Source organism: Myodes glareolus, chromosome 9 (genome assembly GCF_982192425.1).
Source record: "Myodes glareolus chromosome 9, mMyoGla1.1, whole genome shotgun sequence".
Taxonomy (NCBI): domain Eukaryota; kingdom Metazoa; phylum Chordata; class Mammalia; order Rodentia; family Cricetidae; genus Myodes; species Myodes glareolus.
In genome coordinates, this window is record NC_142034.1 from 31,500,805 (window position 1) to 31,572,893 (window position 72,089).

Genomic DNA, 72,089 nt, shown 5'->3' on the forward strand with positions numbered 1-72,089 from the left:
TTCAGCTGGTTTTTGGTCTTGCTTTGGTCCAGTATTTCATCATTGTCCTTCCTTTCCTCTATTTTGGAATGGTAATGTATATCCTGTGCCATTATATGTTTGAAGTGTGTGATTTTTTTGTAAAATATAGGGCATTACAGTCAAGAGATTGTATGACTCCCAGAAGGGACTTTGATCTTTAAACTTTTAAATATTGTTGTGACTTTTAAATATTGTGTTTGAAGTTGGACTAAATGTGTTTTGCACTGTGTTATGGCTACAAGCCTCTGGGGACCAGGGAGTAACATGTTGTAGTTTGAATAATAATGGCCTCCATAGATTCATGTGCTTAAATGCTTGGCCCATAGGGAATGACACTATTGGAAGGTGTACCTTGTTGGAAGAAGGGCGTTGCTATGGAGGCAGGCATTGCATGCTCTAGCTATAACCAGTACACAGTCTTGAACCTGCAGATCAAGGTGTAGACCTCTCAGGACTTCTCCAGCCCCATGTCTGCCTGCACACCATCATGTCTCACCATGATGACAATGGACTAAGCCTCTGAAACTCTAAACCAGTCTTCAGGTTGCTAAGTAGCACCTGTCTCCCCTCCTCTTTTATGCAGTCTGGTTGCCATAGTATCATTTGGGCATGGTAACAAGAAGCAAAAAGCAATCATTTTTCACAAAATTAAATGTTTTCCTTTATCAGAGTTACCGTGGTCATGGTGTCTCTTCACAGCAATAAACAGTAGGCATATCTATATCTTCATAGATTTCCTTTCCTGCCACAGGATATCACGGTAATCTCTCAAAAGTATTAGTTACCTCTGATAGGAACTTCTGATTAGACAGGAAACTGGACTGTCATGGGCTTTGGTAGCACTCTTCCCCCACTGTATGTTAAGAAATTCCGTTGGTTTATCCATATTGATGGGCAGATGGGGAGGTGGTCATATTTCTGTTTCTTACTTTAAAGCATAGCAAATGCTTTTGTGAAATCCAGGGCTGTTCATTGGCAATTGCTTGAATATTCGTTACCATTTAAAACCAAGTCAGCATCATCAGGAGGACTGATAACATCAATGTAGGCCTATTATGCTCTATTTCAAGATGATCAGCTGCTGTTAATTAACAGATATGTCTTACATTAAGAATGCACAGATCCCAGTTCAATTTCCTGCACGAGAGACAAGTAGCCAATACATTTTGATGCGAACTTCCAACCCCTTGCTCTGAATTCACCCACTAGAGATAAACAAACTGCACATCATCTCAGTATGCAGGCTCTCATCTACAACATCACTAGGTCATACACATACATATGTACAAACATACATACATACATACATACATGCACTTTGGTTTATTGACATTTACACATTGCTCTTCTTATCTTTCAGTCATTAAGTTATCCTTTCTCCATATTGTCTGTTGTCCCTCTGACAGTGACTCCAAAGTACTTCTCAGTCTTGACTCTTCATCCATGATGCCATATATATTAATATATGACACCCAAACCTCTTTGTCCAGGTATTTCAAAAGTAACCCTGTGATAAAGATAAAAGTACTCCCTTCCAGCACACCTAATTTTTTTCTCAGTTTTTTTCTTCAGACAACTTTCAGAGTCATTTTTTTAATTTTTTTTATCTTTTCTTAAACCCCTCTGAAACTGCAAACTGTAGAGTCTTATCTTTCAAGTCAATTGCCAGTTAACTTTGTTTCCCTCTTTCTATGTCCATTACTAATGGTTTCCGTCAAGCCCCCAAGTCAGGTAAAACCATTCCTTGTCTTAATCACTTCAGCGGATGGGCAGGTGGGGGTGTCCCTTTAACCCCTGAGCTATCTTGCCCATGGCTAAGTTTTGTGTTTTATTTTGAAGATTTATTTTCTTTTTAGAAGTATGTGTATGGGAGCTGGAGAGACGACACAGTAGTTAAGAGCACTTTCTGCTTCTGCAGAGGGCCTATATCTGGAGGACGCTCATGTCTGTTCATAATCACCCATAACTCCATCCTATCCTCTTCTGACCTCCATAGGTGTTATATCCCCTCTCATAGAACATACAGATGTAGTCCTTACAAAGTTAGGAACCAAGTCAAAACCAGCAGCTCTTAGGCTGAAAACTGTGTGTGTGTGTGTGTGTGTGTGTGTGTGTGTAAAATTTGAAAACTTGTTATATAGTCTAATGAAAAATTTTTAATTACTATCATTTACAGTTGTTAAATTTAACTGATTATACTACCTAATTTGTTTATTTTGGAGTACCTACTTCTGAGAACTTAGAACTAGATTTCCTCACCCATTTCACGTTCTTGTTTATTGTCCCATTTTTCTTTCACTCATCACTAACTTACCAGGATAGGTCACAAGTATAAACAGAAGAACATTCATGTTCTCTAGAATTCTATTGAGAAACTTTTACATGTATAAGTCAGTGTTTCCAATATGTGAAGAACAGATACTAACATATAATCATTGAGGGAAGCTCATCTTGGATCAATAGTGAAAGTAAATAGGTCATATGTGTGAATTCTGGAAGATTCTTGACTTCTGGAGGCCAGACTTCAATAAAACTTGGATTTTGAACCGGAGGCAATGGCAGAGTAGATGAATGGTTAGATGAAGCCTTATATTCCAGAATAGGCTAGACTAGCCTAGAAAGTATTCTAGAATATTTCTGTATGTAGGAGCTTTTCTGTGTTGTAGAGCCTCTCCAATATCCTTGACTCTTAGCAAAATGTTATTAATGGCTACTGCCAGGCTCAGTGATGTGCACAAAATTGGAGAAGAATGGGGCTCTCTGTGGGGAAAGAAGTGCAGACCAGTTTTTATCTCCTGAGTTCTCTTTCCTCCTATAGCAGAGCAGGTGCAGCATCAGGAGATTTTACATTCAGAGAACAGCTGTAGCCAAAGAAAAATAAAGGGCAAAATAGAAATATGCTATATTGTGATCTTACTTGTAGACATGGGCAGTAGGGCTATAAGGCTCGCATTCCCATATACCCCTTTCTGCTCTTGAACTTCACTGCGCGCAGAGAAAAGAACCTATCTTTTTAAAAATCTTGTACTAGTGTCATAATCTTACACTCTTGTCATGATATCTAAGTGTTTATAGATTTGTGCTGTGCATATTTGACAGGTTTACCTATCTTTCTTGGGGCAAAGATTCAGAGACATGTGGACTTGGGTTTGATTTTAATCTCCATTATGCATTATGGCCAGTTATTAGAATGGATTTTGAAACTCACTTGACAAAAGGTAATGAAGGTTCATTCCCTCTCTCTGTTTTTCACTTGTGCATTCTTTTTAACCTATGCTTTCTGTGTGTAAATTCACATTCTTGTAACCCCAACACTCAAAAGGCAGAGGCAGAAAAAGTTAGAGTTCGAGGCCACTTTGGGCTACCTAGTAAGATTGTTTCAAAAATCAATTAAGCAATCAACCAAATAACCAATTGATGAATCAGTCACTATGCTCTACCCTTCAGACATCATTCGCTACTCTCCAGAATACAGAGCAAAGGAAATATAGAACTTCTTCAAATTACCCCTTCTCTACATTTATTAATCCTTCATTTGATTTAAGTAAAATCCCATTAGGTAAGCTATAAAGTAATCCTCTGAGCTCCAAGGTTTCTTTCTTGCTACCTATGTCCCATGTATTTTAGTGTTCAGGGTAAGTAGAAACCCATCTTTTCATTGGTCATCCATAATGGGTAATGAGATCTTAGTCATAAATAGATTTAGCATCTTCGAAGTAATTTATTTCACATTCCTTAAACCCCACAGTCATTAAATTAAAAATTGCTTAATGAATTCCTTTCATTTTATACATGGTGGCAAACATTGTTTAATTTTGACTGTGGTTTGTAAAGATTCAACTGTCATTCACTGTTTCTACAAATGATCACTGTCTATAGGATTCTCAAAACCTGATTGCAGATAAAACTCTCAGCTAGTATCTGAATAGTAGTTGAAAACTAGTAATCTGGAGGATCCATGAAGAATGGAACAGTTAATGGATATTTTAATTGTCTTTTAGATTTATATCTTCTGATGTTTTGCTCTTATTCTCTGAATTCCTTTTGATCCATTTATTTTTGAACATAAAAACTTCTTTCCAAATGTCTACATCAACCTTTTATAGGACCTAAATTAATTGAGGTTCAACAATGGCAAATTGCAACATACCTTTCTACAGGTACGTAAGTATGGTATTCATTCAGGTCTCCACCTGTGAATTCACTATTCATTTACTTTAGACACACTACAGGAGAAAAAAATATACATCATTACTAATGTAAACATTTGGCTGCCATGTCTTCACTTGTAAAGCACACAGACATGCTGTCCCCGATTCTCCACAGTGACATTTCATATTCTGATTGACAGCCACTTTAAATTTGTCTTTAAAACTCTCTTTTAAAATATGGAAATGATTCAACATTGTAAGAAAGTCTTTCTTATCACCTTGTAGGCAGCAATTTGGGAATGACATCCAGAAAATAATTCCTGAATTCATATTATATTGATAAAAAATGAGCACTTGCTTTGAAATTATTTTAAAAGTCCTATCTTCATAGACTTCTTTAGTATAAGAAAACTAATAAACATCTCAAAATAATTTATTAAATCCTTAACTGGGTCCTGTTTCTGTGTTTTAGGGGTAAATCATAAAAAGAAATGAGAATATTTCAAACTTGATGAATTTAAAGCTTCAACATGTCGGTTTCCCAAGTGTTATACCTTTAAGAGAGTTTGAAACACTCAATACATTTGATTTTATACAAATCAAGAAAATCCTGTTTTCCACCTTTAACTTATTTGGATTGCCAGCTTTTGCCAGCCGAGACCTGAATGAGACAGAGCTGTTCTTCATGGTAGTATTTAGTTCTCTTCCCTCGGGATTAGATTCTTCCTGAACTTATCAGTATCCTGCACATAAGTTGAAGTCTGTTCTCGAGTGTTTCTTGCTATGTATAACTAAAATAGGCGATTTTATACTGTAATTGACAATTTAATATAGAATCAATGTTAAAGATATAAATTCCAGTGTTGTGATCCTCATATATACACTGCCAACGAAAACAGAGTCAGCAGGTTTGGTTTTGTGTGTGTGTGTGTGTGTGTGTGTGTGTGTGTGCGTGTGTACACATACATACATGCATACATACATACATACATAAGCAAAGAAAGTGAGGCTATCAGTTGAGAGTGGGGTATATGGGAAAGATCCTAGGGAGAGTAGCAGGGAGGAAATGGAAGGAGAAAAGAGAAAGTATAGGTGATATCAGTCTATTTCAATGTAAAACATATTTAAGAAATTGTGAGAGAAGGTCTGTGGAGCTCTGGCTGACCTGGAGCTCACTATGTAAATTAGATTCATCTTGAACTCATAGAGATCCACCTGCCTCTACCTCCTGGGTGTTGTGGTTAAAGGCACGCACTACTACCCAAAGTTTTTAAAAATATCAACAGACTACATTGCTTTCGTTACCATTACTTAAAAGAATTAACAAGATCTACTTATCATCATTTTTAGAAAAAAATTTCTGAAAGAAAATCTAGTTGAGTAAATACATAGCAAACAGGTTCTGTGAAAATTTTTGCAGCCTTTTGCTTTATAAAATGTATACCCAAGCTACCCTGTACCATTTACATCTCATTCAACCATCAGTCATATTTTATTTTTAATGTTCTTTCAAATCATAATTAAGTGGAACAATTTGGCCCAAAACAATAAATACAACTAAAATTTTATTGTCAATTTTAAATAAATGTATGCTTCCTTGGCTAATTTTTTTTGTTTTATTTCTCTTATGTCTCTTTTTTTGAGTGTGTCCCATCCTTTCTAGAGTAAATTGGTTGACAGAGACATGATAGGAAAATATCTGATGAGACTGTATGATGGAAATCTTGATAGATCAAGGCAACTATCTGGCAGGCAGCAAATAGCTTCTTTCGCCCTGCTGATGACTGAGAATATGGTGATGTCTTCTTACAGAACACTGAGCTGTTTGGAAAGCCGATGCTTAGAGGTAAGTGATGGAATACAATTTCCTGTCTAAAAATCTTTACCTCTTGCTTAAAATGTTGCTCATGAGCATGGCATCTAAACACTGTAAAGATGGACATGGTAATAATATTTTTTTTCAGTTCAGCTTAGTTTTTAAGAAACTTAAGGATACTTCAGACTGCACAACGAGCTATTTTAGTTGTAGATAATTCTGTTGAGGCAGAATGCACAGGTAATATACTCTATAGCTACTAAGGCATACTTTAGTCAATAAACACATGGGGTTGTGCAACTACCACAAAAAGCAAATAGAAAGCAGCTAGACTGGGGCTAAAGAGATGATGCAGTGGTTAGGAGTATTTGCTGTTCTTGCAGAGGATCTGGTTTTGCTTACCAGTACACAAATGGCTGCTCACAGCCATCTGTAACTGTAGACTCAGGGGATCTATGCCCTCTTCTGGTCTCTGCAGGCACCAGGTATGTACATGGTGCACATATAAATATGCAGTCAAACATCCTTACACATGAATTATAAAATAAACCAGAGCAATTGCATCCCCATGCCCCACCCTAAACAATATCGTCTCTAGCTTCTTCATAGTCAACCCATGATGACCCTGTAAAACACTAAAGTGTACTCCAAACAATTTGGTGTTTTGAGAGCACCATATAGATTATATTCTACTTAGTGAGCAATCAGATCATGCTTCTTTTGTCTAGCACAGTACATTAGAAACATATGTCTGGTGTAGGAGTTCCTTCTGTTTATGTGCTGCTTTCATTGGTTAATAAATAGAGAAAACTGCCTTGGCCTTTTGAAAGGGCAAAACTTAGGTAGGAATGGAAAGCAGAACTAAATTCTGGGAGGAAGAAAGCAGAGTCAGAGAGAAGTCATGGATCCTTTGCTTGAGACAGACTCCGGTTAGAATCTTTCCAGGTAAGCCACTGCCATGTGATGATATACAGATTAATAGAAATGGGTTAAATCAAGATGTGAGAGTTAGCCAGTAAGAGGCTAGAACTAATGGGCTAAGCAGTGATTTAATTAATACAATTTCTGTGTGGTTATTTCGCGGATAAGATAGCTGTGCGACCAGGAAGAACAAACAGGCCCTCTCCTTGTTACACATCTCTGTCTTCATGTGCATTAATATTTTCCTTATTTTTATTACTGAGTAATATGCTGTAGCCAGATGATATTGACATTCTCTGCTGAACTCTTGAGTGACATTCATGCAATTTTTAGTTTGTAGTAATTTTGAACAAATACACTATAAGTACGTAAATTTCAGTTTTGTATGAATATATGGCCTTATTTCTCTTAGGCAAATACCTAAGAGTGGGTCATAGTATACTTTTTAAGAAAATGCGAAGCTGTTTCTGAAGGACGACTTTAATGTACAACCATTGTAGTTATCCCATAACATGGCCAGGACTTGCTATTTTACATTCTTGCTGTAATTGCTTAAATGTGTTCCTAGAAAGATTCAGACAACATCAAGTTCCTGTGTAAGTGTTGTCACATGCTGTGTTTGTTGACGTACCTCTTCACATGTTTTGCCTATTGATAAATCAGGCTGATTTTTTTTTTTTAGTCCTTTACATACTCTATTACAAATCTTTTGTTTTATATATGTATGTTGTTTTATATATATTGTTGACCAGTATTTATATGTTGACCCGTATTTTTTCCCCAGGTTGTAACTTGTCTCTTTATTATCAAAGCAGTATCTATCAAAGAGCCAACAGTTTTCAATCTTACTGAGGATAAATTTATTGACTTTTCTTCTATGAATCATGCTGTAAGTATCATGTTTTAAAAATACATACTTAATGCAAGTATCATGTTTTTCCTTACATATTTTTGAAGTTTACCATTGTTAGTTTTATATTCTCTTCAATGATCCATTATGATTTTTTTCTATCTTTGTTCATAATATGAATATTGTTTTAGCTTTTTATTTTGTTCTCTCTGGATGCCCAGTAAGCTTAGGATCATTTGTTATATTATTCTTCCTCTATTGAAATAGCTTTGTGCCTTTGTCACCAATTAACTCTATCAGTGTGGGCCAATTTATCAATTTTTTGCTCCTTTTCTTGATATTTCCATCTGGTTCTTTTGCCAGTAGTTCACTGTCTGGATCAATGTACCTTTGTAATAATTCTCTGTCTGAGGCAAAATCAGTCCTCCAGCAGCTTTGTAGATTTATTTTCTAAATTACATTGGCTATAGCAGCTTTAGAATAAATTCATTTCTACAGAAGAAACAAGGGAACATACTGTTGTAATTTTGAGGAAAAATGCATTGACTTTTTATTTGTTTCTCCCTAAGCAATGGATTTTGCATTCAGAGGGATGGTGTGATTCTCTTTGGTTTGGCTTATTTGAGAGACATTCCAGTCTAGTCTCCAAATTGAAATCCTCCTGTTTCAGCCTGTCAGTGCTAAGATTACAGGCTTTTCACCACATTGGCATGAACACTTTTCTTGACCATAGACAACAACTTACTTTGTCCATTTGTATTACGAATGATACTAATTGGATTTTAAAGTATGTTGGATTTGTATTATAAATCCCATTTGTTTACAATGAGTATTTTCATAATTTCTAGCTTGAGTTATTAAATATTGTACTGAGGATTTTGAATCTGTGTTGCTGAGGATCACTACACTCTCATCATAATGCATATGTGAGGATTTCAAGGTCACCACTGGGATGCTGTGTGCACATATTTAATCTAAGCATTATAATATTCTCCTCAGGTTTGCGGAGATTTGCCTTTTCCCTTCCTGTTCACTCCTTGTCATATTTTTGTGTTATTTTAATATGTTCTGAACTCTAATACTGATCAGTTATATATTATGTTTCAAAATCTTGTAAATTGGTATTGTTTTACAATACCTGTTTCAAGGATTATGGAATGGACATATTTTTGATAGGTATCTTCTTATATTCTTTATCTCAGATCCTTCTGGTCTCTGCATTTTTTATGTGAAAACTGATGTTTTCATCATTGATCCATGTAAGTAATACTTAATTGCTTTTCTTCATTTCATTTCTTTTCCTAAACTTTTTGAAGTTTAATTGAATACACATAGATTTCTTCTTTCCCCTTTATTCCTTCCTTCTCTCCTCTTTTTTTAAAAAACTGTTTTTATTTATTCTTTGAGAAATTTATATGTATAAATGTATACATCTTTATAAAAATTTATTTATCATATCCATCGCCACCCCTCCCCACATGCCTGTCTTAAATTCATGTCCTCAATTTAAAATATAACCCAGAATCTAATTAGTCCTGCAAAGATGCCCATGGATGTGGCACCACCAAATCAAAGTAGAGGTGTGAAATCTCGGGGAAAGGATTCAAACAGAGATGGATGAAGGATGGGGGAAATGATGAAGATGGGAACAAGCTATCCAAAATGAGGAGTGCATAAAAATGCTTTGAAAATCTATTATCTTGCAACCTAAATAAAAATATAACTGGAGAGGATAGCACCACATATAAGATATGAATAAAGAACTGTTGGGAATTGTTGGGATTAAAGGGTTGAGTGGTGATGGGGGTAAGAAAATGGGGAAAGCAAGGGGCTGGGGAGCTAGTTAGCAAAGACTAAGGATATATGAAAAAGACTTTTGGAAACTCCTGAATTATCAAGTACATTTTAAAATATAATTTGAAAACGGGGTTTTTATTGAGGTACAATACAGTGAAAGATAATGATCTTCCCAGAAAATGAGGGTTATTCAATAAAAATCTCAGTGCCTAGCAAGGGATACCTCCTCATGACTTATCAGTAGGGGCTAGGGTGGGAAGGTCACCGAAACAATCAGGCTGTTGCTACACTTACCCCCCTCCCACCCCCGACAGGGTTTCTCTGTAGCTTTGGTGCCTGTCCTGGAACTAGCTCTTGTAGACCAGGCTGGTTTCGAGCTCAGAAGAGATTTGCCTGCCTCCGCCTACCAAGTGCTGGGATTAAAGGCATGCGCTATCACCTCCTGGCAACTATTAATCGCTTCTCGGTCTTTTGGCTAAGATCAAGTGTAGCTACTATTTTCTCTCTTGCTCATCATTGAATTTCACCAGGGATCTTGAATTTTCTGGTCTTCTCAAATTTAGAAAATTTTTAGCCATATTATTTAAAGGATTTTCCAATAGTGCACACTTTCTTATCTAACAATCTGTCCATATTTCTAAATTATTTACCATTCTGCCATCCTGATAGATCAATTTATATTGATCTGTTTTCAAACTCATTTCTTCATCTTCTCATCACCAAGCCGACAAATGATCTACTCAGTACATTTGTTTTATATTTTTTCTCATTTTTGAAATGTACATTTGGTTGTTATTTTTTTCTTCCATGTTTTGTGGTTATTCATATGCTTTTCAAGATTTTTTTACTTATTTTTCTAAAGCATTATTACAAATTTTTGATGTTTCTATTGAATAACTTCTATACCTTTATCATTTCACCTTTGTATATATTCATTGGCTGAGTGTTCCATGCAATTTGAGTTTTGTTGCTGTTGCTGGTTTTTGGTTTTCTTTCCTTTTTAAATTTTTTTTATTGTTTTCATTGAGTTCTACATTTTCCTCTGCTTCCCTCCCTTCCTCTCCCCTCCCTTTCAACCCTCTCCCATGGTCCCCATGCTCCTAATTTACTCAGGAGATCTTGTCTGTTTCTGCTTCCCATGTATATTAGATCCCTGTATGTCTCTTTTAGGGTCCTTATTGTTGTCTAGATTTTCTTTTCCTATGAAATGCAATTTATAGGGTATCTTGAACATTTTGACTATTATCTTATGAAATTATGACTGTTGTTTAAAGTATATGATAAATATTGGTATTTTTGTTTCAATGGCAATTTGCTTGCATAATTTTAAGCACACTCTGAAAAGTTATTCATTTGTGAGTTGTGTCCCTAATGTCAGCTCAATTTCAAGTCATTTTAATTCCTTTCAATGTTGTTGGATCTGACCTATACATATCACTCGAAGAGATGTTCTGTCTGGGACCTTGGGTGTATGTGGTAAAAACTCTCTTAAATTGCAGTATCACTGAGGTACTTAATAGAATTAGATTCAAGTATGTGAGACTTTAGGAAAATCCAGTATTTAATAAACAATATTATGGGCTCATGTTGCCATGTTTTTTCTTCCTTGTTTGCAAGGCTGTTCACCTGATGCCTATCCTCTAACCAGGCTTCGGTTTCTCTGTTCTAGTCCATAGCTACAGCAAACCCAGGTCTGTGAATAAGCAGCAAGAGATGTGAATGAAAAAGTGTGTGCTTCTTTACAGGTGGGTATTATCAACCAAGCCATCTGGTATCACTGACATGTCAGAATTATCAAAATTGCATTTTTTTCATCCTGGTTTCTTTCAAATCTATATTTACCAATAGAATAGACTGTGCTTACTTGATCTTATAGACACTTACAATGGTTTTTCTGGAAAAGTATTTACATATGCAAATACACACCATCAAAACGATCTCTTAAATTACAGCAAAGGCACTGGGAAGCCTTTGAGGTGACTAGTATGTATCTGAGCCTCTCCACTTTGAATCCTTCCTCAGTCCATTTTCTAAGTGTGCCTACCAGCTATGCTCACTCAGAAAGCAATTCACATTTTATAATTTACATTATAAAGGCAAGAGCCTTCGTTTCCATTATGTTACAGTATTGGTTACTCTTTCAAGAATCACATAGGCCTTCTTATTTCCATGTATTTACTTTCAACCTCATTCTCCAACCCATATCAGAATTTCAGTCCTAATATATACCATGTACAAGTTGCAGATAGAAAGGTTCTGGGCAGGAGATGTCCAATTGAAACTTCAAATGTTCTTCAAAGAATCTGCTGTGTGGGTAATCTAAATGGGAATATTTGAAACTTCTCTGTAAAAAAAAATCCATATTAAAATTTTGGGTATACAAATCTGCCTTTCTATAGTTTTTTAGTCACACCAAATTATTATTTTTAATAATAATGTTATACGAGTATTGCATGAGTTAGTTCCCACATATATGTAAATTGCATCGCATGTGTGCCTGCTGCCCATAGAGGTCAGAAGAGAAAATTGGATTCCTGGAACTGGCATTACAGGCAGTTGTGAGGTACTGTGTGGGATCCTGTGAACCAAATGGGTCTTCAGAAAGAGCAGCAAGGATTCAGAATTGGGTTTGTGGCCGGGGAAAGCAAGAACTGTTGAGAACTGCTTGGGTGAATGACTACACTGACCTAATATCTCTTGTTCAAGGTCAAATATTTTTCTATTGGGAGTCAATTCTGGATTCCTAATCATTGTCTTCAAGGCAGCCTCCTGTCATCTACCCATACCCCATTGGATTCATACTGTCCCTTTTGAGACCCATCAGGTGCAGACACGAGGTAGGTGAATTTCCCAAAAGTGAGAGAGAAAATCTAATAAACCAATCAGCATGGTGAAGTAAATACAGAATCTGGGTGAAATTCAGAGACGTGTTGCCTGATGTGAGAGTGACTAAGTTAAGTCTCTGCTCTTCTCATAACAAGTTGATGGAAGGAGCACACTGCCAGCATCCCTCCCCTGGCAGCAGAGCCCTCACTGCTAGCCCACCTGAGAGTCCAGCTCCCTCTGCCACTTTTATAATTGCTGTGACATTTCAGAGTTCATCAAGGCAGTAGGTGGTTAAGGGAATTACCCACAAACCTCAAAGTAAAAGAACATTTCTTTTTATTTTAATTTTTTGAGGCAAGACCCTTTCCCCACTTTTTGGACTTTACTTTCAAAACCTGAAAATTATTATTGCCAGTCGCAGGCATGATGGGCAAAATGAGCAGGTAAAGAGCTAGTGGAGAAACATTCCACACCAACTGTGAGTTAACAGGCTTCGGAATGTGTCTCTGTGGTCCACAGACCTGCAAGTGCAGAAGTAGCAAGAACTATCAGCTACTGCAGCCTTAAAACAAAGCCAGTGACTCTTTGTTTTGTTCCAATGCAGCTCATTTTATTTTTGTTTAATCAACTAGAGGGTCTTCCTGTTGGGTCAGGGGGAAGAGCAGCAAGTATTCTTAACCACTGAGCAAATCAGCCCTGTTTCTTAAATTGCCAGTTAAAAAAGAGGTTGCATACAAAAGTTTATTCTACGGATCTATTCTCCTACACTACATAAATAATGGAATATTTATCATACATTAAGTTCAGGCTCACACAGATAGAGAAAGCTCCACTAAGAAATGAGTCAAAATTTCTTATTGCAACTGCTGTGTTCATGTTAATAAAATTATGAATCCTGTTTCTATGATAAGTATTAATATTTGACATATTTCTAGGATGCTGAATACTTTATTTAATATAGTTTGTTAGCACTTTCTTGGCAGAGACTGAGAACTGTCTATGTGTTTTATAGCTAATACTTACTTTAGTTGTTGGTAAGATTAAATGTTTATCTTTTACTTATAAGACCCAAAAGGGTATTCCAATCTATCACAGAGTTCATGTAAGATAAATTTGTAAGTAAGCATGATCCTTTTGGGGAAACTGAAAATATTGCCAGATCTGAATTGAACACAAGAATGTTAAAGGTATGACAAGGTGCCGTTATTATTTTTTGTTTCTATAGTTTATTACAAATCCACCGAACTAATGGCAAATCAATCCCACACCAGTTATGTTTAAAAGGGGTATTTATTTTGGGGGGTAAAACTTACATACACCATAAACCGTCAGGAAGGGAGTGTAGTCGCTGAAGCAGGAGCCGGGAGCAGGAGCCGGAGCCAAGTGCAGGAACCAAGAGGCCCAGCCCAGGCTTGCCGCTCTTCTTTAAAAGAGAAATATACCACGCCCCAGTGGGCTGGTATTTCAGTGGCTATTGGCTGACGGAGCGGAAGGCGCTCCCGCAGCACTGTGGACTCGTGCTTCAAGACTATTGGCTGAAGCAGCAGAAGGTACAGTCTAGAATGTATGGAGTGAGAGAGAAAAATCAAGAAAAGTAGTTGTATAGCAAGAATTAAGGGTAAGTGAAATCTTCATCCATTATTTACTCGGAAGCACTCATTTCCTTTGCCTTTTGGATTTTTGAGGGGTTTTCATTTTCCTTTTGAAATTTTTCTTTTTCTTGATGATGCTTTTCACTTCTTTGTGTGGCCGGATATCACACTCAGCTTCCCTCCTGAGCTGTTTGAAACCTGCGTTATCTTTGTTAGCCATGGCATTCGTACCACTATCACCAAACATGGATCCCATGTTTTCACCCAACAGATGGCCAAACTCCTCAGCAGAGACAAGCAGGCCGGAGTCATCCAAACTTTTCTTTGATTCTTGAAACAACCCAGCGAAGTCAATATCATCTTTATTCTTTCTCTTGCTTTTCTTAGTACTGGCTTTAGAGCTGACTTTATCAAATTCTTCAATTTCATTGTCTGACTCATCCATGAATGCTCCTCCATCTTCATCAATTTTAAAGTCTTCATCATTTATACTTTCTAGGAAAACTTCATCATCATCCAGGTCCCCAAGCTCATTGTCACTACAATCTGAATCTTCCAAGTTCTCCTTAGCTTTTTTCATATTACTGGCAAAACTCAACATCATCCTTTCCAGGAATGAAGCAGTTATCATCTTCAAGTGTGTCAATCACCTTTTCAAATTCTTCATCATCAACACCTTCTATACTGTGTTCATCTGCATTGCGCTTCTGTTTCTCTTTAACAACTGCAACTTTCTTATGCCTGTAGAAAAACACTTCATCCACTGGGATCTGTCTTCTTTCTTTTACAAAGAACTCTTTATTATTCACAGCAAGATTACGAACATCCTTTATAAAATGTTTTGGTTTTGGCTGCATCACAACACTGTCAGTATTTTCTTTGCCTTTGTGTAGCTTTGGATTTCAGTATACAAATCGATCCAAGAATCTTATGAGTATGAAATTCTGCAATGGGTCCCCTGAATACGGAATAAATTTTCCCTCAAGGATAGTCTTAGCAAAAAGAGCCACAGAAGGGTGGAAATGCTCAGATAACTTTCTGAGCGCCCAGAGACTTGTGTTTTCAGCTCCACAGAACAGAGGATTTCTACCGAATGAATTATATGTCTTTAACTGCTTACTACCCTTCGGGTTGTCAAAGGGCACCCAGGAAGCAGTCTTGGGTTTCTCTGCTTCTGTGCTGCTCGCAGTCATGGTGTCTTCTGCTCCAGTTTCCTTCACTGCATTGACTGCTGTTTCTTTGTCTGATCAGTGAACTTTTCTATGTCACTGTCATCTCCCACATCAACAAAGTTTTCTTCATCAGCTTCTGGATGATCATCTAGTTGGCTTCTTAAATCTGACTTTGTTTTAAGGATCTCAGACACAAGTTATAAAGCTCCACAGATGAATGGTGGCTTCTGTGTGCAGGTAACCTGAAGTAATCATTTCACAAAAGCCTTCACCCAGCACAATATGATATTCCCTTTCAGAGATTTGCAGACATGGTTAATAAACATTGCTTACTTCACACATGTCATCAACCCTAGATCCAACATCTTTCTGTATAATGTTGTATAATACCAATCGGATATCATCTGCTGAGAATTCATTACTTGGCAAAGCAGCATTAAAGTATACACACTAGTATTAAAATTTACAACATGCAACACTGAATAAAGTGTCCACCTACTCCCTCACTTTGTCATTACCTATCTGTTCACTCCTGGTAAAATGGTGCTGAGCATTTTTGACTCAGTGTCTTTTTTCTTGATACAAGTCCGAAAGAAACAAAAATAGTTATTCATTTGTTAGCCAACTCACTTTCTTCACAGGAGAGGACCATTTGGTTTAAAAAGCATAGCGCATAATACTGAGCTTTGATGCTGATATTGGAGCTAAGAGTAGTCTTTCTATTTCTCCACACACAACTCCTTTCATATAGGGATGCTTCTGCAATTACACTTCTAACAGATGGGATGCTTGTGTGGCAGATTCTGTCCTGAGGGTCCCCCAGCTTATTTACCACCTGTCCCAGAAGAGCCCTTTTCCCCTCAGGCTTACAGCAGGTCATGAGTAGCTACTAGAACTCAGGTTCTAGGTGTTACCAGGGAATCGTGACTTAGAGTTTCTAGGACCTGCACAAATTCTGCTACTAACTGTTTCAGCTGGTATTCATAATACCACAGTATGAGTCTTCTATCTCTTGAGTCCTTGTTGCCGCTAGACAGTTCTTCCAGTTTGTGCAAAGGATGCTGGCTGAAGACCCACAGCTTCCGATTGTCTGGCAGAAGGTCTGTAATGAGTCTCCATGAATGTTTCCAAAGTCAGGAGGCACTGTTGCTTGTTGTCCTTCTTAACAAGGTTCAAGGGTTCTACAAACTGGAGTGTATGAATAGCATCATCCTGGATCAGAAGGGTCATGTCTGCCATCCTGTTACCTAGTGTCCTCAGCGACACAATTACCTTCATCCAGGTAGAAGAGCCTCCTTTTCGATTATTAGTCTTATTTTAAATAAACTGACTTTGTGCTCAGTGTGTGGGAGAATTGTCTGTATTCTGTCAATCATGTTTTAAATAAATGCTGATTGGCCAGGCAGGAAGTATGGGCGGGTCAACCAGACAGGAAGTAGAGGTGGGGCGATAAAAACAGGAGTATTCTGGGAAGCAGGAAGCTCCCTCTGCATTTCTTCCTAGATCACAGAAGAAGCAACATGTAATCTGCCCAGCTGAGAAAGGTACCGAGCCATGTGGCTAACGTAGATAAGAACAATGGGTTAATATAAGCTACAAGAGTTAACAAGAAGCCGGAACTAATGGGCTAATCAGTTTGTAACCTAATGTAGTCTCTCCGTGTGATTTTCTTTGGGGGCTTGCCGATTGTGGGGTACCGGGCAGGACAGAAACCCCAACAAGCAGGCTCTTCATGTTATAGTGCTCATACAGCTTTTGAGCCAGGGCTTTGTATTTAGCCACTACATCCCTAGCCTGGGGTTCTGAAGGATAGTCGTTGCTGTACTTCATGTCATACCACTTGCCTCCAGGTTTCAGTAAGAATGTTTGTCTCTCAAGAAATTCAAACACATAAGGTGGTTTATCTTTCTTTGGTTTGGGGAATAGTACTGCTATCAGAATGCTATTCTGGTACATTCTTATTTTTTACCTTCTTTTCTAATGTATTTTTACTTTCTATTGCTTTTTGTTTTTAATTTTCCTACCTTCAGTATTTTTGTTTCTGTTTTGCTATCCTTTTCTTTTTCATATGGTTCATCCTCTTCAATCAAAGACTTTGTGTATTTGGCCAAATTAAGATTTTGAATAAATGCCTCCAATTTGCCTCACTGAAGATTGTCAGTTTGTTCCTATTTTGCCTCCATCGTCCACTTCCTTATTTTCATCCAAAGTAGCCAGCATAAGGTAATCTTGCTTGGTGCCTCTGAGGCATAACACCTCCTCCAGAGGGAAGCCATTCTTGGCCTCATCACTATCGTCCTTGTTTTCCTCCTCCGGATCTTCTGTCACTGCTTTGGGACATCAGGGATGCTTGGCATGGAACAGATGCCATTATTATTAACTAGCACTTTCCCCTCATTAGTTTGTGACATTACCTAGCAGATAAGTTTCCCACTACCTTGGTAGAGCAGTTGGTAGCTGCTATCTCCCAAGATACTCTGGATTACATGTAGAGAGCCTATGCCAGCCAGATAGAAATATGAAGAGAATTCATTAGCCAGCTTTAGGGAAGCAACTAATGTAAGATCACAGACAAGGTTTTAAAAAATACATTAGTTTGAACTTGTAAGGTTTTTAAAAACATGTTTTCATGTCATCATATTTTCAGGCTTCCATGAGTCCTACCTGTTTAATTTTGGAAACGAGCATCCCATGTCAGAGAGAAGCATGTCCCAAGTGATAAAATGCATATGCTGGACAACCAACTTCAAAAGTAGGTACTTCTTTTTTGAAGTGACCAAACTGAAAGATTAGACATTCATTAGTTTTCAAACAAAGAACCACTACTGATCACTAAGTAGGATAGAAGGAAATGCAATAGCTTCTTAATCTGCTAAGTGCCCATCCATATGACCCTGAAATGATCTCATACAACAAACTCTTCTCATTTGAGGGTCAGAAGTATTTTCAGGTATCCTCTTTTGAATTTAATTGCATATGAAATTTCACAGAACCCCAAAGCTCCAGAGTTTTAAATGTTTTCTATGGCTATATCTTACACAGTCCCTGTGAAAATCAGTCATTAAATGTTTGGGCCTTTATCTTTTTTTTTTAAGTAAATTTCATTAAATTATAAAAGTTTCCATTTCCGCCCCTCTTCCCAACACCCTCCCACTCCCCCCACTCCCTCTCCTCATCCCTCTTCGTCCCTTAGGGCAGTCAGGGTTTCCTGCCCTGTGGGAAGTTCCAGTTCCCTCCCCCTCCCTCCAGGTCCAGGAAGGTGAGTGTCCAAACAGACTGGATCCCCAAAATCCAGTATATGCAGAGGAAACAGGTCCCAGTATCATAGTCAATGGCTTTTCAGAAAGACTTCGGGCCAGCCACAGTCAGAGTATCCAGCCAAATTCTGAGAATCAGGTTAGATCACCTCCTCGTTCAGTCCCAGTCCAACTGGCCTTGGTAAACTCTCATTAGATCCGTTCCCTTGTATCAGTGGGTGATAGCATCCCTCGCAGTACTGATTTCGTTTTTCATGTTCTTCCTCCTTCTGATCCTCATTTGGACCTCGGGGGGCTCACTCCGGTGCTCCAATGTGGGTCTCCGACTGTATCGCCGTCCTTCGCCAGATGAAGGATCTATGGTGATAAGCAAAATATACATCAGTATGGTTATGGGCCACGGCCGATTCAGGCACCCTCTCCTCTGTCCAGAGAACAATCTGGGGGATCTCTCCTTGGACCTGGGATCCCATATATAATCAAGTCTCCTGTAAACCCTAAAATGACTCCCTTAGTTGAAATATATTCTTCCCTGATCCCATATTCATCCTTCCTCCCTCCCCCCCATCCCAGGCCACCGAGCTTTCCCCGTTCCTCCCCTATTCCCTTCTCTCTAACCCTCTCCCCTTCCATCAACCCTCCCACTCCCCCATGCACCCGAGGTTACCTGGGACTCTTGTCTATTTCCTACCTCCTGGTGGATAGCTAAATAATCTTCATCAGATTCATCTTCTTATTTAGCTTCTCTAGGATCACGAATAATAGGCTCAAAGACCTTTAATTATGGTTAGAATCCACTTATGAGTGAATACATACCGTGTTCCTCTTTTTGGGTCTGGCTTACCTCACTCAGTAAAGCGTTTTCTATTTCCATCCATTTGCATGCAAAATTCAAGATGTCATTGTTTTTTACCGCTGAGTAAAACTCTAATGTGTATATGTTCCACACCTTTTTTAACCATTCTTCTATTGAGGGGCACCTAGGCTGTTTCCAGGTTCTGGCTATTACAAATAGTGCTGCTATGAACATAGTAGAACAAATGCTTTTGTAGTATGTTAGGGAATCTTTAGGGTATATTCCCAAGAGTGGAATTGCTGGGTCCTGAGGGAGGTTGACTCCCAGTTTCCTGAGAAACCGCCACACTGATTTCCACAGTGGCTGCACAAGTTTGCATTCCCACCAACAATGGATGAGTGTTCCCCTCACCCCACATCCTCTCCATCATAGGCTATCATTGGTGTTTTTGACTTTAGCTATTCTGACAGGTGTAAGATGGTATCTCAAAGTGGTTTTGATTTGCATTTCCCTGATCGCTAAGGAGGTTGAGCATGACCTTAAGTGTCTTCTGGCCATACGAAGTTCATCTGTTGTGAATTCTCTGTTAAGTTCAGTACCCCATTTTTTAATTGGGTTAATTAGAGTTTTAGTGTCTAGTTTCTTCAGTTCTTTGTATATTTTGGAGATCAGACCTTTGTCTGATGAGGGGTTGGTGAAGATCTTCTCCCAGTCAGAAGGCAGCCTTTTTGTCCTACTGACAGTGTCCTTTGCTTTACAGAAGCTTCTCAGTTTCAGTAGATCCCATTTATTCATTGTTTCTCTTATTGTCTGTGCTGCTGGGGTCCTACCTAGGAAGAGGCCTCCTGTGCCTATATCTTGTAGACTACTTCCCACTTTCTCTTCTATCAGGTTCAAAGTGGACGGATTAATGTTGATGTCTTTAATCCATTTGGACTTGATTTTTGTGCATGGTGATAGATATGGATCTACTTTCATTTTCTTACAGGTTGACATCCAGTTATGCCAGCACCATTTGTTAAAGATGCTTTCCTTCTTCCATTGTATACCTTTAGCTCCCTTGTCGAAAATTAGGTGTTCATAAGTTTGTGGGTTAATATCTGGGTCTTCTATTCGATTCCATAGGTCGACTTCTCTGTTCTTATGCCAATACCAAGCTGTTTTCAATACTGTAGCTCTATAATAGAGTTTGAAGTCAGGGATGGTAATGCCTCCAGAAGTTCTTTTATTGTGTAAGATTGTTTTGGCTATCCTGGGTTTTTTGTTTTGCCATATAAACTTGATTATTGTTCTCTCAAGGTCTGTGAAGTAGTTTGATGGGATTTTGATGGGGATTGCATTGAATCTATAGATTGCTTTTGGTAGAATTGCCATTTTTACTATGTTGATTCTCCCAATCCAAGAGCAGGGGAGGTCTTTCCATTTTCTGGTATCCTCCTCAATTTCTTTCTTCAAAGACTTAAAGTTCTTGTCAAATAGGTCTTTCACTTCCTTGGTTAGAGTAACCCGAAGATATTTTATGCTATTTGTGGCTATCATGAAGGTGATGTTTCTCTGATTTCCCTCTCTGCTTCTTTATCCTTTGTGTATAGGAGGGCCACTGATTTTTTGGAGTTGATCTTGTATCCTGCCACGTTACTAAAGGTGTTTATCAGCTGTAGGAGTTCTTTGGTAGAGTTTTTGGGGTCACTTATGTAAACTATCATATCGTCAGCAAATAACGAAAGTTTAACTTCATCCTTTCCAATACGAATCCCCTTGATCTCCTTATGTTGTCTTATTGCTATTGCTAGAACTTCAAGCACTATATTGAAGAGGTATGGAGAGAGTGGACAGCCTTGTCGCGTTCCTGATTTTAGAGGAAAGGCTTTGAGTTTCTCTCCATTCAGTTTGATGTTAGCTGTCGGCTTGCTGTATATTGCTTTTATTATATTTAGGTATGATCCTTGTATCCCCAGTCTCTCCAACACCTTTAGCATAAATGGGTGTTGAATTTTGTCAAATGCTTTTTCAGCATCTAGTGAGATGATCATATGGTTTTTTTCTTTCAGTTTATTTATATGATGGATTACATTGATAGATTTGCGTATGTTGAACCAGCCCTGCATCTCTGGAATGAAGCCTACTTGATCATAATGGATAATATATCTAATGTGCTCTTGGATTCGGTTTGCCAGTATTTTATTGAGAATTATTGCGTCGATGTTCATGAGTGAGATTGGCCTGTAATTCTCTTTCTTGGTTGTGTCTTTGTGTGGTTTTGGTATTAGGGTAACTGTAGCTTCATTAAAGGAGTTAGGCAATGACTCTTCTGTTTCTATATTGTGGAATACGTTAAGGAGTATAGGTATTAGCTCTTCCTGGAAGTTCTGGTAGAATTCTGCATTGAAACAATCTGGTCCTGGGCTTTTTTTGGTAGGGAGATTTTTGATAACAGCTTCTAATTCTTCGTGACTAACAGGTCTATTTAGATTGTTCACCTGTTCTTGGTTCAACTTTGGTATATGGTACTTATCTAAAAAAATGTCCATTTCTTTTACATTTTCCAACTTTGTGGCATATAAACTTTCATAGTAAGATCTAATGATTCTCTGAATTTCCTCTGTGTCTGTGGTTATGTCCCCCTTTTCATTTCTGATCTTATTAATTTGCATGTTCTCTCTCTGCCGTTTGATTAATTTGGATAGGGGTTTGTCAATCTTGTTGATTTTCTCCAAGAACAAGCTTTTTGATTCATTGATTCTTTGGATTGTTTTCTCTGTTTCTATTTTGTTGATTTCAGCCCTCAGTTTGATTATTTCCAGTCTTCTAGACCTCCTGGGTGAATCAGCTTCTTTTTTTTCTAGATCTTTCAAGTGTGCTGTTAAGTCTCCAATGTGTGCTTTCTCTGCTTTCTTTAATTGGGCACTTAGTGCTATGAACTTTCCTCTTAGCACTGCTTTCATAGTGTCCCATAGGTTTGAGTATGTTGTGTCTTTGTTTTCATTAAATTCAAGGAAGAGTTTAATTTCTTTCTTTATTTCTTCCTTGACCCAGGGGTGATTTAGTAGTTGACTGTTCAGTTTCCATGAGTTTGTTGGCTTCCTGGGGGGAGCATTGTTGTTGAATTCTAATTTTAGTCCATGGTGATCTGACAAGACACAGGTAGTTACTAATATTTTTTTGTATCTGTGGAAGTTTGCTTTGTTACCAAGTATGTGGTCAATTTTCGAGAAGGTTCCATGAGCTGCAGAGAAAAAGGTGTATTCTTTCCTATTTGGGTGAGTGTTCTATAGATGTCTGTTAAGTCCATTTGATTCAATACCTCCAATAAATCTCTCAATTCTCTGTTTGGTTTCTGTCTGATTGACCTGTCCATTGGTGAGAGAGGAGTGTTGAAGTCTCCTACTATTAGTGTGTGTGGTTTGATGACCGCCTTGAGTTCTAGAAGAGTTTCTTTTACATATGTGGGTGCCTTTATATTAGGAGCATAGATATTCAGTATTGAGACTTCTTCCTGATGAATTGTTCCAGTTACGAGTATGAAATGTCCATCTCCATTTCTTCTGATTGATTTTAATTTGAAGTCGATTTTGTTAGATATTAGAATGGCCACGCCTGCTTGTTTCTTAGGTCCATTTGCTTGGAAAATCTTTTCCCAACCCTTTACTCTGAGTAGGTGTCTGTCTTTGTGTTTGAGGTGTGTTTCTTGTAAACAGCAGAATGTTGGATCCTGTTTTCGTATCCAATCTCTAAGTCTGTGCCTCTTTATAGGTGAATTGAGTCCATTGATATTAAGTGATATTAATGACCAGTGGTTGTTGACTCCGGTCATTTTTTTTTTTAGGTAGTAGAGTGTATGTGTTTTTCTTCTTTGATTTGTGCTTGTGAATGGTCGCTAGATGTTCGAGTTATTGTAGGCCGTGTTGGGAATGTTGGATTCCTTCGGTAGTGATTTTCCTTCTAATATTCTCTGTAAGGCTGGATTAGTAGCTATGTATTGTTTAAATTTGTTTTTATCCTGGAATATTTTGTTTTCTCCGTTGATAGTGAACAATAGCTTGGCTGGGTATAGTAGCCTGGGTTTGCATCCACGGTCTCTTAGTTTCTGCAGTACCTCTATCCAGGATCTTCTGGCTTTCATGGTTTCCATAGAGAAATCTGGTGTAAGCCTGATAGGTTTACCTTTATAAGTTACTTGACCTTTTTCCTTTGCAGCTCTTAAAATTTTTTCTTTAATATGTATGTTTTGTGTTTTGATTATTATATGGCGAGGGGATTTTTTTTCTGATCCAGTCTATTCGGTGTTCTGTATGCTTCTTGAACCTTCATAGGAATATCGTTCTTTAGGTTGGGAAAGTTTTCTTCTATAATTTTGTTGAATATATTTTCTGGGCCTTTGATCTGCAGTTCTTCTCCTTCTTCAATCCCTATTATTCTTAGATTTGGTTTTTTTATTGTGTCCCAGATTTCCTGAATGTTTTGTGAAGAGAATTTGTTGGATTTGCCGTTTTCTTTGACCAGAGCATTTATTTTCTCTATGGTATCTTCAGATTCCAAGATTCGTTCTTCTATCTCTTGTATTCTATTGGTTATGCTTGATTCTGTAGTCTCCGTTCGTTTACCTAGGTTTTCCATATCCAGCCGGTTCTCGGTTTGTGTTTTCTTCATTGCCTCCATTTCAGTTTTCAATTCTTGCACTGTTTCCTTTACTTGTTTGATTGTATTTTCTTGGTTTCTCAGGGTCTCATTCATGGATTTACTTAATTCTTCAAACTTTTTGTTATATTTCTTATCAATTTCTATACTCATTTCTTCAAACTTTTTGTTATATTTCTCATCCAATTCTTTAAGGGAGTTATTCATATCCTGTTTAAGGGACTCTATTGCTTTCATAATGACACTTTTTTCCACTTCTTCTGGGTTAAGGTGTTCAAGCCCTTCTGTTGTAGGGTCCTTGGGATCTGGTGTTTTCATGTTGTTTTTCAGATTGTTGGATGAGGTCTTGCCTTGGCGTCTGCCCATCTCTTACTTCAAATGTTCTCTATTGGAACTTCTGTTACCGGGTCAGGTTCCCTTCTTGGGCAGGGACATCACTGACAGAATGCCCACCTTTCCTCAGGCAGGCTATTGAAGCACAGGCACTCCCTCTTTCCTGGATCCGCTTACAATGCAGGCTCAGCTTGCAAGGCAGCTGAGCTGGGGAAAATTTTATGGCCCCAGGGGGAAGGGAGAAATATAGGAATTCGTACCTGGATGGGAGCTGGGATGGCAGGCGGGAGGGGGTAGCCAGCACTGCAGGGCGACCTGGGCAACTGTGGGTTCGGGGAACGCCAAAGCTCTTCCTCACCAGGACCCTGTCAAGGCCCGAAGCAAACTCACCCCTCCGATGGCCCTCTGCTAGAAGTCAGGGCCCCTGCTGGTCAGGAATGTGGCTGGGCTGGCACCTGGTCCACCTGTCCTCAGGGAGGCCTGTAAGACCCAGGAACTGCCTCGAGCCAGGCTGCGCCTACAGCCCAGGCCCAGCTCGCAAGGCAGCTGAGCTGGGGAAATTTTATGGCCCCAGGGGGAAGGGAGAAATATAGGAATTCGAACCTGGATGGGAGCTGGGATGGCAGGCGGGAGGGGGTAGTCAGCACTGCAGGGCGACCTGGGCGTCTATGGGGTCGGGGAACACCCAAGCTCCTCCTCACCGGGACCCTGCCACGGCCCGAAGGAAACTCACCCCACCGATGGTCCTCTGCTAGAAGTCAGGGTCCCTGCTGGATGGGAGCCGGGATGGCAGGCGGGAGGGGGTAGCCAGCACTGCAGGGCGACCTGGGCGTCTATGGGGTCGGGGAACGCCCAAGCTCCTCCTCGCCGGGACCCTGCCACGGCCCAAAGCCAGCTCACCCCCTGGGCCTTTATCTTAATCAGAGAAGATTCTTAATTATGTCTGAGCTAGCTAAGATAGTTCTTGCAAATTATGACCTTAAACCACTGCTATCAAAAGCACCGAGAGTGGATGTTTGGGATCAAGATATTTAGCATCTTCTTAGTTACACTAATGCAAAATCTCTGGATTTAGTGCCGAGAAATGAGTAGTTTAATAAGCTCTTGTGAATTCTCTTCTTTGAAGAAGAGAATGACTGACTTGGGGTTGCTACAGGAATCTCTTACTTAGGACACTGTTTGGTTAAAAGTATCACCCCAGCTCCCTAACACCCCTTTATACAAAGAGCCTGGAATATTATAGTCAGGGGCCTCAGCCCAGCCCCTGGCACTCATCTTTGGAATACTGGGCAGGAACTCCATTTCAAACTCCCTCCCCTGGGAGTTGCCTTAGTTCAAACTCCACCTCTGAGAAACACTACCAAATGTAACCACTCCCCAGGGAAGCTCAAGACCACTTCCACAGGCTACTTAAACTGCTCCCCAGAGAATGTGCATGTGGTCTCCGGGTTTTGCGTGGTCTCCCCTTTTCTCTCTTTTCCTCGCCATGCTTTCCTGGTGCCACCTGGGAGCATTGTGTTAAACATGGGCATCTTTTATTTTGTCTAATTTTGTCTTATTGGAATTATTTGCATCGGTGGAGAGGCTCATCTTAAGCAAAACCTAAGAGACACGATCTCAGGGAATTGAATGGGAGAAGTTTCTCATTGAAAACTAACTGGAGAGCAAAGCACCCATGGTAAATGCATGCATTTACTATCATCAGTTTGGTGCTTTAAGGACTCAAAATTTTAAATATTGCTACGTGTTACCTCTCTTACAAAGCCTTTGATTTTTTTCTTCTTTTCTTCTCCTGTCCATACAAGGAACAAAAGCTGAATCTGTATGATAAGTTTTTTCTTTGATTATCAAATCACCAGCACCCACTACACCTCTTTTTCCTCGGTGGAGTAATAGAAAAAGAAAACAACATATATATAGGCATCATATTACATATTATAATTAGTTTTAATTGTATTATATATGTATCAGGTAAAGAGAACATATATATGTATTTCCTTACTTATAATTACACAAACATGTTATGCACATAGAGATACAGACACATGCATTCATTTCCATATATTTTCACTGTGTTCTGTCAGAACAAATTTTTAATACTAGAGTATTAGATTATTTCGTAAAACTCGGAAGTCAGCATTAGGAAGCAAAAAAAATACTATGATCATTTACTACTTCTTTATTATATAGAGACTATACTAAAAGGCATTTATAGATCAAGTTCCTCTCCACATGAATAAAATTTTATATAAGAAGATTAGGTCTGCACAGATGATATTTCTTCCTAAGCAGGATTAGTTACCCTTTATCAGAATAAAATGAATAAGGGATCTTGAAAGGAAGACCTTGTCCACAACTGTGTGTGGAATGAATACCACATTACAAATGGAAAAAATTTTTCTATGTGAATGACCTGCTTGTATAGAATACAGCATGAATGCATGATTTTAATGGATTTCATTAGTATTGCTATTTTCCTTCACACTATTTGTAAAGTTTCCAATATTGATGGAAATAAAGACAAGTGAGGGCCTGGGGATGTAGCTCAGTGGTAGAGTGTATGCTGAGCCTGCACGAAGCCCCAGGCTCTATCCAAACATCAAAACAAACATAGTCTTGAAACACCTGATGTATCCAACTCTGGTCATGCACATTAAAGGCCAGCTGATTTTTCTTGGAGTAAGTTTCTGATGTGTGCGTCTGTTCACAAAGTGTTAATTGGAATAGCCTGTGCCTACAGATAAATTTCTTGATGAAATATGAACTCATTTTCTTCTAAACGTAAAGACTATATCCAAGAATACAAGACTCAGGGGTGGTGTGAGTAGAAGACATAACTCAGTTGATAAAATGCTCGCAGTGCATCGAAGGGATCTGAGTTTGGACCCTCGGCATCCACATAAAAGTCAAATGTGGTAGTTTATACCTTCTATTATAGAACTTGGTAGGTAAAGTCCAAAGATTCCCTGGTAAATCCCTGGCCAGTGTTATCAGTTGGCAAGCTCCAGGTTAGTGTAAGATCCTGCCTCAAAGATTAATATTAAGAGTAATTAAAGAAGATACCTGGCATCGACCTCTGGACTCTACACACACATATATAAGCATGCACACACATATACTACACACCCAAACAAAAGCATGTGCACACATACACTACACACCCAAATATAAGCCTGTACACAGATACACTACACACACACACACACACACAAACATGTACATACTTATACTACACTGACCTATATAATCATTTACACAATGTACTACACACATATATAAGTTTGTACACACATACACTACACACACAAAGATATTACACAGTAAAGAGAATGATCAACAGAGAGAAAATATTGTCTAATCACTTATTTGTAAAGTAGTTGATAACACTACAGAAGAAACTCAAATAGCTCAATAATGTAGAAACAAATAACCCAATTAAAAATAAGCAGAGAGCCTCGATAGACATTGCTCAAAAGAAGACAACAGAAACAAGAAATCATGGTCAGCATTACTATTCATCAGACAAATGCCAATTAAATCCATGATGAGCTAGCACCTCCCTTGTTATAATGGCTATTATCAAAAAGATGAACAGAGCACTTGTGAGCTATTGATAAACATAAATTTATTATTGTTGTTAACAATAAGAAACTGACTTAATTTGAAGGGAAATCCTTGTTTATGAAAAGTCAATTCTTTGTTCCTGTTTTCAGGGCTCTTTCTCTGTGGATTTTGACAGTTCAATTAAAATGTATCTCTGGTAGTTCTGCTTGAAGTACAGCTTCCAGTCGAAGTTTCTTGAGCTTTCCTGACTATATAATTAGTGCCTTTCATCAAATTTTGAAGGTCAGTTATAATTTCTTCAGTTATTCTTTTTAACACTTTTTTTCTCTTCTCTTTCTGGTACTTACTCGTGTAAACTTTGCTATGTTAAAAGTGTCCCATAAGTGCTATAATGCTGACTATTTAACTGTCAACTTGCCACAGCCTAGAATCACCTGGGAAGCTATCCTGAAACCAAGGGTTTTCTGGATCAGGTTGACTTGTAGGTATGTCAATAGGAGAGTAATTGTTGATCAATGTAGCAGAGTCACACTGATCAATGTAGGATTGTTGACTAATGTGGAGTGGACATGCTGAGCTACATAAAACAAGAGGTAGCTAAAAAGAAAACAAGAATGCTCTCTTCTCCCTCTGCTCTTGACTGGAAATGTGACACTAACTTTCTGCCTCTGTAACTCCCATGCAATAAAGAACTGTGTCTGGAACTGGGAGCATAATGCCCCTCCCTCCTCTAAGTTGCTTTTGCTCAGGATATATTATCAGGGCACAAATGCAATTAGCCCAGGCACCAGGGCTCCTTATTATGCTTCATGATTTTGCTTCTGCTCTTCTGACTGGGTAATTTCAAGTGTCCCATCTTTAAGCTCACCGATTCTTAAACTGTTATTCAATTCAAGCACTCTTGTACCGGCTAGTGATTAAAAAAGAAAAACATGAAGCTAAACTACTGCACTTTTCATCTCTGGAAATTCAGTTTGCTTCCTTTTTGGAATTCCAATCTCTTTATTAATAAACCTTGGTTTACTCAAACTATTCTCCAGATAATTTACACTTTTTTTTTTCGAGTTTACTTCAGCTCCTTGAGCAGAAATAGTTCATTTAAAGCTCTTGTTTGGAAACCCAAAGTCTAACTTCTGTAGCTTCTCCAGTAATTCCTTTTGGCAGTTTTCTTTCTTTATAATGAATGGGGCATACCTCTTTGTTTTCTTGTGTGCCTAGTAATATTTGATTGAAAACTAGGAATAGTACAAACAAGTTCATTCTGGAAACCAGACTCTTACTCCTCCCGGCTGTCAGAAAACCATTTGTTTTTAAGGATTCATTCCAAGGAAGTATATTGGAGGATGTCTGTATGTGGTGCATGGTGTGTGTGGTATACTGAGTATGTGGTGTGTGGTGAGTATTTTTGGTGTGTGGTATATCACATGTATGGTTTGTGTGGTCTGTGGTCTATAGTGTGTGGTATATGGTGTATGAGGTGTGTATGTGTGTGTGTGTTTGTACAGTGTGTGTTTATGGTATGTGTGGTGTGCAGTGTGTGGTGTGTATAGCTTGCATGTGTGTGATGCGTATGTGCAGTGAGTATTTGCAGTGTGTAGTATTTGGTGTGCGTGTTGTGTGTAGTATGTGACATATGGTATGTGCTGTGTGTGGTATTGGTGTGTGTGGTATGTGTGTATGGTGTGTGTATGTGGTGTGTGGTATTGGTGTGTGTGGTGTGTGTGTGTGTGCATGTGGTGTGTATGTGTGTGTGGTGAGTATTTGTAGTTTGTGATATGTGTTGTGTGTGATATGTGTTGTATGTGATATGTGGTTTGTGTGTGTGTGTGTGTGGTGTGGTGTGTATATGATGTGGTGTGTGTTGCTAGGGATTAAATCTATATTCTCCTGCATAATAGGTAAGCACTTTTTCACCTGAACTATAAGTCCCAGGCCCCTAAAGTGTTTGCAGAGACTGCACTCCTTGTCCTGTGTGGTCAATGGAGTCTGGTCTCATCTGTGTGGTCAGTGAACGGATATAGATCTCAAATGCATAAATTCCATAGGAAAAAGAATGATGTTCTATCTCTTTAAATCCCTTGGTTGACTTTGTTGAGGAAGCTGTTCATGGGTGTGAAAATTAAAACAATGGCTCCTCCTTAAGCTGCCTAGTTATATTCTGAGATCAAAGCATGCAATCTGAGAGTTTTGAGGACAAAGTCTCTATTGTCTGCATTGGGACCAGAAAGGTACAGAAGCAATACTGGCTACACCACCGTCTTCATGGTGACCCGTTCCTATGTGTGGTAGAAAGGACGAGTGAACCACAGTCACAGCATAAAGGGCCTCTTTCTTCACAGACACTTCTCTGTGCAGTGTGGCTCCACATACTGAACTGTTTGGTTCTGGTAGTTCTTACAAGTATAACAAGTTGTTATATTGCATAGAGAGACCAAATCCCAGAGTTTCTTACTTTAATTACCATTCCCTTGTTGCTGTGAACAAGGGTTTGAAAGAAGAAACTTGAAGAAGGATTTATTTGTGCTCAGTTTCAGTTCATCACAATGAGGAAGCCATGGCGACATTCTGCATTCTTTGCAATGGCATGCGGCCACGGTCCTGGTGCATCAGAAAGCAATGAGCTTGGGCTAGGATCAGAAACTGTTATCACGATCAAGTTCCACTTTCAGAAGTGACTCATTTTCACCAACCTGATCACAGTCTCAAAGGTTCAAACATGACAAGTTGAGAATCAAATGTTCAAACACATGAATCTGCACTGGAAATTTTATATCCAAACTTTGTTACTTAGCTAGTTATAACCATGTCTTGATTTTTCTTTAGCATTTATGCATTTTCTGTCCTACAAAGAAAAAGAAGTATACACACAGAGAAAGAAAGAAAGAAAGAAAGAAAGAAAGAAAGAAAGAAAGAAAGAAAGAAAGAAAGAGAGAGAGAAAGGTAGGAAGGAAGGAAGGAAGGAAAAAAGGAAAGGAGGGAAGGAGAGGAGAGAGAGGGATGGAAGGAGGGAGAGAGGGAAAGAAAAAGGTAGAAGCTATCTTGTCTTAGTTACTTTAATATTGTTGTGATAAACATGACCAAGGTAACTTATAAAAAAATTAATTTGGCTTATGATTTCAGAGGGTAAGAGAATCCATGATGACAGAGTGAAGGAACAGCTGAGAGCTTATGTCTTGATCTGCAACCATGAGACAGAAACAGAGAAAAGGACAGGGCCAGCAACCCTCAAAGCTGCCCCCAGTGACACACCTCTCCCAATCCTCGAACCACTCCTAATCCAACAGGAGACTGACCATCCGACCTTTTGAGTCTTTTGAGGCCACTCTCATTCAAACCAACCCAGGACACAAAGGTGCCTTGGTTTCTCTTCCTGTTCCTGTGATAAAATACCCTAGAAGGAGCAGCATAAGGGAGAAAGCATCTGTGTACTTCACAATTGCAAGAAATAGTCTGCCATTGCAGGGAAGTCAAAGCAGCAGGAACTCAAAGCAATTGATCAGTCACGTTATAGCCACAGTCAAGAGCAAAGAGTAATGAGTTAATGGACACATTCTCGTGTTCAGCTCACAGTCAAGAGCAAAGAATAAGGGGTTAATGAGTGAGTGCTCATGTTTATCCCACAATCAAAAGCAGAGTTAATGAGCGCATGTGCATTTCAGCTTCTTCTTACCCTTCCTTCTGTGTAGGTTTCCTTCCATGAAATGTTGAGACCCACGTTCAAGTTGCTTCCTACCAAAGCTCAGTTAAGAAAATCTTTCACTAGCATGCCTGCAGGTCAAGCTAATCTAGACAATTTCTCTCTGAGAATCCCTTCCCAGGTAATTCTACTATGCATAATTGAAAATTCATCCAACCATTTAATTGGGAAAAGGAAAAGTAGAAAGATGTTAGGATATTTCATTGTATAACATGGTATAATCAAGTATTTTATTTATTTTTTGGCATTTAATTCTTTCTGACTATAGTTTTCTCTCCCTCCACTCCTCCCAGGCCTGCCCCTTTCCCTCTTCCTTAAATCCTCTCCTCCTTCATTTTCCTTCAGAAAAGACCAGGCATCCCAGAAATAGCCATCAAACATGGCATGACAAGATGCATTAAGACTAGGCACAAATTCTCATACCAAGCTTGGGCAAGGCAAGCAAGTAGGAGGAAAAAGGTCCCAAGAGCAGACGGAAGAGTTAGAGACACCCCTGCTCCCACTGTTAGGAGTTCCACAAAAACAACAAGCTGACAACGATGGCACACATGCAGAGGAACTAGCTCATGCATGTTCCATGATTGCTACTCCAGTCTCTGTAAGCCTCTATGAGCCCTGCTTAGTTGAAGTCTGTGGGCCATGTTCTCCTGTATCTCTACCTCTCTGGCTCTTACATTTCTTCCTCTCACCCCTTTCCAGATCGACTCTATAGAGATCTCCAGCTTGGGTACTCTCTCCACCTAATGCTTGTCTCTGGGTCCCTGCATCTGCTTCCATCAGTTGCCAGCATAAGCCTCTTTGATGACAATTGGACTAGGCTCCAATCTATAAGTATATAAGGGTAGCATTAGGAATCATTTTATTGATCTTAATTTCTATTCTAAGTCTCTAGGCTATCCAGCCTGAGGTCCCCGGTCATTCAGGCAGTGTAGGGCATGGGTTTCCTCTTGTGGTGTGGGCCTCAGTTTAGACCTGCCAATGATTGGCCACTTGCAAGTTTTACACCTCCATCATCCTAGTCCATCCGGCAGACACAATAGCTATTAAGTTGAAGGTTTTATGGTTGGGTTGGCGTCCCAGTCCCACCTCAGGAAGCCTTGCCTGATAACTGAGTAATTTTGATACAATATTTTTATTGTTTTAGAATTTCATCTATACCTACAAATGTATTTTGACCATATTCATCCATTCCTCCCCTTAACTCCTTTCAGATCTAATACCAACTCACCTTTTTCCAACGTCTTTTTTTCTATAACCCAGGGAGTTCAATTTGTGCTACCCATTTACTCATACAGGAAGCTCTCCCATACAGTGTGGTTGATATATCAGGAGACAATCCTTAAAGAAAATTGACCCATCCCCTCCCTAAAAGTCATCAGTTATCAATAATACCTCTTCACCTTGGGTGGGCTCATGAACTACTCCCCTCTGTGCTGAACTATTGACTGGCTTGATCATGCATAAGTCTTGTGCAGTCAATAACATCCTTTTTCCCCAGGGCTTCAGAACTATTTTGGAAGAGTTGGTGGATAGACTGTAAAAGCCAGTGGCTAGGGAAGACTTGGGCTAACTAATGTCTAATCCCACAATCTAGCCATAGGGTAAATAAAGACTCATTAGTACCGAGCTTTTAAGTGGTCCGGGGAGGCAGATACCAGAGCTGTAGAAGGTCATTGGCTTGAGTTCTCGCTCCCCTTGTTGGAGTTTCTTTCTGTTCTACGGCTGTTAATTTCCTTGTATGAACATCATGATGAAGGAATTGCCCAATTGTTAGCACAGTTGTGTTCTTATTTGCTTATATTTTTCTGGGATTATTTTGTTTTCCCACTATAATTGGTCACCCAGATAAAATTTGTGGCATTGATTTTTTTTTCCTTTTAAATCAGCATCATTATGTATTCTAGCTCTTGTGTTTTAATGACGTCTTCCTGAGGCTCCATTACTCCTCAGTCCTAATGGACCTAGCTGAACTGTGCTGGCAGGGGGTTCACAATCATGCCCTCTTTCCCTGGCCCTCTGGAGTCAATTTAGTCAAACCCAAAGAAAAATATACCAAACTCCTCAAGTGCTAAATGATTAATACACAGATCTAATTACGTGATGCCTTAAAATGCATATTGTGTTTGGAGGAAAAGAAGGAAGGCTCTTCCAAAGCAGTTCGAAGGGAAACGAATCCAAATTGCATTTGTGAAGCAATCTACTCAATCCCAGCAGGCGCTGTCCTCCCACAGGGCTGCAAAAACACTTCTGAGATATGATGAGCCCTGCTGCAGAATGTACAGGTCTTCAAAGGAAGCTCTGACCTACTTTGTTTCTGCATGGTCTGAGCCTGTTTGCCTGCTGCCCTGGCTTTGGGGGGTGCACAGAATCGGGTTTTACAACAGTATTTGGTGGGTGGTCTGCTCGCAGGAGCCAGATGGCAGGTGGACAACACAGAAGCCTCGTACCTTTGCCTGATGAGTGAAAGCAATGTAACAAGTGTTTTTGCTGGGAGTTAGAGAAGGTTTTTGTCTTTCTTATTTCAGTGTATGACTCCAGGAGACAGAAGGCCTTAAAAATGAGAAGCAATGTAATATTTCAAATTGTGTAATAACACATCATTTTAAACAGGGGAGTGATTTCTAATATGCCCTTGCATGGGAGGTCTCACAAAGAATGCTACTAAAGACCCTCAGGAGAGTTCCTGCCCTCAGCTAGTAAGGGTAAGCACAACAGGGAACATATTTGTGTGTGTGTGTGTGTGTGTGTGTGTGTGTGTGTGTGTGTGCAGATGCACAATGCCTCCACTGTTATTCAAATACAGATAGAAGCTTCAGCACCCCCACCACACAAGAACAGGCAGTTCCAGGTGGGCTGACTCATGGTTGTGGAGCTAAAACTAGGGCCTGATAGACATCACTGTGTTTCGATGTCATTAAGCCCTAGTGTTCCCAAGGCACCACCATCTCCTCTGTCACTGACAGATGAAGTTCCTCACATAAATTATTTCTTACCTGATCTCTACTACTTCAGACTGTGTTTGCAATGACTGTCTGTCTAAACTGCTCGGATTCTACCCTCCTCTGGTACCATGGACCTATTCGAGGTCCTGTGTTATCTTTGAATTGTTCCTAGCTGAGAAATCTGATCTTCTGTTTTCAGTGCATGGTGTACTTTGCTGAGACTGCTATTGCCCTCCCGAAAGCTCTCTGTCTCCTTTAGAGTCACAAACAGTACAGAAGGAGGTAAGGAGATGAAACATGTGTACAAGACTCTCCTCTTTCTAGAAGCAGCAGAGAGTTAAGAAAAAGAAAAAGTCAGAGAGGGAAAGGAGAAGAAAGAACGGTCTTTTGAATATGTCAGGTCTATAGTTAGTCAAGGTTCTACGAACTACACAGATAAAAGGTATTTGAGATAACCTAACTTTTGTGGGTCTTTTCCATAAGGTATTCACCAGCTAATAATTTATACTGACAAGAAATGCTTGAAGCCCAACAGAGTAGTTTTACAGAGGCAGAGAAGATGAGCAGGTTTTTAAGTAGTATTAAGGAGTCAAGACAAATTTTGGATTCCAGTATCAAGACAGTGTAGTCTTAGCCAGGCAGTGGTGGTGCATGTCTTTAATTCCAGCACTTGAGAGGCAGAGACAGAAGGATCTCTATGAGTTCAAGGCCAGCTTGAACTACAGAGTGAGTTCCAGGACAGCCAGGGCTGTTACACAGAGAAACCCTGTTTCTAAACCCCTTATAAAAAGGACAGCATCGGCTTGACTACAGATGGTTTAGAGTATTGGATCCTCATCCTGAGCTGTTCGGACTAACAGTGTATCCATGGTTCCAAAGCAAGAATGCCGACAAAAGCACACCAAAGGGGGAAGGGGGAAGAAGTCACTGAAAAGAGGAAAAACCAGATAAAGTTTTTGACAGTCTTATTGTATTGGAGAGATAGGGATTGGGAGTTGGGACTTTCTGAGTAAGAAGACCATGATAAAGACCACAGAATCTTGCCTTAGAGTCTTAGAGGGAATGAGCTTCAAGCGATAAAATCTGAAAGAACAAGGAGAGTCCTGAAAGCCCATCTCAGAGCATCTTGAGCTCCTACTCCCATCAGAGTTATCAGCCTTTTCAATCTTAAGACAGAAACTAAAGCAAATCTCTTAGGATTTGGTGTATAAACTGCCAACTCAGTAATAAGTTTCTAGTTGATCATAAAAATGGATTAAGAGAAAATTAAACAAGGGGAATAGATTCATGGGTAATGCACACATTGGAATGATACAGACTTTCACTGTGATTGGCAGTTTTAGTTTTTTTTTGATTGTATCTCTTTTTTTTCCTTATTTATTTATTTAAAGAATTTCCACTTCCTCCCCTCCTCCCAATACCCTCCCGCTCCCCCCACTCCCTCTCCTCCTCCCTCACCATTCCCAAGAGCAGTCAGGGTTTCCTGCCCTGTGGGAAATCCAAGATCCTCCCCCCTCCTTCCAGGCCCAGGAAGGTGAGCATCCAAACAGGCCAGGATCCCAAAAAGCCAGTCCATGCAGACAAAACAAGACCCAGTGCCATTGTAAATGGCTTCTCAGTCAGCCCCCATGTCAGCCACATTCAGAGAATCCGGTTTGATCACATGCTCGTTCAGTCCCAGTCCGGCTGGCCTTGGTGAGCTCTCATTCGATCAATCCCCTTGTATCAGTGGGTGAATGCACCCTTCGCGGTCCTGACTTCCTTTTTCATGTTCTCCTTCCTTTTGCTCTTCATTTGGACCTTGGGGGCTCAGTCCATTGCTCCAATGTGGGTCTCCATCTCTATCTTCATCCATCGTCGGATGAAGGCCCCCTCTGATTTTGCTTTCCTTGCTCACGATCTCCCTCCCTCTGCTTCTCATAGTTAAAGGTCTTTGAGTCTATAATTCGTGATCCTAGAGAAGCTAAATGAGAAGGTGAACCTGAAGAAAATCATATAATTATCCTCCTGGATATTAGAAGTAGACAAGATTGCCAGGCAAACTTGAGTGCATGAGGGGTGGGGGGGTGGTGGAAGTTAGGGGAGATGGTTAGGGAGAGGAGAGAGGGGGAGGATTGGGGATGGCTTGGGGGAATGGGGGGGAAGGGAGGAAGGATGGTTATGGGAGCAGGGAAGTTTATATCTCAACTAAGGGAGCCATTTTAGGGTTTGCAAGAGACTTGATTCTGGAGGGGTTCCCAGGCCCAAGGAGAGGTCCCCAGATTGTACTCTGGGCAGCAGAGGAGAGGGTGCCTGAACTGGCCTTGGCCCATAACTATACTGATGAATATTTTGCATGTCACCACAGAACCTTCATATGGCGATGGATGGAGATAGAGACAGAGACACATATTGGAACACTGGACTTAACTCCCTAGGTCCAAATGAGAAGCCGAGGGATTGGCAGTTTTAGAAGCGCCATGATATAGGTGGTGATCGTTGATGAATTGGGATCTAGAAGGAAGAACTGAGTGAACATCTCACTGCAGACCTGGAAAGCATATAAAGAGTCATGGGACTGAGAGGGTCTTGTTTATTCTCTTTTAACTCCTACCAAGCAAGATCTTAAGGTCTCTGTTGAGTTTCAGTTTAGGGAAGCTGAGAATTGAGGAACCCTCAGCTACTGCTCTCTGTCATTCTTACATGTCTAAGACTTATATGTCTTACCATGCTCTCTAAATTATCCTGAGTTTCAAACCCAAGGAACAAACCCGAATCCAAGAGTCTATCTTTATTGTCCAAACTCAAGCTGATTTTACGAAGCAGGTGTCTAGAAAAGAAATGGATCAGGAAAACAGAGTTTTCAAGGAAATACAATTGTCATTTGGATCACAAATATAAAATTTGTGACTGAAAAGATTGCTTGGTAGTTAAGAGCATGTGAGTGGGAGGGCTCTCCCACAGGACTTGGGTTCAATTCCGGGTACCCACATGGCATCTCACAACCATCTGTAACTCTAATTGCAGAGTATCTGATTCCATCTTCTGACATCCTTAGACACTACATACACTTGGTGCACAGATATATACACAGACAAAAACATCCACACCTGTAATATAAGATGAAAATAAAATATCAGCTTGATGTATTTTTTATAAAAAATAATTATAAAATTATTGTTAACTCTTTTGTAAAACAAAGTTTCTAAACATAAAGACAAGGTCAGAAGAAAAGATAAATCTTTCTTAGAGAAAAAAAGAACAGAAATGGGGAATGAAGGCCAGAGAATAAATCTAGACTGGATCTACCATCACAACTTAGACAGAACACTGGAAATCACTAGTCATTGCTTAGTGATCATAGCAAAAAAAGGTTACAAAACAAGCACAAATAGATTAAAAGGACAAGCAATACTATGTGTAGACTTTGGTCATTCTCAAATGAGGAAGTATAAATTCTCTAGTCGTCTCACCAGAACTTCAGAATCTGAGTTCCCTGCACAGTAATACCTACAGCCACAGGGTTGAAAAGACAAAAATAAAATAAACGCACTCGGGAACGAGTGGTGAATTCATAGTTTGGTATAGCATATGTAGAGGGTTTTCAAAACAATGATCAAAAGAGAGCAGTGTGAAACAGAATGACCTAGGGATTTGCTGGGCTGGAGCTGGAACAAGGCTACTGGGTTTGCGTATTTGACACATAAGCTCACAAGTTATGGTGACCCGAGTGAATGGCGTCAGCCCCCACAGCAAAGCTGTCAGGGATGCTGCAGAACTCTAAGGTGTAGCTCTTCACATAAAGGGTTGCTCAAAATAGCCCCAGTTTTACCACCCTCACAGCTCCTTATTACCCGAGTACACAAAGGAATGACAAGAAGCTTCATATTTGTGAATTAATGTTCAAATACCCATACTGTTCAAATATATCTACATATTTAACACAATCCTTATCAAAATATCAACATTATACTTCATTTAGCAAGAAATTAATCCTAAAATACATATGGGATCCAAAGGATCATATGCTAGTTAGGGTCCTCTAGGGGAAAAGAACCAATTGTATGGAATATATATATGCACATCTATTTATCTAAAGAATTTATTAAATTGGCTTGTGTTAAAATAGTAAGAACACTTGTCTCACACTTGAAAATAAGACATCTCCAGGCATTTGGGCAAAAATATAAGTGGTATTCTAATATAGTTTTGAAAATAAAAACTGCTAAAACTGTTAAAGCAACTGTGATATAAGTACATAATATAGCACTAGTTAGTTATAAACAATGAAATCCTGTCACTTGTGATACCATGGATGGACTTGGTCATAATAAGATTAAGTTTAAAGAACATAAGCAAGCCAGAATCCAAAGGAGACTCGCATGTGTGTGAATGCTGGGATTCTCTCTCTCACATACAGAAACCTGGAAACTGTCTGGTTATTAATGGTACTGCATTCTTTATGAGCCACAAACTCTACTTTCCAAAGACATTTAGAGCAGCACTGGGAAATGTGTGGACATAAATGTTTAAAAATTTTTGTAAACAATGTTGTTTTTACTGTTGAAAATATCAAATTAGGCTACCACTTAAAAAGCATAAGAAGAATTAAGAGACAGATCAGTGGCTCAGAGAACACACTGCTCTTGCAGAGGCCCAGAGTGATTCTCAGCACCATGCCAAATGGCTCCCAAACACTTGTAACTCCAGCTCCAGGACATCTGACACCCTCTTCTGGCCCCTTTGAGCAACTGCACTCACATGCACATAGGCATAATTAAAGTTTTAAACAAAGTCTTTAATATAATTGAATAATTAAAATCATAAGATGCAGCTATAGCTTTTGACAAAGAAGAAATACTCATTATTTGTAACATGAAGGGCCGGCTTGTTGAGGTTTCTGTCCCGCCCAGTTCCCCACAGCTGGCAAACCCCAAAACCACACAGAGATCTCCGTAAGTTATAAAACTGATTGGCCCATTAGCTCTGGCTACTTATTAGCTCTTGTAGCTTATATTAACCCATTATTCTAATCTATGTTAGCCACATGGCTCGGTACCTTTCTCAGCCAGGCAGGTTACATCTTGCTTCTCGGTAGTCTGGGCAGGAATCCGTGGGGGAGGGGCGCTTCCTGCTTCCCAGAATACTCCTGTTCTCTTTGCTCCACCTCTACTTCCTGTCTGGTTTTCCTGCCTATACTTCCTGCCTGGACAATCAGCATTTATTTAAAACATGATTGACAGAATACAGACAATTATCCTGCACCAATTATTCCTCTCGATATAAGATGTTATCAGTGTGGTAGCAATGTTTTACAGTGTGTTCAAGCATATTTCTGTGTGTGCTATCGTCTCCCTGTATGAGCCCCAAATTCCAATGCTGAAATCCTGATTGCCAAGTTGACCATATTGGGGGGCAGTGACGATGTTGGGAGATGATTACATCGTAAAAGCTGAGCCTTCATAAATGGACTCAGTATGTTCATAGAAGACACCGAGGAAAACCAGCTAAATCTTTTATCCTGGAGAACACAGTCAGAAGATATTGTTTATGTGAAAGTAGTCTATACCAGACACCAATATGTCAGAATTTTAGTCTTTTTATACTCCACCTCCAAAATGGTTAGAGAAAGATTTTCATGGTGGATGACCAGTAAAATATTTTGTTATAACAACTCAAAGAGACTTAAAGGGGCAGGAGAGATGCCTCAGCAGTTAAGAGAAATGTCTGTTCATCCATAAGATCTGGGATTAATCCCCGAGTAGCTACATAGTGGCTCAAAACCACTTGCAACCCCAATCCCAGGAGATTTCCTGCCATTTTCTACCTTCCATGGGCCTGAAGCTTGCAGATGGTATACGTGATAGATACAGGCAAAAGACCCAAACAAATAAAATGAGAAATGATTAAGAGCATCGTATGTGAGTACAAGTGAGGAGCAAAGTGTTTAGTTTAAATGCTAAAAAAATATTATCATGCTTTAAACTCTAAGCTAAAAATGTAAGCTGTCTTTTAGTGTGAAGATGAAATGTGCAATTAAAGACAACTTTTGTGGTTTTAGAATCAAAAATATCTTCTTTGGTTTCTAATCTCAGATTTTTCACAAGGAAGAAAATGTGTACTATCCATAAGCCATGCAAGACATATAAATAAATCAGAAATAAAGCAAACATGCATCTAAAAATGCAAACAAGAAACCGGCTATTTCATCTACACTAAAAAATACAAAATACTTAGAAGTAAATGCAGCAAGAAAGAAATAGGAACCACAAAACGAGAATAAAAAAGTTTATTATAGGACATAAAATGGAATCTGAGCAAATACGAACACATATCACTTACTCTCATAAACCCTGCTCTTCTTAAATTAATACATATTCTATGCAATTCTAATTGTAAAGCCAACAAGAAATCAAGCTAAATTTTATAAATATATTTTAAGGTTTACCTTAAAAAGATACTACTGAAGAGTAAGAAGAAAGTAAAGAACAGTGGCCATGATGAAGAAGACCATGTCTTAATGTCAGAGGTTAACCTGTAATTGCATTAATGTGTCATTGGATGAAAGCAGATGTATTATTGGATGAAACACCATAGATAAGTAGGGGACTCTAAAATAGAAAAGAATATGAAGCACATTAACAATAGAAATTATATTTATTGGAAAATACTGTAAGTATTTAGGATCTTAGCTATTTATGAAAAAATGTAAAAAAGTATAAAACCACCCGCCAATGCATGTGATTTGGATATACATGATTCAAATGTAGAAGACAAAATCAATTTTAAAAAGAAGTCCAGTATTTGGTGGTAAAGTGATAGGAATCTTCATAGGCAAGATTGGAAGCTAGTGTGTATAAGAGACATTTTACTTGTAAAATATCTCCAAGCTCCATATGGTGAAAAGAAATATAGAGCAAGTAAAATAAATTTGGAACAGAAATTTTAAAATAATGGATAGGAAAAAAAGGTTTATGGCCTATAAAATAGAGAAAGGAAATTTCAAACAATAAAATAGTTTCCCATATTCTACACTGAATTTTTCCATATTTTATAGTGAATTTATATTTAACTAATAATTCTTAAACAACAATTCACAAAACAGTATAAAGGTATACTATGCCTTTAGGATCTAAACAGAGACTGAGACGAGACGGTTAAGGCAACACTTAATTTCTTACAAATTTGCCAAGTTTATGTTTGGGTTAAAATTTAAGCCTGAGGCTAGACAGTAGCTTGGGTAGAATTCTTGCCAAGCAAGCATAAGGACCTCAGATTGATCCCCAGAAATCGCCATAAAAAGGACTGAGGATGGTAGAACCTGCTTGTAATCTCAACACTGGAAGACAGAAATGTACTATTCTCTGGCCAGCTTGCCTAGACTAATCAGTGAGTCCACAATTCCAGTGAGAGACCTTGTCTCAGAAAATCAAGGTGGACAGTGCCTAAAGACACCCAAGGCTGGCCTCTGGCATCTACAAAGACATACTCGGAGCTACGTACATATAGGCGCACATTCACCCCCCACACCTAATTAAGGATAACTTAAGTAGTATTTATTTCTATTATATAAAATTTACTTGCAACAAAAGGCAGAAAAAAATATCATGAATGACCTCCATGTAAATGTGTTTTGAAAACTCAACACCTTTTATGTTTATGTAAATATTGGCAGGAAATGCACAGAAATCCAATCAAAAGGAAAAGGATATGAGTAAAGATCAAAAAATATTTTCTTGGAACTCGAACTATGGCTAAGTGGGTAAAAATGCATACTGCCAAGCCTCGAGACCTCAGTGAATATCTGGAATCCACATGGTGGAAGAAGAGCATTGTTGAACTGATTCCCGTGAACACACACACACACACTAAATATATAAATGTTTTTTTTTAAAAAAAGTGAAAAGAAATGTGCTCAAACTTACTGATTCAGGAAATGGAAATTAAAGTAACAGTGATTTCCCATTTTACCTCCAGAAAACAACCACACCTTTGAAGGAGATGGTTGTACACACTGTTAGAGACAACACAGCAAGGAATGTCCTTAGATAACAAAAATAAAACTGAAGCTGGTTACAGAGTTTTCATGATATAATAGGGCAACTCTCCACACATACACACACACAAAAATAAAAATCAGTATAGTATTTGAACCCTCACCTACTAGGACTGTGCTATAAAACAAAATTAATCTCTCCAAATATGGGTACACACACTCCCGCTTGCCTGCTCCTGTGTATCATGGAGGCCCAAGCTCAGCCTTGGGAGTTGTCTCCTTTTCCAATTTGCTTTTTGTTTATTTATGTGTATGTGTAAAGCATGTATGTGCAGGACCCTCAGGAGGTCAGATGAGGCACTGAAAATCCCCTGGAATTGAAGTGACAAACCATTGCATTCCTCTCAATGCAGATTCTGTGATCTGAACTCAAGTCCTCTGGAACAGCATCAAGCCCCTTTAAGCACTGAGCCACCTCTCCAGTATCCTTAAGCACCTTCTTCAACTGCCTTCTAACTTTTTTTTATAGGTGATGTTTCTTTCTGGACCTAGAACTCATATAATCAGTTTGACTACTCTTGTTGGTCACCAAACCCATGGGATCACTTAGAGAGACCTCTCTATCCTGAGGTTCCAAGCAGTACCAACAGCAACTACCTGACTTTTTATACGGGTTCCAGAAGATTGAATTGGGAACTTCCTTCTATGGGGCGAGCCTTTTACTATGTGAGCTATCTCCTCAACACCCCATGGGAATTTTATTGGTTGGAGCATCATGCAAAGTGGAGATAGCGTCTCCATTCCATGAACCATTGACATCAACCATAAGAAATAAGTCAGAATTATACCTGTTGGTTTGAAGAATGTCTATGAGGTATTTGTGACTAAGAAAAGCAAATGCTAAAATCGTGTCTATAATCTCATACTGAATGAGGACAGCCTTCATGTGTGTGCATTTGTAATTTGAAATTATATGCTATCAAATATGAACACAAATTTAGGACAAGTGAGGAGGTTATATGCTTTCTGTAGGAGAGAAGGGCTCCAAGAAGTTGTCTGTGAGGGAGGAAGCACACAGGGAAGGCAGATTTCGTGACTGATTCTCCACGTGGGTGTACATGACTCTGATTAGGACAACCCAACAAAAACTGTCTCCATTCATGCAAAATAGACTCATGGCCCACCCTGTAGGAAGCTTCACAGAGCTATAACAGGAGTGTGGAGGTGGGACTTTGTGTTTTAGGTGTAAGGATAAGCATTCGAGAAAGCTAGGTTCCGAGACACGTAACAGTTCTCATTAGTACCAGGATTATACAATACATAGGAATGGACAGCACTGTGGCATTCAGGTAAAGGCTACTACACTATGTGGTGTAGACACAAGCCAGGTGCTAAGCAATGTTTTGTTTGAGGAAAATCACAATTATCCATGTGAGTCTCTTAAAATTGGTTCCTAAAATCAATAGTCACAAAATCCATGTTAGTTTCCCAAACTATGATATTATGCAATAGTTTTAAGTTCTATTCGGTTTTCAAATATTTGACCATATCCAACCCCACTCCCAATTCTGTCCTCTGCTACTTGCTCAACCCTCTCATCCCTTCCCACACAACTTTGAGATTATTTATTTCCTTCCTTCTTTCCCTGTAATATTTAGCATAATAATCTAGAGGTTTTGTTAGGCACACGAAGGTACATGACATCCCCAACAGTCATTAACTTAGGTCAGTTACTAAACTCTCTTGATATTTTTATATGTGGCTTTTTTTTTAAAAGTTCTTCAACACTTTTAGTTATTCTGCCAAAGCAGATATTGTTTCATTATTTGCTTGGATTCAGATGGTGGATTTTCATGTCTTTCTGCAACTCTTGCCAACAGGCTTACAAGAGATTAATTGAACAGAGTGGACAAGAGAGTAAATGAACAAGCTGATTGGGAGAATAGGAGAAAAAAACAAAACAAAACAAAACCCAAGAATGAACCAAGAGACAGAAAAGCAAACTTGATTCTCTTTCCAAACTGCTCTATCTCTCAGGAGCTGGCATGGTCCTAGTCAAGGAGTCAGGAGGAAGAGGTGCAGCAGGCTAAATGCTGATGAACATCCTCATCCTATCATCTGAGGGGTGTTGGAGGTTTTCAGAGGAACACTAATTTTCCATAATCATAGGAAGTTTCAAAACCAAAAGGACATATAACAATTTTCAAATCATCTTCTTCAATTGCTAATAGTGTGATAGGACAGAAGGAAGTCCAGAAGTTTAACATCACAAAAGGAAATAGATAGGATTGGGCCCAGTGGCAGATTCTGTAGGGTGCTATGGGAACACAGAGACTAGGTAGGAATATACGTTAGATCGGATAACTTCCGGAAAATGAGTATATTCCTCTGTATTCCAGAAGTAACTATATTAGTTTAAATAACCAGTTATTTCAGGAACCTCTATATAAATTCCAAATTGTACTTAAACAAAATTAAAGGCACTTCTCAAGGAATATAAATCAATTTAGCAAAACTACACAGAGACTTTCTCAGAGATGTTGGTTTATTCTTGAAAGCTTCCATTTTCAATGACCTCAATATTAGGATAAGAAACCAGGGTTTTGTAAAACTGTGAGGAACTGGAATTATAACGATGTCAGATTTTTTTTTCTGCACTTATAAAAAAATAACAGAAACCTAAATTCTTCCCCTAAGTGAGAGTGGGGTGGGGTGGGAATTGTATTGAACGTGAACTAGAAGTCACTACACAATAAGGGTTAGCAACAGCTAATAAGCAAATCACTTCAATCTTATAAAAATCATCTCTGAGAATATAAAAACACAAAACTTTTTTTTTTGCAATTTGTTTTAAAAGCAAGTGATGTTTGTTTCGTAAAAGACTTGTTCAGCCTCAATTCACAGGGAATTTCTTCTGCTAATTTACAAACTTGTGAGCGAATTGAAGATTTTTGAGGTGTCTACAGTTTAGATGTACCAACACAAAGCAAGAATACATTTGGTACCTTTCCCTTTAAGCAAATGGTTCAAAAATCTAATACCAAATCCGTGTAATGTATCGGTTCCAAACAACAGAATTAAAAGTCAAGTTGCCGTTAATGACCCAGTCAGCTGAATAACTCTACTACTATTACATGTTTAATAACAACCTCCTAAGTGATGAAAGCTTTTTTCTTTCTCATTAGTGACGTTGCTACCTCCCCAGATCCAAAATGATATCTTAACACATTACTCTGTATGTTTCCAGTTTATATTTTAAATATAACCATCAGAGCTGTTTATCCCCCTCCTTGATGGTTCCAAGCAGATGGGATAGAGAGTCACCATAAGCTTAAAACACTCTATAATAGACACTTTATGGAAACTTTCTAAAAATGCTAGCTACTTGCCCATCTAATTGCTTATTTCCTAGAACACAGAGGATTACAGAGGGGGTTAAAAAAAATCTTAAAGGCTTCTATTGGACAATAACTTTTTAGGTGTAAATCCTTTAATAATTTCCTGAGAAATTTACAAAGAAGGATTGAAAGAGAGAGAGAGAGAGAGAGAGAGAGAGAGAGAGAGAGAAGGGAATGAAGGAAGTCAAAGAACGTTGTATGAGTGTATTTATCCCCAAAGTGTCCTTATGTCTCTAGTTACCTAAACAAAATTCAGATGGTTCTATTTATGATACCCTTTGAAGAATCCTAAGAGTTTTAGCCTTGTGAAGTCTTGAGGCAGCAATTCTGCTTCAGACTTCTTATTAGTTATTGAAAGAAGAAGGTTTCCAGACTGGGAAAATTTCTTTAGCTTGTTAAAAATAAGTGGGAGGACTGAGCAACTGAAGTTAGGAAACTCTCATAGCAATGACAAGCGCTGTGAGTCTTCCACGTTTGCTCTGGACAATTAGTGAATAGCAGCTGAACGAAGATAACAAGCTGGTATTGGATATTGTTTTTTTAAAAAAAATAACAGGGCTACATTGCGTTGCCACTGGATAAAAACTGATGATTTGGTAGTTTTTGAGAAGGTAACAGGTAAGGTTGTAAATATGTTTCAATGAAAATATTTCCTGTTCTCCTGAACACTAAAGTCCAATATACATCTACAATGCCATTTATACAGCTGTTTATGTGCAATAATGTGTATTTATGTGGGTCTATTTAAGGTTAATAGCAATCAAAGTAATAGAAGTCACATTTACCCTTTCAACTTTGAATAGCTAATCAGAAAACAAATTTCAACAAAACAAAAGAAAAACAAATTTTATCCTTTTTACGAGATGTTATTAAATCTTTACTCCTAGGTAAGAGTTCTATGGTATAATTACAGGTACTAGGACAGATATCCTTCACAACTATAATAATAGAGTTTTAGTTCCAGATATGTATTTCATATAGAAGCACGATGATTTTTACAGTAAATATAGCTTCTTTAGAAGATAGTAGGCTACATTGCGATGTGGAAAATTCTGTTGTATATGTGTTGTTTTTATTGTGTAATGAATAAAGAAACTGTCTTGGCCTGTGATAGGGCAGAATGGAGCTAGGAGAAAAATCTAAACTAAATGCTGGGAGAAAGAAGGAGTCAGGAGATGCCTTGGAAGCCGCCAGAGGGGAAAGACGCAAGCTGCCAGATAAAACCTTGCCAGTAAGTCACAGCCACGTGGCAGCACACAGATTCATAAACATGAGTTAACCAAAGATATGAGCGCTAGCTAACAATACACTTAAGCGACTGGCCAAGCAGTGATTTAAATAATACAGTTTCTGAGTGGTTATTTCGAGTCTGGGAAGCCGGGAACGAGCAAGCCGCCTAAAACAATAACTTTAGACACTACAAGCATATGTATAAATAATATCATACTTTCATTTTGCATTTTTCTCCTAGGCTTAATTATTTGTCCATTTTACAGCTTTGGTTTTGTTATTTACACAGAACAACAGATACCAGTGGGGGAACGATGACTAATCATACGTGGCACAACAAATATTAGAGAAATGACCTCTGCTCTGGACTACTGCAGTGCATGTCCTTAAACAGCCCAGAAAGACAGATATTACTTTTTGCAAATCCTAAACTTTCTAATCCATTATTCCTTCGAAATTGCACTTTATTTAGTCTATTACTCCGAGGAAAAGGTGATTAATAATGTTTTACCACATAAGATAGAATATGCATATTCATGAGGCTTCATGAATTATTTGTGAACTTGAAATGAATAAACCTCTAACATATAGGAAAGCCAACAAAAATAATTGCCTCACGGCAATGAATTAAAAGCAGAAAGTGTAATCCTCAAGGCATACACAACTTAAAGTTGTACAACATGGAGTTACCCCCAGCACTAGAGTGGACCTCCTGAAGCAAAAATAAGATTCTAAATATTAACGTTACTCTGTGAGGTTGTCAACATTTTGGTGTGTGGAAAAGCAGAGTGCATTTTGCAAAGCTAAGCAGGTAGGAGATTTAAGGCACTTTGGGACAGTGTGTTACCTTATGACACACTTGTGTTCTGAAAACCTAAAAGGTTTCATATTTTTTTATATTCTCATTAAATTGTCGAGGTGACACTGAGAACCAAGAAGACTCCCCAGGAGAGGATTTAAATTTGCTCAGGCTGCACTGTAGAAATTAACAAACGACCCAGGGACCCATATCTTTCTGCCACGTTCTCTGTGCGAGGTTAATAATCAAGTGATATATAAAGTTGTCAAAGGCAGTGAACTTCAAAGGAAACAGGGTCTATAACTGAAGTGAAAAAAAAAAAACTGGGGAAAGGAAAAGGATTGTTCACACACTACTTGGTATAGAAAAGGCACAAGGCTGTGCCCTAAGGTTAATAATCTGTATGATGCAGTTTAACAAATGGTATTCTAATGACATCCTATCTGGCAATGGATTTCTCTGTCCTTTTCAACTCCGGAGAATAAACACAGTTAACGCTTGTCCCTGAGAAAACGTTGCTTTTGTGAGTACGTATGTGACACACTAAGGAACAACACTTTTGTGCGTATCCTCTGACTGCTAAGTACACCTTTCTAGAGTTGCTCTGTAGCACTAATTGGCATTGTTCAATATTCTCTTTGAAACACTCTAGGTTCTTCCTAGGTGTCAGGTGTCAGGATGGCTGCTCCAGTTTAGCCACATCAGGGTTTTAAATTTCATTTATTTTATATGATGGCCTCGTAGTTTCCTAACCACCCCTCCCTTGTCAAATGTCCCACCCTCTTAAAAACAAAACCAAACAAAACAAAAATACCTGTCTTATTCAGAAAGTTAAATCGAAAGATTATTATTTTTTCTTGTTGCTGATTCTAATTATTTATGTATTTGTTAATTGATTCATTTGCTTGTTCATTTATTGATTTTGGTTTTGAGACAAGGTCTCATTGTGTAGCCCTGGCTGTCTTGGAACTCTCTATGTAGACTAAGCTGGCCTCAAACTTATTGAGATCTGCCCTGTCTCTGCTACTCAATGTTAGGACTAAAGGTATACACTGCTAGTTGAATTTTCAATGTTTTTAGTGAAATAATCCTTCGTTAATTACATTATTTCCTGTGGTCTCTGCAGCCGAAGTTTATCTTCTCTACTTCAGATACACCTGAAGAAATCTTATAGTTATCCTCCTGGATATTAGAAGTAGTCAAGATTGCCAGGCAAACTTGGGTGCACGGGAGTGGGGGGGGTGGAAGTAAGGGGAGATGGTTAGGGAGAGGGGAGAGGGGAAGGATTGGGGATGGCTTGGGGGAATGGGAGGGGGGAGGGAGGAAGGATGGTTATGGGAGCAGGGAAGTTTATATCTCAAATAAGGGAGCCATTTTAGGGTTTGCAAGAGACTTGATTCTGGAGGGGTTCCCAGGCCCAAGGAGAGGTCCCCAGATTGTACTCTGGGCAGCAGAGGAGAGGGTGCCTGAACCGGCCTTGGCCCATAACCATACTGATGAATATTTTGCATGTCACCACAGAACCTTCATATGGCGATGGATGGAGATAGAGACAGAGACACATATTGGAACACTGGACTTAACTCCCTAGGCCCAAATGAGAAGCAGAGGGAGGGAGATCGTGAGCAAGGAAAGCAAAATCAGAGGGGGCCTTCATCCGACGATGGATGAAGATAGAGACGGAGACCCACAGTGGAGCACTGGAAGTCAAGACCGCGAAGGGTGAGTTCACTTACTGATACAAGGGGACTGATCAAATGAGAGCTCACCAAGGTCAGCTGGACTGGGACTGAACAAACATGTGATCAAACCGGATTCTCTGAATGTGGCTGACATGGGGGCTGACTGAGCCTCCAAGGTCCAAATGTAGACTGAGAAGCCATTGACAATGGCACTGAGTCTTGTTTCGTCTGCATGGACTGGCTTTTTGGGATCCTGGCCTGTTTGGTTGCTTACCTTCCTGGACCTGGAGGGAGGGGGAAGGAACTTGGATTTCCCACAGGGCAGGAAACCCTGACTGCTCTTGGAAATAGTGAGGGAGGAGGAGAGGGAGTAGGGGGAAAGGGAGGGTATTGGGAGGAGGGGAGGAAGTGGAAAGAGTGTTTTCGGATACTTGAATAAACAAGTCTAACTGAAAAAAATAAAAAATAAATAAATTGATCTGTATCTTCAAAAAAAAAAAGGGGAAAAGAATGGCGCATCAACTGAAATTCGTCAACTCCAAAGCACCCAAAAATCGTGGAAGAATAACTAGCCAGAAACTAGGATTAGAGTCCTGGCAGAAATCACATTTTGATACTTACTATTCTTTCCAAAAGAAATTATCTCAATAGATTCAAAACCCCAGTTTCATCTACGAAGCAGTAAGTTAAAATTTAATGTGAAGATGAGTACAGAGCGATCTATACTGTCACACCTGGGGGTGTGAACAAACACTGAGATAGACTGTAAAATGACTTTGATAACTGAGATACTTGAGCTTTCTTATCTCATCCCTAGGCCTGCAGATGCTGATGTTGCTTGTTCCTAACAGTTCATACCTGGATGGCTGCAGTTTGAGATCCTCCAAGTGGGTAAAGCACTTGTTTTGCAAGCATGAGGACCTAAGTTCAGATCCCAATACTCACAGAAAAGTCAAGAATGATGGAGCATGCCTGCAATCCCAGGGCTAGGGCCAGGGATTGGCCTAGGGATCACTGGCCACACAATCTAGTCAACATGGTGAGGGACACTGTCAAGAAAAAGAGACTAATGATGAAGACATTCCAATGTCAACCTCTATTCTCCTAAATATTGCCAAGAACACTCCCTCATCTCCTCCCAGCACACACATGTAAACATACATGTACACACACACCACAAAAGTATACATACATACACATCGACACAAAAACATACAGCAAATATAAGGAGGAATGTGTGGTATCCAGGAAAACCCTTAAAGTTTGACAATTCTGGATATTTTGTGCCACAGAATATCTAACGATTCAAGAGTTTATGTATTTTTTCCACCTTTCATTTGGAGTTCACACTAAAACCCATCATAAGTCAATGACAAGGAAAGGTATGGCCCTCCATCCTCACTTTTTCAAATTTGAATGTTCCTAAGAATCACCCCCTTCCTTTTAAACATAATTTTTATTGATTTTTTTGTGAATTTCCCATCGTGCACCCCAATTTTTCTCATTTCTCAGTCCCTCCATATCCACCCTTCACCCTTGCAGTGCCCCACCAATAGGAAATTAAAAATAAATAAATAAAAATACCAAGAAAACACCCACTTTAATCCTCTGTCTTTCCTGCCTCTCCATCAACTCTTTATTCATTTTAGTGGCATTGGGAGCTGTGATGAATCACGCAGTATATCCGTTTGTCCCAACAGCTTTATTTGCAAATGTTCATTGTAATGAGTTGTTAGTCTGGTTCAAGGTCTTTGACTTCTGGTATACTATCAATACTGGACCTTCACCAAAACTCCTCTTGGATGTCCTGCTGTTGCCCAGAGTCAAGGAGATCCTGAGATTTTGGTTCCATAGGAAGAGTCCCTTCATGTGTTCTCGCAGGTCATTGATTGGATGGATGTTGGGGTTGGCCAACTCAAAGCACTGGATGTGGGCCTGAGTGATAACAGTTGGTCAGTTGGAGTCTCTACAGGAACAGTTCCTCTTGGGTGAGGGGTGGGACCAGTTCTCCTGCACCCATGCCATCGAAGTCAGTGTTCTCATACCTGTGGTGAGGGTGGGGCTAGCTCTCTGAGTGTGGGGATGGAGGAACTCTCCTATAAGGGCAGGTCCAGCTATCTCAGGGCCAGTGAAGGGCAGAGCTGACTCAGCATGGCCTTGGATTTCAATACCTACAGTTTACACGTTCCTTCAATGCCCCACCTCCCTGTGGTAACATGGACCATGGACATCAACACTAATCCTGGCTGAAGTAAGGCCATAGAACCCCAGACATGACCCCTTGACAGCCCAAGCCTGACAACACCATGTTCCCAGGTGGCTGCACAGGCGACCCAGATCTGTGTGGTCCTGGCAGCAGCATGTCCCTCAGACACCAACATGGCCACATGTGGTACCCCGAGAACCCGGGCATTTGTGTGGCCTTTGGTGGCAACAGGGACCACAGACATCAACACAGACTTTGGTTTCCCAAACATGACCCTCAGCAGCTGCCTAAGCCAGACATCACCATGGCCCCATGCAGCAGCAGAGGCCACACACATCAGCCTGTCCTTGCTGCCTTTGTTCAGCCTCTCTCTACAACACTTGAACCACAACTTCACTTTGCTTTCACTCCCATTTCTCCACCATATATTTGCTCATCTGCTGGGTGTCTTCCACCTGCCTGGGTCGAGCTGTGCCTGTCAGAATCACCCTTCCTAAAAGAGGAATGAAGATCACATATATCTGTGTCTGAAGGGTTAATGACCTAAGCCTCAAGTGGATTGACTTGATAACACCTGCGGAAACTTTGGATAATGAGATTAGCAAACCAACACCCTCTGGAAGCTATCATTTTGAGGCTTCACAGGAAATGACTTTAGGTGGAATCATTCATCCCCAGTGTCCCTGCTTTCCCTCTTATGAAACCCCACATATGCTGTGGGAACTCCTTCAGCCAATAGCCTTTAAGATACCAGTCCACGTGGGCATGGCCTCTTACACTATAAATGCCATAAAGCTGGACCACTCTCACTCCTGGCTGCTGGATTCGGTTCCTGTTCCCATTTTATGCAGAGGATTGTGATCTGTGAGTCTACCCCTAAATAAATAACCCTTTATTCTATTCAATTCTGAGCTAGTGTAGGATTGCTGTATAGTATCCATCTTCACACATATACACGGCTTCTACTTCAGTTGTCCTTTGGGTGATCTGATTAAAGAAAAGTATGGTTTTGGAGATGCCTATCTTTTTTCTTCCAATTTTATGCTGCTTCCATCAAAACCAATCAAACAGGGGCTGAGCTAGGCCCATAGAGTCCTCATTTCTGAAGCTCTCATGACAGGAAACCATTACTCTGGGGACTGTACTTGGGTTGGCTCAAAGACGCTGGTTCTCAACCATGTCTGTTAATCAGAATCACCCTTGGCTTTTTTCTTAATCGTACTGATTTTCTGAGTCCAAATGTCCAGATATTTTGATTTAATTAGATTGTAGCTGATGTGTCTGTGTCTGAATGTTCCATGCATGATTCTACCATGCAACAGTCTCTAGAACCACTATTCTTTGGTGAGATGTCACATTCTACACCCCTGTAGCTGGTAAGCAAATCCATGGCAAGCTCACATTCCATTTTTCAAGTAAGTCTTTGGAACTAACATTTATCCTGCATTTTTTAAAGAATAATTTTATATTTAGTTGTGTGTGTGTGTGTGTTCCAGAGAAGCATACAATCCCCTGAGGGGGGACTGGAGTTAATAGATATGGGTGCTTGGAATGAAACTTGGGTCCTCTGACAGATCAGTACACATTAACTGCTCAGCAATTTCTAAAGCCATTCATAATCTACTTTAAAATAATTATGTTTCTCATCATATCATGTTGCACATCTTTCTTCCCACTCAAAGAGAGAAAGTATTAATCTAAGACCTCTCTCAAGGGAGGGATGTTACAGGGAGAAAACTAAAAATAGTCTACAAGTAATCCAAATTATAATTTCCCTCAACCTGACTCACTGGAGGATTTGAAAGTGGACATGTGGAAGCAAATAGTTAGACAGAGGGAGAATGAATAAAATTCATATAACAACAACAAAAATAGTGGAAAATTCTAGATTTGGGGCACAAATGGCCCTATTCTCTTTTCTGGAAACTGTGTAGCACTTTTCCATCCTGATTCCAGACAGGTATTTCCACTTCATACACACAGCTTAACCAAACCAGGGGCAGCAAGAAAGCTGGAAACTGATCAGGAGAAATGGTGAGCTGATTTAGCAGTAGACACATTTGTTGAAACTTTACCCAGACTACTTCTTCCATTCTCTTGAGACAAATAGTTAGCATTCTAGAGTTCGGGAATAATTTGAGGTTAAGGAGGAAACTCTAGAAATAACTGATACTGAGTTTGGGATTGTTTTTCTGAAGATCTAGTTGAATAGAAGCATTAAGTTGGAAACAAAGTTAAGTTGACGAAAAAATTATGTGTTTATGTGTTATGTGTATGATTTTTTTTACCAACTTTACTACTATGGCATTCTATCAACAAAAAATATATTATGAATTTTCTGTCTCTCTAGTCAAATTGATATATAATTGCTTTAGAATAATTGTAGAAGGCAGACCCAAGGTACTCTTGTGATGGGATATGGAATTTCTGCTTATCTAGAAGAGCAAATATACTTTTCCATAATTTATCCTCATTCTGGAATCTGATACACTGAAGGATTGGTAATCCATTAATGTAGTATAAGTTACTTTAGACTCTTGTAGGTGAAAAAATATTTCCAAGTTTATAAAACATTCTTTCTACAAGAAAGCATTTTTCTTGATGTTCCTATTAATGTATTTTGTCTTCTGCAGTTGCTCAAACATCATTCCATTTTATTTATTTCCCTGCGGCAATTCTCTGACTACTTCTTTGTTCATTACTAGTAGAATACATTACATAACAAGACTACATAAATTTTATTATACTTTGGCTTCACTTTGTGTTCTGTATCTGATTTTTTTTCTAAAAGAAACTTTTCTCTAAAGCACTTGACTTTTTAAAAAGTTTCTAAGTAAGATTTATTGTTATGAGAAAGTATGAACCGAGTAAATTGAACAAAATACAACCATTTCAGGGCTCCTCAATATGAATAGCATTGACTGTTTGTCTGTGTTAAAGAATTGTTCTGAGAATAGGAACAGAGAGAACACTTTACCTGGCAGTGGTAGTGCACTCAAGAGGTAGAGTCAGGTAGATCTCTGAGTTCAAGACAAGATTGGTCTACAGAGGGGGTTCCAGGACAGTCATGGCAACACAGAGAAACCTTGTGTCGAAAAACCAAAACCAAAACCAAGCAACAACAATAAACAAAAACCTAGAGAACACTCCTAATAACCTCTGTCCACAGTGAAGCTCAGGTCAAGGATTTGAACCTTGCTTTGTTCTGAACATTTCCATTTCCCTGGAAAGCATAAATTGAAATTTTAATCACCAATGCAAATGATGATATTATGCACGTGATTATCCTGTGAAGGCAGAGCCCCTAGAATGAGATTAGAGCCCTCATAAAAAGTCCATTGGAGCTGCATTGTCTCTTCCACTATCTGAAGACGCAATTGTCAAGAATATTCTAGAATACAATAGGAGGTCATCAACAGACATTGAATCTGCCAGTACCTTGATAATGATCTTTCCAGATGTTTAAACTATGAGAAATAAATTTCTATAGTATAAGTAACTAAGTTTGACACATTTTGACATAGCAAACCAAATGTGCTAAGACAGACATTTCTGTGACTCTGAAGGAAAATCAACAATCTTAAGCATGTAAGAGAACAACAGTTCCTGAAAGATGACCCTCCCATATTTGGATTATTTGGAGAGCACTAAGATTATCTATCTGGAGAGCAGAGAGACTGAGGCAGAAGACTATGAGAAGGTGAGTTGTTCAGAAGAAAAGGAAGAAATGTTCCCATCTGTTCCCCAGAGATCATGTGAGACACAGGGACAGCAATATGATACATACTTTGGCACAGACACCATATCTAATGGTTGGTGACACCTTTTCAAATGTATACAATGGGTGCCTCCCATTTCTGGATGAGGCCAAGAACTTGGAAAGGAACTCTGCCTTCACCTCCCCATGACACAGATGTGGATTTCAGAAGATGTCTTCATACCACCCCTGTAGTGAGGAGCTGCGGGCAGGCCTGCTTTTCATCCTGCCCAGCTCCCGCATGGCAAGCTTAGCCCCGGAAATAATAACCCACAAATTGTATTCATTTAAACACTGCCTGGCCCATTATCTCTAGAGAGCTAGTTACTGGCTAACTCTCACATCTTGATTAACCCATTTCTAATAATCTGTGTAGCACCACGAGGTGGTGGCTTACCAGGAAAGATTCAGCATGTCTGACCTGGTGGCTGGATCCATGGCGTCTGCCTCATTGCCCTCTTCCCAGCATTCTGTTCTGTTTACTCTGCCTACCTAATTTTCTGAAGCTGCAGGGCGATTGGTAAAGAAAAGTCCCCAGACTATCTTGATACAAAATATACAGCTTTAATAAACAGAAGTAAGACTTACAACAGCTTACACCAGAATCCAACCGATCCGTCTGGATGCAGGTGCCAGACGAAAAGAGAGCTAGTGGAGCGGGCTTACTAGGTTTTATGGGCAGGCTTTTGCCTGAGGGCGGCACGCTCTGAAAACAGAATATGATTGGCTGAACTCCCCTATCAATTTTCTGTCCTATCAAAGGGCCAAGGCAGTTTCTTTATTAACCAATGAAAATAACACATAGACAGAAGGCCCACATACATCACACCCCTATGAGACCTGTGTTCTCATGTACCCTCTCACACATATACTTCATGGCTATACATTCCTAAACAGATTATGTGTTGTGTTATCTAGTCTGTGAGGGTCATCATCCTCACTAGCACAGTACCCGGTCATCACTCACTCATCTCAATTCTTGTCTCATGCTCCACTGTGGGATGGCTGGATGCATTCACACCTCAGCATTTATTAGTGATATACTGATAGTTGAACAGATCTTAACCCTTTCATCTGAGCCATCCATGTCTTGACCAGATATCTCTGGGCCATTCAGTCAGCACAACTTGGTAGAGTCAACTATTTGATTTCATCAGTGTAATGTGAATCATTAAGAATTTTCTTCTTGAGGTTTTTTTCTATTGTGTAGAGTTGGGGAGTGACTCATTCTTTTCCTATAGTTTGCTTATTTTTCTATTGAATTCTAGGAATCATAATTTTCACATGGATTATGGTATGATAGTTTATATTTTAATTAAAATTCAGATTTTTAGTAATGGATTATTGTCTTTGAATAAAGAAATGTTTTATTAATTAAAAAATGCCAGTTATATATTGGAACATATGCCCTTAATCCCAGCACTTGGAAAGCAAAGGTAAAAGGAGCACTGTAAGTGCAAGGTCAGAATACTCTACATCATCAGGCTCCCTCTCTTTCTCCATATATTTACACATACACATATTTTTTCATTATGCATTTTATTATTTACAACATAATAAACCAATATAGACATAAAGACCCACTAGTTCATACATTTAGGAATCCTATAAAAACACTAAACTGGAAGTCATCATATTTTCAAAAGACCTATTGGGTGAAAAGAGAAAAAATATAAATAAAATTGAATTAAAATTAAAGTAAATAAAAAACAAGATTTAAAAATATCCCTGATATGACATTATAAGACAAGGAACCTTCAGAAATGCTTTGAGTTTGTTTTCTGTTGGCCATCTACTTCTGGGGTATGCAGCCTACCCTTAAAAGTAGTTTGTTTCCCCAGTGAGACTCCCTTTAAGAAAAATAGTTTTTATTTGCAAGTGGTTATATCAATTTGGGATAGATTCTGGGTTAGGCATGGGAGCATGTGTCTACTTCTCCTTTCATATCTAGAACCCCATCTGGTGCAGACACTTGCAAACCCTGCATGTGCTGCCTTAGTCTCTGTGAATTCACATTGCATTGACCCTGTTGATTTAGAGGACCTCATTTCCATGGTGTTCTCCAGACCCATTAGTTCTTCCATTCCTTTTCATTTTTTAAAACAAACTTTTTTATTTTACATACCAATCTCAGTCCTCCTCCCTCCCCTCCATCTGATCCCTCCACCTTCTCACCATCCCAAGCCCCCATCTACTCTTCAGAGAGAATAAGGCCTCCTGTGGGAAGTCAACAAAGTCTGCCATATCACAGTGAGGCAGGAACAAGGCCCTCCTCCCTGTTTCGAGGCTGAACAAAGTGTCTATTCAAAGAGAATGGGCTCCAAAAAGCCAGTTCATGCACTAGGGATAAATCTTGATCCCACTACCATTGGTCCCATGAACAACCCAAGTCATACAACTGTCACCCATATTCAGAGGGCCTATTTTGGTCCTATGCAGGTTCCCCAACTGTCAGTCCTGAGTCAGTAAGCTCCCACTAGCTCAGGTCAGCTGTTTCTGTGGGTCCCCTCATTGTTGACTTGACCCCTTTGCTCATATTATCTTTCCTCCCTCTCTTCAACAGGACACTGGGAGCTCAGCTCAGTGCTTAGCTGTAGATCTCTACATTTGCTTTAATAAGTTATTGGATGAACGTTCAATAATGATATCTAAGGTAGTTGTTAACCTGATTACAGGGGAAGTATCCTCTTCACTATTTCTTTGAGTCTTAGCTGAGGTCACCCTTGTGGAATCCTGGGAATTTTCCTAGTGCCTGGTTTCTGGATAACCCCATAATGGCTCCTGCTGTCAAGATATCTCTTTCCTAGTTCTCCCTCTCTGTCCTTAACACAACTCAACATTCTCATTCCTCATATTCTCCCCCCACTCCTCTCTATCCTTAATCCCCCATTTCACCCTCTTCCCTCTCTCCCACTCTCCCAATTTATTCAGGATATCTTGTCTTCTCAGTGGGATCCACATATGTCTCTCTTAGGGTCCTTCTTATTACCTAGCTTCTCTAGAACTGTAGACTGTATACTGGTTATCTTTTGCTTTATGGCTAATATCCACTTATGAGTGAATACATACCATGTTTGTCTTTCTGGGTCTGGGTTACCTCACTCAGGAAATTTTTTTCTAATTCCATCTATTTGCCTGAAAATTTCAAGATACCATATTTTTCCCCTTGCAGGGTTGTACTTAATTATGTAAATATGTCACATTTTCTTTATCCCTTCATTAGTTGAGGGGCATCTAGGTTGTTTCCAGGTTCTAGCTATTACAAATAATGTTACTATAAGCACAGTTGAGCAAATGTCCTTTTAGTATGAGTGCGCATATTTTGGGTACATGTCCAAGAGTGGTATTGTTTGGGTCTTGAAGTATATTGATTCCAAATTTTCTGAGAAATCGACAAACTGATTTCCAAAGTGTCTGGACAAGTTTGCACTCCCACCAGAAATGAAGGCATGTTCCCCTTACTCTACATCCTCTCCAGCATAAACTGTTCTCAATGTTTTGGAGGTTTTCAGAGTTACTAGTATACCTGGACTTTCAATTTACAGGATGATTTTATAGTCTACATTGGAACCAGAATCACCAAGAGATCTTGCAAAGCACAGCTTTAGAGTCTCATTCCTACATTTCTGATAGAAAAGCCTGGTGTGAAATTAGAGTTCCAAAGAGACTCTGGCATCTTCTCCTAAGTTCTCAGATACTGACATTTCTTCTGTTTGGAAGATAACCAATCTCAAAGGGAATTCAGGTGCTCTTTGGGTTGTGCAAGTTCATTTTCATTGAATACTAAGATTTTTTGTTGTGGTGGTAGTGGTTTAAATATGGAGTGTCTCCTACAGGCTTACATGTTTTAACACTTGGTCCCCAGTTGATGGGGCTGAGAGAAGATAGTGGAATCTATAGGAGACAAATCCTTGCTGGATGCAGTGTGTCACTTAGAGCCTGGCCTCACGTCCTGTGTGTGGCTTTGAGCATAGCGCTTCTGCCACCATACATCTCCCTCCTGCCGTCATGTCTCCTCCACCATGGGGGCTTATGTCCTTCTCAAACTGTGAGCTGAAACTAAACTTTCTCAAGTCGCTTTTATCAGAGAGCTTTATCACAGCAATAGAAGAAAAACTAAGACATGTTTGTTTCTGTGTAGAGAGGTGAAAGAAAGAATTCCACAGGATTTATTAGCTGTCACTGGTAACATTTTCAGGCATGCCCAACCTTTTAAATGTGACACGATGCTGTTATCTACAAAGTACACGCCTGAGAAATGCAGTCCAGTTCCCAGAAAAAAAATCACAAAAGTGCCTCATAATGTTTTCGGTGAGTTTATACTTTGGTGTTAAGTCTCATTCACAGCTGCCCTGGTCCTCCTGCTCACCAGGGGCTACAGGTCAGATCCAGCGGCTAGTTTAGAAGCTATGGAGACTGAAATTACTCTAACTTGTCTGTTGTCTGTAGCCTTCAGGGTCTGCTACAGAGCGGTAGTGATGTTCCACAGACATAAGCTGTTGAAACATCTCCAGTATCTGGTAATTAACAGGTGAAGATGAAACCAGCGACCATTGGTGGGTGATGCATTTCCTTTCCCTGCAGTTAAAACACATTGAACAAAGTTCTTCTTTTTGACAATTTAACATTTTGCCTGAGCAATTTATGACATTTGTTTTGTGTTCTGATGCCATGATTCATTATGTGTGTGTGTGTGTGTGTGTGTGTGTGTGTATGATTTCATATAAATATAAAAAACCTTATTTTTCTGTGGCTTGGCAGGTTTTTCTGAGTTATTCTTGCTGGGACAGAGTTCCAGATTTTGATGAAAGATTTGCTCTTTGAATCAGTTATTTTCCTTGCTCATTCTCCTCAAGATAGAAATGTCTCTTTGTAGAAGTAATAAACAAACAGACATTCTGAATTTATCACCATCTGCAAAGGTCAGAGGAGAGAGAGAAGGGTTTAAGGACTCTAGCCATTGTTAAGGCACCTACAAAGAATCATCCTATAGATGGCTTTAAAGGGGACTTTTGCAGTCAAATTATGTCTAATACATAATCTATTTCTCTTATTCTGTGCAAACACAGAAGTTCATAAGAAAGAACAAAGATTTGTTTCTATGCCAAAGTAATAAACTGAAAAAAAAAATGTTGTCTGGCTTTGCATGATTGCTTGAAATCTCATTAAATGTTAAACACACGGAGTCTCTCAGATAAATTAATAAAAAGCTCTAGTTACTAGTTAGAAAACACCCGTCTGAAATTTGTAATGATGAACTAATTAGCAGAAGAGCACTTTAAGCAGATTTATCTGACATGTGTTAACTGTGGTCTAAATAAGGCAAAGAGGCTTCTCCCCTCCTCTTCCCCTGTCCCTGTGCTTTTTGGAATGCCTGATGTGCAATGAAATGCTTCTGTAGTGAGGAAGGGGATCAAAATCATGAAGAACACCCTGAATGGACTGGGGAGATGCATCAATGGCTAAAGTACTTGTACAAGGGTGAGGCCCTGTGTTTGGATCCCCAGAATCCATGTTTGGGTATGGTATGGTATGGTATGGTATGGTATGGTATGGTATGGTATGGTATGGTATGGTACGGTATGGTATGGTATGGTACGGTACGGTATGGTAGCATGTGTCAGGAAATCTCTGTGTGTCTAAGGCCAGCATGCTCTGCATAGTGATTTCAAGGCAGACCAGGGATACACAGTGAGACCCTATGTTAACAGACAACTTTCCGTCCTCAGGGTGATTGTGTAGACGTGTAACTCCTGTACTGAAGTACAATTCCAGGTAGATCCTGGAGGTTCACTAGGCAGCTAGTTTAGCTGGAATGATGAACAGAAGGTTCAGTAAGAGGTCCTATCACAGACAAATGAACACACGTTGTAAGGACTGAGAAAAGACTCCTAACATCAACTATGATCTCCACCCAAGCATGCATGGGTAAGGGCATCCATACATGCCTGTGCATGGCCATGTGTGCACATGCATTTGAGTACATACACTACACAAGTACAGAGAAAGAGAGTGAGAAAGAGAGACATTCAGACAAAGACAGAGAGAGAGAGAGATTAAGAAAATAAATCCTTCTCTCAGCACTGGCATTAAGTTTGCTAAGGTTTGTGTTAAAGTCCTAGCTGTCCTGAAACTCACTCTGTAGACCAGGCTGGCCTCAAACTCACAGAGATCCACCTGCCTCTGCCTCCTGAGTGCAGCAATTAAAAGTGTACACCACCCATACCCAACCAGGTTTGAACATTTTCTTTTTGCTCATACCATATTTCATTAAATAGTCCTTTCTGGGATGTATCAGGGAGGGCCAGCTTGTTGGGGTTTCTGTTCCTGCCTGGTACAACACTACTGGCAAGCCCCAAAGAAAATCACACAGAGGTCTCCATAAGTTATAAGCTGATTGACCCATTCGCTCTAGCTACTTATTAGCTCTTATGACTTATAATAACCCATTACTCTGATCTATTTTAGCCATGTGGCTCAGTACCTTTTTCAATGGGGCAGATCACATCCTGCTGCTTCGGTGATCTGGGTGGGAGTGGGAGGAATGGGCTTCCTCCTTCCCAGAATTCTCCTGTTCTCATTGCACCATATCTACTTCCTCTCTGGTTTTCCCACCTATACTTCCTGCCTGGCCAATCAGCGTTTATTTAAAGCACGATTGACAGAATACAGACAATTCTCCCACACCACTAGGAGACTTTCATCGTCTGAAAAACATAGATCTCAAAGTAGATTTTATTTGTGTGTTTTGCATTTTTCTTCAGAAAATATAGATTTATTTCACTCAAGAGTGTTGACCATTTATTAGGAAAATATTTTAACAGATATATATCTTTCCAAAGCTAGATACATATGCTTACTGGCTTATCATTTAATGTAAAGAAGTTGCCATGACAACCACTATCTCAACTGGAAGCAAAGAATCATTTTTTTTTAACTAGAACAGGCAAGTGAGATGATAAAGGAGAAGACATTAACCCCTCATTCTCAGTATACTGTCCCATTGAACCACTAGAGAAAAGTAACTCAGTCTCCATGAACTCAAATTTATCCTGAATGTTTCCTTTGTGATGCACATTTTTACCTTTCCCCTTGGCTTAAAATGTACCTGGTCACAATTTCTCCTGTTTTGTCTGAAATCCTTCAGTGATCTGCCTGGTTCAGTCACTGAGAGTAAAGTCTTGTGGTAACTTGGTATATGGTGTGGGGAATGTTTACTGATCTCATTGCTACTGCCAAAGAGGACTTGGTACTTCCACCTCTTCATTCTCCATCCTGAAATGCTACAGTTGATAGTCATGTCAAAATTACATCTTAACAACTTTTTCACATTTAGTAGTCTTTTTGTCCTTTCCCATCCTCCTATACCATCTTTCAGGTCTGGGACTATCTCCTAGCATTTTGGCAGAGGGACTGTTGTCAATTGTCCTTGTCATATTTGGATCATTAGGAGACAGTTATAGAAATATCTTCCTTAAGTAGCATCCTGAAATCATAAGTTCTGAAAGTTTTGATTGCATAAACATAGGATTTGATACTCCCTGTCCTATGAAAGTAGTCATGTTAATAACAAGTTGTTGTGATATATTTAAAATTTACTTTGTTTGAAGACACATCTGGTTAATGTCAAGTAGTGATTTTATAATTAGTACTTCTGTTTGCCATCCAAGGTGTTCCTTTTACAACTGCTTTTTATTTTCTGAGAGTTTCATACATATATGACATAATTTCAGTTCATTTCAACCCCTGTTCCCGTTTTTACCTCTCTTTTGTCAGATCCCTTCTTCTTACTACAATTCTATTTCAAGTCGTCTTTGTGTGCGTGGCCCATGCAGATCACCTAGTTTCTTGTCTAAGTGGGTGAGAAGCTGTGTACTGGAGCAAGAATAAGTATGAATGACTACATTAGTGAAGAAACTGACAGCCTTAAACGGCATATCTATATTACCTCCTCCAAGATCCAGAGAACATTACAGAAGAGGGGCAGAAAGAACAGAAGAATGGAAGAATGAGCATATTTGCTACACAGCGACATTGTCTAAATATAGCACAGCTGTTGCACTCAGGAACTTCACTATAGTTGTGGTTTCCTACACGGGATCAAGCTGTCAACATTTCATTAGGAAATTTCTCCTCTGAATGTACTGGCTGTTGCATGCCACCTCATCTTAGCTTTTAAGTCTAGCATGAGAACAAACTAGAATTATTGGCTTATTAAAAATAAACCCAAAGGTTGATTTTGCTGTGTATTGGCAACAAACGAATACAAATTCAATTATATGTATATATATATAATTTTTAAAAGTCAGAAAGCTAAACAACAGCAACTCACAACTCAGTGTCAAAAGAAGTCTTTCCCCCATCAGGACATTGCAAATTATAAATCTTGAACAGAAATCTAAAGGCTACAAAAAAGGAAAAGGAAACTAATAAAGTCTGGACACAGAATAAAAACATAACATGTATTCTTTCTCTGTTTCGGAAATGGGTGGACCTGATTCTGGGCTTTTGAACATCATTAGACACATGTGGACAATTCCCCATTCTAACTAGAAACAGGAATATAGGCATAGTCTCCCTTTGTGATGCTGGTATTCTGAATTATTTTACACTTGGCTTTAGTTGCAATGATGGGAAGGAATACCAGGAGCTGATGTACAAAAGGCCTCCTCTAGGAATTACACTTCCAGGAACTGCTTCATGCCATTGTTAGGCTTCACAGCACACAAAAATATGTCTGAGTGAGTTTAAGGGAATTAGGTTTTAGCTTCCTCTTCGAAATGGCAAATAAAAATTAATCGGTGGCCTTGAGAAGACTTAAAATTTGGTTATGTATGACTCTGGACAAAAGCCACACAAAAGCAGGGCAAGTACACCCTAGTCACTGATGTCTAAAGCTAGCAGAATCAATAAAGTGTGCTGCTGACATACAACAGCCTGTTCATCACAGCAGAAATAAGCATAATTCTCCCAATCAAAGGAAAGAAAAGTTGCTGTAAGTGTTGACATTTTGGGTACTAAAGTGGATGCCTCACTAAGTGAGATGTTTATAGATTCTGGGGCACTCTGTGCATGACTGCCAGTCGGGATCAGAGCAGGGGAGAACTCTGTGTTTCTGCTGACTTCTTTATCCAAAGATCAGATTAATAGAAAAGGAAGAGCTCAAGTTCATGTAGCCCAACCATCATAGCAAAAGACATTAAGTAAAGGACATTTGAGGGTTTAGCAGTCAGTATTATTTTGTGTATTTAAGAAACAATAAGCCTCCAATTCAGCCATCAATGTGTCTCAGAAGCTTTTGTCCCTAATTGTATGCCAGCCAGTAAACATTGTGCATTGAATGTGAGTTCTGAACTCAGTAAGATTAAAAAGATATTATAAGTGGCAGGTCTCTTTCTCAGCTACTTAGGAAGTTAGGGTGTGCATAGCTGTTACGTGGTTCCTTCCACTACTCTTATTCCATGTGGATCCTGGCGGGGTTTTACTAACTTATGATCTCAGGGAGCACGGCATGGGCTAAATGAAGTACCCACCTTGAATTCCTCACACAGCATGGCTGTATTGGTTATTCAATAAACTTTGGGTTTTCATTCATAAATCTTAAACATGCTAACATCCACATTATCAAAGAAATCATGTGTTCATATGATCAGCTGACTTCTAGAAGCGCCTATCTGTCCTCCCTTCCACTTCCATGTCTCTCTTATTTAGCAGGATCTCAGTACCCAATGGCAAGCTTTCTCTTTGTTCTCTGTTTTTTTCAGCGATGGGGTCAATAAATATTAAATAATTTACTTTCAACTACAGTTTCTTGAATTTCAATTAGATTCTTTATATGTATTCTATTTCCATGAACACTGTTAGCCATAGTTCTCTCCTGTGCCAGGTACTCTGATATCTGGGACCCCCATGAGCCTGATTCTATTGTCTGTTCCTTCAAATATTACTATTCTTTCTCCATGCACACTGTTATTTTTTAAACTGAATCCCTGAAGTAATTTCTGAAAAATAATTGTAGAAATAATTTTAGGGACCAAATGTTACCCTCTTGCAGAAGGCACCTACAAAGCCTCTAGCAAGGAATTATGTGAGAATCAGGACAAATTCATCCAGAGATTTAATTCATCCACTTTTGAGTCCAAAGCAGAATTTCAGTTCCTATGAGAACTTGTTGAGTTTGAATTTCTATTACTCCAGGAAGGTGGTTTCACCTCTTGTTCTGCTTGTTTTGTCTGTTTGTTGTTGTGTTGTGCCTTAAATAGCAGATTCCAAACTCCAATTTTGGGGCCCTTTAAGTGGTATATTATTTCAAAGGGTTTTCTGCAGTCATCAACTCTTTCAAATGCTTTCCTAGAAAGAGCAGACTCGAGAATCCAGTTATACTGCATGCGTTTCCTTTTCCTTGAGTTTTCATCCTCTAAGATTTTTCTGCCTTGGTATCACTAATTTTTGGATGTTGTTAGTTTTGAACATTTTATTCAGTTTTTCACATTTTCTCATGGAGAAATTTCATTGCTATAAACTTGTTACCTTGCTGAAAATCAGAGACTGAATTCTGTACACTGTCACTGTCTATTACAGGATCTTTCCATTTAGATCCCTTATATATAATTTGAGCAATGCATGATTAACTCTCATACTGCTTCTATCAAATAATATTCATAAAGTCATACATTTAAATATTCCTTTTAACAGGACATCTGTCATACAAAGAGGGCTTGCTTGTCTATAATGCCAAAGTTATTTTCTTTACATTTCAAAAAGAAGTAAGCATCATTCATTCTTCTTGAACTAACAGATGAATCTTCATGTCTGAATATGGCATACACTATATTCATAATGGAAGACCGTATATTATAAAGCTTCATTTCTTAGTGTGCACTGTCTCTTCAGATACTGATTCTAATTAGGGATTCTATTGATGTGATGAAACATCAAGTCCAAAGCAATGGAGAAGAATGAGTGTATTTGGCTTACACTTCAAGATCATAGCTCATCATTGCAGGAAGTCAGAACAGGTACTCAAATAGGTCTGGAACCTGGAGGCAGGAGACAATGCAGATGCCATGGAGGAGTACTGCTTACTAGCTTGCTCATCCTGCTCTCTTAGAGAACCCAGGATCACAAGACCAGGCCTGACCCCACCCACGATGTACTGGACCCTTCCACATCAATCACTAATAAAGAAAATGTCATAAGGGTTTGACTGATCTTCGAGAGACATTTTCTCTATTGAGGCTTCCTCTTCTCTGATGACTCTAACTTGTGTTAAGTTGTGTTGAAAGGAGGCCACTTGTTGGTTTCCAGCTGCTCAGCCCCAAAATAATCATACAGAAACCATGTTATTGAAATCACTGCTTAGCACATTAGCAATAGCTTCTTATTGGCTAATTCTTACATATTAGTTTAACCCATTTCTATTAATCTGTGCATTGCCACGTGTCTGTGTCTTACTGGCAAAAGTTCTGGCATCTATTTCCATGGGGCTACATGGATTCTCTCACTCTGCCTCCTTTCTCCCAGTATTCAGCTTAGTTTTCTCACTTAGCTAAGTTCTGCCCTGCTATAGGCTCAAAGCAGTCTTTTTATTCATTAATGGTAATCACAGCATGCAGAGGGGAATCCCACCTCACCTCCCCTTTTCTGTTTAAATGAAAAGGAAGGTTATAACTTAAACATAATAAAATTATATATAACAAAAGTTATCAAGCAAAAATTATAGTTATAATATTTATGTCTAATTTATCTTTTATCATGACTAAGGAGAACTGTATCTATTCTTCAGCTCCATCAAAGAGTACAGAAGGATACAATATTACCTAAGTAACAAGAAGTGCATTGTAAGCATCTTCCAAAACTCTAGAAATGACAGAGACATCTCACTGCCTAGACAGTCACCCAAAGTTCTTCTGTATCATTGGAGCATCCATCTTCAGCCTACAGGCCCATAGTATCAAGCAGACTTTTCCACAAAGCAGGAAATTTTAAAAAACAGTTTAACTTATATTGACAGGTTGTCAGTAACTTTTTTCTGTGTCTTGCAGACTCTTTTGTGAAGCAGGAACCCCCAAAGACAGTCTCGCTTTTAGGCAAGTTCAGCAGTCATTTCTCTGCAGGGCCTGTAGGTCCAGTTCATCAAGCAGTCCAGGAAAGAGCATTCTTGCCCAAATGGCTAACCTACTCCATAAGGAGCCTCTTTGATGATAATCTTCTTCTTGAAGTACATTGGTGCTGCCAGGGACAGATGTGTATCACTGTCATGAAAAGTCCTAAGTTTTTAAAAATCTTTTAAATGCCATATTCTGAAGGAAAGTGATTTGAAAAATACCCATCTAACCTATATTTCTTAATTATACATTACATTTTTAAATGAGATGCACAAACACAATACCTTAATCAGAAGTAGAAATTCACAAATAATAAAATTGACCTTAAATTTGCATCAATAAAGCAAGATCTGTACCAATACAAATCTCTACATAATATTATCCTTTAAATGTAAACAAATACTTATAAACAATATTTGAGAATATGGGATTGGTTCTATCCTTACTACTTCCTGTTTTTTGTTGGGCAAAGTAATTTTTGGAGATGTTCCTGGCACCCTTCAGGGGGTATTGGTACATCAAATCACATTAACCTGGAATGAATCTACAGGTTCTTATCCTCTGTGGAAGCAAAAGAAGAACCTCTCTTTCAAAGCAACATATCCTTAGACCCAAATTCTGAAGTCAAGATTCCTGTGTAATATGCATGCTGGTTCAGCTTAGCAGCCCATACAATGAAATATCTCTCTGTACTTAACTCCTTCACAGTCAAAAAAGTTAAAAAAAAATAATAAACATAATCCAGATTTTCTGTGTATTCTCCATCTTTACATGGCTTATTTTTAAAAATCTTTTACTTTTTAATATTTATTTTATTACACTCTATCTCTTTAAAGACTTTCTTTTTTATGAACCATCTACTTTTTTTATAACTCTCTATACTCTTTTTCATCTCTCTCCCTTGTCTATGTATAGTTTTCCAATACTGTGACCCATTTAGAGGTCTTTTATGTCTGAATCTGTTCTATTGTGTATCTGTAATTCTTTACTGTCCAAGAGCACTTCTTAAAATGCTATTCACTTCTTAAAACCTTAAGCTGCAGCATTACTAGAGGGAATACTGCCTGCTTGCCCCTCCCAGTCTAGCATGGCAGGGTGTAGGTCTATTTAGCAGGAGCCATGCTTACACCCCTTTTATAGGCACATGGAGCATCTATGTGGCCATTAAGCAAGTAGTAGTAGTCTTCTCACAAACCCCATTTAAATGCTCAGCCTCCTGAAAGAGCCAGAGGTCACACTGGCTGAATGGTTCAGAAAGCCGACATTTTTAAAAACAGCATGGCTTTTTTTTCTGCTTCCATTTAATAAGGAAAACCTCTCTTAAAGGAGCCATGCCTCTGCTTGCTTCTAGCAAATAAAGCCCATACAAGAAAATGCTGCTACCAAACCATGCTTAACTGAACTCTGTTCTTTTGTGTCTAGGATTCCTCTTTAAGCTTTCTCAGATTTCCCACGGATTTTGTTGGCCAAATTGGCACAGCAATTGTTGAAGGGAGGCCATTAGCTTGCTCTCCAGCTGCCTGACTAGCTCGGTCGGTAGAGCATGCTCCTCCTAATCTCAGGGTCATGGGTTCAAGCCCATACTGGGTACCACATGAAGAAGTATGCTAAAAACTAGCCTAAAAACCACAATAGCTCAAAATTGAGTATAATAAAGGGTTATTTATTTATTGGTGGACTCACAGATCACAAGTCTTTGTGTGAACAGTGAACAGGAACAGAATCACGCCACTGGACGAGAGGCCGGATGCAAGCTTTACTCAACATTTATAGTATAAGAGGCCACACCCAAGTGGGTGGGTAACTTAAAGGCTACTGGCTACAGGAATTTCTACAGCAAAGTTGAAAAAAGACCTAGTCAGCACAATACTTTATCCTACCATATTTCTCCTCAAAAAGCAAGTTTTATGATAGATAGATTTAAAATATTTATTTTTATATCCCCAGTTTAGGACATGGGAATATGATAATGTTTTGAATGCTCTGAAATGTGAGATAGTAAGCATTTATCTTTTGAAGTTCCTTTTTCTTATCATATTTAAGAAGAGAAAAGAATTTAAATATCTATTGACATCCAAAAGAAGTAGTTTTACATGGGGCATATTTTCAACAGCTCTTTTGTAACAAAAACTGAAAATTGCCACATGGAGTCTTTACCTTCCAGGGATGTTTAATGTAGTTAGAGAGGAAAAAGAAAACATTCACATTAAGCTAAACTGAAATATACATTTCAACTCACTTTACAAAAAACCAGCACAAAAGAAGTCATGAGCTTGAGAAGTACTGATTAGGAGGGAGTTTGATTGCCTCATTCTCTGTGATCCAGTAGAACACATTATCAGAAAACTAAATTGTATCTAACAGTTTAATTTCATTAGCATTACACATTTACAACAAGGAATGGAAAGTACTTGAGGTCAAAATTATAGAAGAAGCAGCTTTCAAAATACCAGTGCTGGACTTGCGTTGTTTAGCAACCAAGTGAAGGTCACGGTATTTTATTTATTTACCATCAGGGAAGGTGTGAGATACTCACTGCAAACCCAGTGCAATAAAAACAAGCACCACTAAAATAGCCTTTCTTTCTCTATGTAACAAGCCCAGAATATCCCAGGGCATTTCAGAATAAAACACGGCTTTTTTTTAAAAAAAAAATTTGTATATATTTTCATTAAGTGTTTAAAACCTCCTGACTTGGTGGAGTCACCATGATAAGTTCTAAATACTGTGTGAAATAGAAAAGAAAACACAGGCTCTCCTTGGTCTTCCTAAGCAGGAGACTATCTTCTCCTTTTCAAATTCTCATTAGAACTGTCACTCTAGTATATATTATATACACACCTTTTAAAGACCCCAGCACAGTTATATAAGCACTGGGGAAGCACATAAGAATCAAGACTTCAGGATTCATTCCAATCAAAGAACATGTCACCTACCATGACCAGGAACTTAGAATATTCTCATTTTCTCCCCCTTTCCTCCTTCTTTATTTCTCCCCCTTCCCTCCCCCAACCGTGTTCCTCCTTATCTTTCTTCAATGTCCCTCTATTTCCATCACATCACAGTATGGGTGCTGGCTTGGACCAATACTCCCTATAAACCATGCAGTCTAATAGATCTTCTTCCTGCTAACGGGGTTAGAGGGCCTTCGAAACAGAAAGACAAAGAGTTTCTATGCACCCTAAATTGTCATCCAGGATACCTCTCTCCCTATTTAGAATTCAAATAAGACTCCTACTGCCAAGGGGTTCATGATTTCTGAAACATCATTGCTATTCATTGCCTTCCATGAAACCAGAATTCATTTTGCCATTATTTGCTAAGTATGGAACTTGGAGAGGGGGGTGCAGGAAGGAGATTTATTAGACTTCAAGGAAGTAAACTGCGAACTTTATAGTTTATAAAACCAAATTTATATACAGTATGCATTTAATCTTTCAAAATCAAAGTTGGTTATGTGACTTCTTAATATCTGTTGTTGAGATACACGCATTGCTTCTTGACCTTGAACTCATGGTTACAGGTAAGTGTGGCAGTTAGTTCTATGACATCCCTATAGGTCACATACGGAAGCAGAAATGAAGTTGAGGCTCTTTTGCCTCCACTAACACTTTTTATTCAAAGAAAAATCAATACTTGCCCAGAAGTCTGAAGTAAATGACAAAATGACACTTCTGTCTCACAGGCCAACATCTTATCCCCTGTTTTTTTTGCCTTACTTACAAGGAAAACTGACAAACAAATTATGTAGCAGGTTTGTTCTCCGTATTAGTGGGTACATTCTGCTAACAAGGAAGAGAGGTGTTGGGAACTTATCCAAGAACATCTTCCACTGAAAGATCAGAGGGTGTGTGTGTGTGTGTGTGTGTGTCCTGAGGGGGTGGTAGTGGGCCATGAGTTAGTTGGTGCTTTGCCTTTTCCACTCTCTATAAATGGTGCTAAATCAAGAGTCTCCTTGCTCCACAAGTAGCATTTTTTTTCCATAAGGGATATTTAGAGTACAATATATATGACCAATAGGGGGACAGCAATCCCTATTCAGATTATCCTATACATTTAGGTGATATGAATAGGTAATTTCATAGAATTCAAGGGAAATCTTAAGAATATAGTTTTCCTGACAGTGATGCTTGCTCTACATTGTATAAGTGTGCTCATGTTTCAAAATAGCTATGGGCATAAATATGTGAGATATATTCTGTTTGATTTGTGATTCTAGTTATAAGAGCACATGTCATGTGTATGTGTGTGTGTGCATGTGTGTATCCTGAGGAGGTGGTAGTGGACCATGAGTTACTGAATGCTGGCGCTTTTCCTCTCCCACTCTCTATAGATGGTGCTAAATCAAGCGTCTCCTTGTTCCACAAGTAGCATTTTTATCCACAAGGGATATTTAGAGTATAATATATATGACCAAATAGGGGGACAGCAATCCCTATTATGATTATCCTATATACTTAAGTGATATAAATAAGTAATTTCATAGAATTCAAGGGAAATCTTAAGAATATAGTTTTCCTGACAGTGATGCTTGCTCTACATTGTATAAATGTGCTCATGTT

The 72,089-nt window shown here is 39.1% G+C and overlaps 1 pseudogene; it reads right to left on the minus strand.

Annotated features, from left to right (window-relative positions):
• Positions 1-14,038: 14,038 nt before the first annotated feature.
• LOC125408414 (CCAAT/enhancer-binding protein zeta pseudogene) lies at positions 14,039-51,934 on the minus strand (annotated as a pseudogene).
• Between the last annotated feature and the right edge of the window lie 20,155 nt (positions 51,935-72,089).